We start from the raw sequence: 69,046 nt of genomic DNA on the forward strand, positions 1-69,046 counted from the left end.
CGCGGCTCGCGTATGCTGGTTTAGCATTAGTTTTGGGTTTGGTCAGGTTTAGTTTAACCTTAGTTTAATGTGGTCCGATCGGCATGGATGGTGGAGATTGGAGTGGGACCGAGTCGACGTGGAGGATTTGTTTTGCTAATTGCTAGCGAAAGGAAGAAACCGAGTCGTGTTGGTGTCACGGGGCACCGGTGCGCCACGGGGGACGCGGGAGCAGCGGCGGGGTCCGGTCCGGTCCGCGTGGAGGAGCGCGCGCGCGCGGGCGTTCCCACCGCCACCGGCAGGCAGGAGCGCGAGGTGACGGCGCTGCCCCCGGGGGATCGCGGCGCCGACGCGGCCGACCCGGGGTAGTTTCGGGAAGCCGGCCGGGGCCGGCGCAGCCGCGGGGCGCGAGACCCGGGCCGCGGGCCACGCGGACACGGAGACTGGCCAACTCGGGAGGGAGGGTCACAGGGTGGGTCCGCGGCGGCAGCCAGTCAGTCGTCGGGTGGCACGTGCCCGCACGGACCGGGCCCTACCGCAGCGTCGCTCGGTGTGGGCCATGGCCCACCTAGAAATTCAATCAAGACCCTCTAATTTCATTTCGATTTTAGAATTTATATTAGTATTGAAGTGGTAAATTAAAAAGTGCAGAGGCATAATTTTTTTACAAAGAGCAGAGGTATTGAAGTATCAAAAATTTATAGTAAATTGGACAATCCTAGTTTAAAATCCTAGCTAGGCCACTGGTAGATACTGTGCCTGATGATGCTGAAACTGTTGGTGCCAGGGCGGGCCTACTGTCAGTTCCTGGAAGAAAAATCTCAGCCAAATCTGCGATCTAGCAGGTGAGGTGATGCGAAGCAAAAGCACGGCTGTCAGTAAATTCCAGAACTTCAGAGGTTCTGCTTTTTTTTTTAAAGTTAAATTTCAGAGGTTCTCTTTCTGCATACAGTTCACAGCAGGCAGCAAGCAGATCAGACACACGGGGGGCTTGTACAAAGAGATCACAGGCGATACACAATGCTGCCAAGATTCTAGTCTGACACTGACGGCCACCAAGAATGGGGGCTGCTTAGATTCCAAATTTGTATAACTTTTGGCACTTTTTGCTACTGTAGCATTTTTGTTTGTATTTGACAAATTTTATCTAATCATGGACTAATTAGGCTTAAAAAATTCGTCTCGTGATGTACAATTAAACTGTGCAATTAGTTATTTTTTACATACATTTACTGCTCCATACATGTGTCCCAAAATTGATGTGATGGAGAGAGAGTGTAAAAAGTTAGAATTTTGAAGGGATCTTAACAAAGCCTGGATCGTTCATTCGTTTCGTTTGCTTGGGAATCAAGGATTCAACTTATTCAGGGCGCGCATACACACACGCTGCATCTGCATGCAGCATGCCTCGATGGAGGAACGCTAGCCAAGAAGGCAACAACTGAGCTGACAAGTGGACGCCTCACTCCATAGTCCCATCCATTGGGATGAGCTGAGCTGACAGCCTGACGGAGACGTCTGCTTCCACTAGCAACTGGCACTGCATGATCCTTCGTTTCTTGCGCAGCAGGGAATTCAGGTTCCACCCATCGGTTCTACTTCTCCCGATGAAGCTGACTGATGAGATCAGATGGTGCTGGCATCGGAACATGACCTGGCTGATGCTGAGAGTTCAGTCAGGTTCGTTACCCGATCAGCAAGCCAATCTGCATGCAATATATGCTAGGATTCGAGTTGATGTAGCCATCTCTGTTCAGAACGCCACAAGTTTCATTTCACTCAACCCGAAAATTCAGTTGAATTCCTGCTAGAGTTCAGCAAAAGAAACGCTCGATTTCAATTTCAAACCCGTTTCAATACAGATGGTACGGGGCTCAACTCCCTCCCATCCAATTAGCCCATCCATCCATCCATCCGATCATCCTTTTGCCTTCTCCGCACGCAACAATATGAGCAAGTGCTCGTATCGCACCCCGTCGCTGTCAGCTCACCAAACCCTAGAAAGGGACGCCTCTGCGTCTAGAATACGAGGTCCCTTTCGGATCTCTCTCTGGACATGCGCCCAAGATCTCGCCAGCGCCTGCAGCTGCAGTCATCTGCATCGTTTCCTTTTATTCACTCGCTTTGCGAAAAGGCCGGCCCTAACTAAAGACCTCACTTGGAAGCAAAACAAAAGCCTGATCTCACTCACCACTGGTGCTGACAGCACTGGCAACAAACACGGAAACCCAACCCCAAAATATAGGATTATTGTAACTGTCTCTGTTAATACCGTCCTGATGAACAATCCAATGAAGAACGCTAGAATCATCCAAATACGCATACAGAGTTATTGTTACAGGGCAAGCTACAGAACTGAAAAGAAATGGGAATGCAGTGCAACATGCTACGGCATCTGAAGGGAAATAGCAGCAGCTACAGGTTATCAGAAGGGTGTTCTGCTGAAAGAGCCCCATGCATTTCTGGGGCTGTTTCTGGGTTAATAAGGCAGCACAGCACCACCTGCAGTAGAATGGCATCCCCAGATGTACTTGGGGCGAGGCAGCTACTTTGATCTCCGAAAAGCACCGGTGGGCGATGCACGCGCAACTGGCAGATTTTATTCGCAGGCCAGCTTGGTGTCGAAGCTGCTCAGGCAGATCGCGAACGCTTGGAAGGCTGACAGCGGGTAGCGGTAGTCCATGGTGAACATGTCCTTGGCAACCTTCCCAAACTGCAGTATGACCTTGTCTTGATCCGGCGGAGGCGCTGGGGCTGGCTGGGATGGGGTTGGGGCTCCCGCGGCAGGTTGTGTCGCAGCCACCAGCTGGAAGTTCTTGACTGAAGCAACTGTGACCCGACCACGAAAGTTGAGACACCAGCACTGAAGTTGCTCGTGCCACCTTGGAGACTTGTTGCGGAGGACCAAAGGCCTGTCGTTGCACTCTTCGTCGTCGAACAATGCCCGGCCTTCAGTCCCTAGGCCTAAGCCTGTTGCAACATCAGAGAACCGAGCGCTGCTGAAATGCATAGAGTGGTCCATAACGGATGACTTTGACAAGGAGACACTGCTGAAGGATCCGCCGGGAGAGTGGGCAACGATGCTATCCGGCTGGCAAGGGACACTTCCACCAGCCTCAAGGCATGAGGCTGGTATGGAGTGCATTACGCAGTTCATCCGCCTCGGACCTCGAGTTCCCAAGACATTCAGCTCGTATGAGACTTGTGCTATGCTGTACCTGCTGCAAGAAACCTTTGCCGATGCCTTCTTGGAGTAGAATCTATGGCTTGTTTTCCCTGACTGTGTAGAACTTGCTGCATTGTATGGCGGCTGAGTATCATAGATTACAAACTTTGTGCCAAGGAAATTTGACCTAAAGTTCAAAAAATAAACACGTGTCAGATTAAAACACTGTTAGTTCTGAAAATAAGATAACATTTATTCAAGCTAGTACAGTGGTACCTCAATTTCCCAATGTATGTGTTGGTATTGGTAGACCTAGATACATTGCCAGAATTCATTGATATTATATATTCTGTACATGTTGCACGGCAGTTTCTTTTTGCTGACAGAAGGAATTTGCCATTTTCGACAAGCACGGCTGTAGAGATGAACATTCATAGCATGTCAAATAGCAATACTGGTAATAAAATATTACAAGTAGATGAACAAGAAAAACGTGTATTTTGCGACTCTTTTTGATATTCTGACAACTTCAAACCCTGGTGGATACGAACACTAAGATCATTCAACGAAAGCTAAGCAATCAATTAGTTCATAACATGCTGGAAAGATCACACAGCTAAGAATAAAAAGGTGACCTTCTAATCTAAGATTGATCAGTTGACAGAACAGAAAAATGCTAGATGCCATGAACAATTGAATAGTCTGTCTAAGAAGAAGAGATAATGTTTGTGCATCCTACTACTTTTGCTTACTACAAGTTTACAACAAATGAATTTGAAAGATAAGGGCATACTGGAATACTGGACAATTGTTCTCAACTTTGTGACATGGATTCCAAGGGCAAAAGCAAGAATCTGATAACAAAATATCAAGGTTGCCAAATGAATATGCAGTTATTAACACAAAGCTGTCTGTGCATGCATATAAATATTGGTAACACAGAAACACTTAAGTAAAATGAGAAACAGAATTGTTTTAAGAATTTTCCATGCTTCATGATTGCTGATGCGTCCAATGACTACAAAGGACTGCGAAGAAAGCATGATTGATTACTTGATTAAGAGTAACTTTGTAAGAAAAAAACTAGCATTCTCTCTACAGAACACCATGAGTTTCAACTTTTAGTACAACGAAATACAGATACTGGACTTTTATCAAAAGATTCTATAGTTCCACACAGCAATAAACTTACTTGAGCTAAGACAAAGGTACAGGTAGTAGATTTGTGTAGATTTATCCCTCTTAATGAAACACTGTATAGTTCCATCTCGAGGCCCAGGCTGTACAAAGAATAGGAACAACAGAAGCTTATTAGTTTATCCAAACATAAGTGGTATATTAATGTTGAACAAGGAATATTGATATTGCCAAAAAATAAGAACAAATAGAGAAAAAGTTAATAACATAAGTGAACCATTACCTGTTTCAGAGAAACAGGAAAAGTGATCTTCCCAGAAAACTCTGGGTTCTTGACAATCTCTCTACACATCTCTCTCCATGTTCTGCAGACAGATGCACAAACAACTACATTCTTCCTAGAAGGCCATGTATCCTCACTGGCCTCCAACCTCTCAATCACATCTCGAAGTAATTCAGGAGGCAAGCTAGCCCAGCAGCTGCTCTGTACCACAGGCACTGGGTCGTGCAGCTCATGTACAGCACCATGAGATTTCCCTCGGCGATGACCCAGAAGCCTGACCTCAAATCCCCTCCTAGATAAGCTCCCGAAGCCATCCCTTACATCGCGCACAATGCTTCGAAATGACATCTACTCCAAAAAGGAAAGAACACTGCTGAAGTACCAAAAAAAGAGCTCCTAGAGATGCAGAAGCATCTCCCTTAGCTGAAGTGCTGAACAGCAAGACCTGCAAGATGTATTAGTCTGTTAGTAACAATTTATTGTAGTTCCCTCTGGAGAGAAACATGTGGTCAGCCATGTCCTTTTCCTACATCTAACAGCCTACCTCCATGTAAGATTAAATTAAAAAAAGCAAACCCCATATGTAGTACAGTAATTGGGCAGTATGCCATACAAAGCAAGCACTATGTCAATTTCAACACATCCGCTAGACAAAGATAGTTTCTACTACTAGCAACCAGATTTTACTGACATGGTGATCAAACCAGCATATAGCTCGGGCGCACTAATTCTACAACAGCCTATCATCAAGGGCAAAACCCTCAAGTTGAGGTCAGATCACCACCAATAAAGAACAAACGTGTACCTTCCCCTAGTATGGCCACCAACCAACCAACCTCAATTTACTAAGCTGTACCATCCTAAAAACAATGAGACTTGAGTACAGTTAGTTGGGTTGGTTGGATGGACACTCGATTTGGTCAGGATCCCACTGCAAACATGTTAACTTCCACTAGTAACCACTACACATAAAAAGAAAAGAGACAAGACAGTACAATAATAGCAGATGCATATGCATCGTTTGTAAACACAAGCAATAACGCTCATATCAAACCAAGCATAACTGGTACCAGGGATTTTTGCATTACGAGAAGCAAATCAGATGTAGCCCAGGAGGCACACGAAAATGAGCACAGGCACAAATTATTCAACAGAACGGTGGAGCAGCATTTGTTCCACCGCATACGACGATGGTTGCCCCAAAAATCAGTACTAGTAAATCCTTCTCTAGCGGCCAAATCCTACGAAAGTCAACTACGGGAACAGTCGAAAGCGCCTCCCTTTCACGCCAATCCCACCAAATTTCCTCCTAAAAAACGAGCCAGTCTCCATCAAATCCACCACGCCCGGCGGAATCAGCAGGAGGAACGGCCTAAAAACCTCTCCTTTCCTCGCGAACCAAACGGAAAACACTCAAGAACGACAAACCCCGAAGAATCGCCAGGGGAGGAGCACGGATCCACGCGGCACGCACCTCGGGAGCTCGAGCTGACGACTGCGGGGACGCCGCGGCGGGAGCCTGGGCCCAGGCCGAGCCCGAGCTTGCGCTAGGCTGCCGGGCCGGACTCGGGGGGCGCCATCCGGATCGGAGGAGTGGCCGAGGGGCGGGCGCGGCACGAGGACGGAGGGGGGGGGGGGGGTGGCAGGAACGAGGAGCCCGAGTGAGTGGTGGTGGGATTGGGAGGTCGGGCAGCGGAACTGGGAAGGCAAGGCAAGTGAAGAACAAAGCCGTGGTGATCCGTGTGCGCGTAGCGGGTGCGCCCCCCTGCGTGGGCTGCGTGAGCTTGTCCTCCCGTGCCGGGCCGTGCTCTGCTCCCCCGTTACGGGCGACGGAACGGGACACGTGCCGGTATGCTCACTCGCTTCGCTGGCGCATCTAGCCGTTGGCCGGCTCGGATGAGCCTCGCTGTAGTACTGTGCATGCAATTCAGTTCCTCTGTACAAGCAACACCATTACAGCACATTTTACTGCTACTGAGAAGTTCAGATCGCTTCAGTGTTCAGTGATTGCTGGCTTACGAACCAACAGCTCCAATACGTGCTCGTAGAACTGGTCTTGCCCAGTTGGTTTCGTTTTGTTTGTGCCCAAACCATTGCTTTCAATATAAGCAGAGGCAATCTCCTTTAAAAAAAAGAAACAGCGGATTATTATGTAATAATGGAGTACGGTTGTGACTTGTGAGTCGAGTGTTTCCTACTTTGCAGAGTTTGGGCTTCAAATGCAATCGCCAGCAGGGAAAATATAGATGCTGTCAGCATATGAAAATCATGTTGCAGCAGAAATCTGGTCAAAGATGGCATGTGAGATGTCTGCGATTACGAGCTTTGTTTTTTCCTGGAGTGTTTCCTACTTTGCATAGCTTGTTCATGCTAGCTTCAGCAGTCAGCAATGGGGTTACTGATGACAAACGGAACTGGATGGCAGCCATCCAGCAAAGGAGAACATGCACGGGAACTGCTCTTCTCCTCGCCCCAGAAAGAGATTATTCTTACGCAAGTAGCTATTCTGTATCTAATGATTGCAGAACATATCTGAGACAGCAAGCATTAAATCCACATAGAAGGAATTATTCCTCCCCTTTTCTCACCTTGACATAAATGCTGAAGAAATACTACGAAATACTTCAAGTTACAGCCTTACAGACGCAGCACATCAAGCCCAATACTGCTACTGCCCAAGCGGGGAATGTTGCAAGCAGTAGGCACAACCAGTACATCAGACATAACCAAGTCATACGCACAGAAATGGTTGTCGGAGTCTACTCCAATCCGGCACCTTTAGTCCTTCACCTCTTCCAGAAGCACAACTCCATTCTGAATTGAAAGCATCTGCGACCTGAAACACTCGAAACAGAATGAGCAAACATATTACTCATCATCAAAGCACAGGACAACCAGCGCAGGCTAAACAAAATAATAAGCAGCAATGGTGTGTTTTTGCAACATATAGATAAATTTAAGGTTATATCAATAGGATACACAACCAGCACATGAGTTCCATATCAAAAAACAGTAGCAACTTAAACACTTTTACAAGTGAAAATCTCCAAAGAGAAGTTGCTCAAGGTGATGAATTTTTCTTAAGCTAAGATAGTTTGAGATGTCACTTACTAGTTTAACACAGAATCAAAGCGTTGATCAACCAAGGTCATGCATTATTCGCCTGGCCTTTTAGCTTAAGCTCTAACTCTAGCTCCTTCTGTCTTAGCTCATTTTCCAAGCGTTTATTCTCAATCATCATTTGTTCATTCTCCATCTCCATTCTTTGTATCTCCCTGTCTTTCTTCTTCCTGTATCGGTCCCACTTCAGACGCTGCATTTTGAGTTCCAGATCTTTTTCTTCAATCTGCAAGAGACGTTTCTGAATCTCTAGTGTTTGTGAAGCCAAGTCCTGTTGCATCAAAGACCAGTTGGTTCCATCCGGGAAAGCCTTGTTGATATCCACTTCGATGCCATGGGGACCAGACCTCTCACTACCTTTATGAGAGCTTGAGGTGACCAAAGCTGCATCACCATGGCGTGGCCTTTTGTGCGTTGATGGCTCCCTCATGTTTGCATGCACATGATGTTGCTCTTCATCATTCTCCTCATAATCAGAATCCACGCTTTGATCATCTTCATAATCATTTCCACTTGTATCCCTCCGAGGATCATGCTCATCTTTACATCTAAGGGCAAGAAGTAGTGAATGCTGAAGTGCATGATCTTCAGGCAAATTCGCTCGGTTGTTATTGTGGTAGGAACACATCTCCTCATAGAACAGGTGCTTTGAGCTAAGTATCTTCTTCGCATCTTCTTTCTTCTTATCAGAAAGATGATTCATGCTATCAAGAAGTGCTGGATTTGCCACAACATTGCAAGCAATACCCCTGCCAAGGATGTCTGTCAGCCTTTTGTATCTCTTGTTAAGGTCATTGAACTTATCCTCGCACTGCTGTGGTGACACATGGCATTCTCTCTCGCCCATGACCTTCGATATAGCCTTCCATTTGCCCTTCTTCTGCATTATTGTAAAGTTCCTCCTGCCACCACCTAAATCAGGACCATGATCATCTCCACTGTATGACACTGCTGTAATTAAAAGCTTTACCATTGTATCTGTCCACTTCATCCGATGCCACGGGGAGCCCTTCTTGCCTTTGCTACTGGGGGTATCGGTAGCATCTTCAGTCATATCATGTTCTTCGTCATCACTCATGCTGTTAATTGAGTGATGACTGTGGTGATGATGGTGTTTATCACACTTTCCATGTTCTTTGAATTGAAACCCAGGAAAGTCAACAGGCTCTGTAGCCCTGTTCATAGTCGTTGTGAAAGTCCCAGGCATCTGAGAGTTGCTGAAGATCTGTTTTCCTGAGTTTGGAGCATGGGTTTGCACAGAGTTGCCATGTAAGTCTAAACTGCCATAAGGAGCCCCTTGCATCATGCTTTCAGGGGGTACGTTATTGCCTTCCATTTGCTCAAAAGGATCACTTGGAAACTTAGACTTCTTGTTAAAAGGGATACAAGTGCCACAAAACTTCACAGCAATATCATGTTATCACCTGGGAAGCAATTTGAGATGAAGTATTAAAATCCAATTCATGCATATTCCATATGTTTTAAGTGTGAAACCACACAGCACAGCCAGAGTGCAAACTTCAATCAAGATTACCTAAGATCAAAGAAAAATGTGGAACTTGAGGACTCAATTAACTACCATATTTTTATAGATTGTACAATGGTATACAAACGAGACCATTCAGCCCAACAATCTTCCTGATGGCATTGATGATATCATAAATTGTAGCCACTGAATTAATGGGGTGGCAATAGTTGCCCGAATAACCAAAAAAGTGCAGCAACATGAAAAAGAAACATTGTAGGGAATGTATTGAGTTAAGTAATCAGATATGTAATCAAGCTTCCAGAGAGCTATTGTACCTAGGTTGTTGAAATTTTATAGAAATTAGTGCGACTGCAGCTAATTAGTAGCAAAAAAAGGAAATTCTGCAGCCTTAGTAATGCTTCAGCAGTAGGTTTACTGGAAGTAAACTGGAAGTCACTGCTAAAGTGGCAAGTTGGTTGGTGTCTAAAGAAGAACATCACTGGGTACTGCTCTGTTCGTCACCCTAGGAACCAAGCATCGAATTTACAACGGAAAAAATTCGGCCAGGATTGGGATAAGTGAACACTTCCATACTAATACAAAGATCAGCAAAATTGACTTAATGTTGAATCATGTGTGTTGACTTAAGACAAGAAAACCATTTGTTCACCTAGTCCTGAAAGATGTCATTCTGATATCATACTGAGCCCTAAAGAAGTGACTTACTTCACCATTCTAAAAATTGCATAAAACTGAAGTGGGGATAACTAAGTGGTAGCTAGTGGTAGCATAGCATTTTCATGCTTCAGCAATGGATATACTCTTTACTGATAACAAACTGGAAGTTGATGCCTAAATGGGTAGCAACCAAAGGAGAACATGCATGCAAGGGAACTGCTCTTGCCCTTCCAGCAGACAGAGCTGTCTATATCTAATGACTGTAGGATATCACTAAGACAGCAAGCATCAAATTCACATAGCTAACATTCAGACATGATTGGGGTAAAAGTATATCTCCACACCAACAAACAGGGAAAAATTGTAGAGCTAATAACAGAAAACCATTTCTTCGCCTATCCCCAAGAGATCACATACTGAACCCAAAAGAACTAAGCTTTTGGGAAGCTTCAAATCAAAGGTGCAGGACAAACTTCATCACCTATCGATTCCCCCCAAGAAACGACAAGAAAGAATCTCCGCAGACGCAGGTCCTACAATCAAACGAATTACCAATGGAGCGAGAACCGCCCACCAAGGCCTAATCCATTCACGATTCCCCCAACTAGGAACAGCACATTGGCCCGATTGGCCTAAACGCCACGACAGAAAAGGACGGTAGCTAAACAGAAACACCCCAGGTCAGGAAAGGCAACGGCGGGACGAGCTCACCATTGGGGGCCGGCGAGCGAGGAGAGGAACCGAGGCAGTGCCGTCGGATTGCCGCTTGCACGCCAGGCGCGTGTCTCCCTCCCTCACTCGGATTGGGAGGCTGTTCTTGGGGCTGGTAGCCATAAGACGAGGAGGACTAGGAGAACGATTAAACTAAACCGAAAGGCTGGAGCATGAACTGAAAGCGACGCGCTGTGCTGTGCACCGGCGTGCCTCCAGACCACTTTCTCTGACATGTGGGGCCAGGAGCATGGGGACGGAGTGTCAGACACTGTCGGTAGGCTGGCGGCGGCGGGGAGTAGAGAACATGTCAGGTGTTACGAGCACTTACGGTGTTACCGCGTTGACATTTTAAATTTATGCATTTACGTTGCTCAAAAAATTCTAACGAAAATATGAATGGATAGTTCATGTAAAAATTGAGATACAACGGAAATTTGTGCAAGATGCAACAAAAAAGGAAATTAGTGGGTCAACTGTGCGGGTTGCAACTATTCATTTCACCCTTTACTATTCACATCCTAATTTCTTTTTTTTCTCATCGCACAAATTTCAATTGCATCACAATTTTTGCATGATGGTAGATGCTTGCATGCTCTATCCATTCATATTTTTATTAAAATTTTATATGCACATATAAAGATGTTACCGTATTTGGTAATATAGTAACACCTAACCCGCTTGTAACACTAAAGATGTTCTCGGGAAGGTGTGGCGTGGCACTCGTGGCATGGGTTATTATTTTATTATGGGTCCTGCAGTTTTTGTCCTAGGCAAATTTGCATAGCTTAGGAAAAAAATTCATGCAAAGCACATTTGCATAAAGAACGCATAGAGGATTATCATCTCTTTTATATAATGCGGTAATGCTAGGGATAGAACGTACAATCGGACGCACGTATTTATGTTCATTTTGAACCACTTAATCTTATGGTTGTGACGATCTTATCCACCCGGTGTCTACACGCCATTTTATTTGCACGCCACCGCTCCTTCCTCCTCCCCCAACGTGAATCCTGCTCCCAGATGATGCAGCCACGCGGAACTGGTGAGAAGGGCCACGGCAGCAAGCACCCGCCGTTGTGCAAGCGAGACGACAGCCGTAGCCGGCAAGAAGGGCAGCGACAGTGAACACTAGTGGCGGTGCAAGCGAGGCGGAGAAGCGGGGTGTCGCGCACCCGCCCCATCATGCTCCTACTCCCCACGTGCTCCTGCTTCCCACCGATGCGACAGCCCCAGCCGGCGAGAAGAGCGGCGGCAGAGGCCACCGGTGACCCCATCGCGATGCGGAGAAGATGGTGGGGGGCGCCGCCAAATCCGCCGCCTCCGGTGAGCCACTCTTCAATTCCTCACGGCTACGGCTTTCCCTCGTCCCGCTCGACCGATTTGAGCTCCCACCCATCCGTTTCGCCGCCTTGCAGACCCTCCCCGGCGATGAGCACCGCTGTCACCGAGTCTCCCCACCCCGCGACCCTGGTCAGCCTCGCCGCGTCCCCATGCAGCCCCTGCGCGCGCCCCTGCCGTTCCACCGCCCCTCACCGCCGGCGAGGCCACTGCCACCCCTGCGCGCGTGGGCTAGCCACACGTTGCAGCAGCATTTATTTTTAAGCGGATGTCGCAATATTTTTAGAATTTTATTTCACAACATGCTCTGAATTGTTGCATTTGTTTTGGTTGGTTGTTGCAGTGATTGGATAAGTTTGTTTCAATAGTCGATCTGTTGCTTAGAACTGTCTTGCAGGTACGTGAATTTGCGGTTATGGAGGAGACCGAGGTGCATGTCAACAATGGTATAGATGGGGTGGGGGCTTGATTTGAGATATTTCATAAGTTGACTTTTTTATATTGCATAGTTATTTTTTTTGATATTGCAGTAAGTATTTCTGTGATGTTGCAAGGCATAATCTTCATATGTTGCATGAAAAATGAGGTAGGAAATATAAATGTTAGATAGTAACGAGCTATTTGTTTTCAGATTTCTTGATGTTGTGTTTTTACATGTTATTAAAGGACTTGTCTAATGTTGCACTCAGTATTTTGGGATATTGCAACAACTTTTGAAAGCTGCTCAATGTTACATGCAACATAGCAGATGTGTTGCGGAGAGAGTTTTATGTATGATGCTATCGTCCCGTCCGAGTGCCAGCAAAGGCCGTAAATAAAAATATATTAGTGTTGTCACACACATTCGCACTTGAATCGGTAAAAATGAATCTAAAAATATAAATAAATACATCATGCAAAGTTTAAGGTTGAACAAAAACTTTTGTAAAAAGAAGAAAAAAAGAAATCAACATTTAATAGTTGCAGATGAAGATTTTGTTCATCCTTAAATTTTACATGATGATAGATGTTTGCATTCTCTACTCACTTATATTTTTATGGTTTTTTTGCACCAGTTTAGATACTAATATTGTAATTCACGGTAACGTTGGAGGTGTTCTCTGCTTACATATTGTTCATCATTACACTTATAAATTTGATCCAGGTTATTTTGGCATTCCTCATCCATAGTCCTTATTGGGATATATGTAATATAAGGACGTTGAATATTGGGCAAATCTAATACTACTCAACTAGAATACATACATAGTAGTGATTAGATCTGCTGCTTGAGTAATAAATATGTGTCTCTATCTTCTAGAGCCATCTTAAAAAAGAACATGTAACATAGCCTTAGGCGTACGAACATGAACAGGTTCTCTTATGGACAGAAAACATATTCAGTAAAGCATCACAAGTATGGACAAGTATGCTAAGATTATAGCAAATGCACCATTAATATGTCCAAATGCTAAGATTCACAAAAAATATATCAGATAATACTCAGATTTATAGGCGCAAATGATTGGCATGGACATATATGCTCAGATTAATTAGCATTGCCATAAATATGTACATCCATGAATCAGAGTTAACCAACACCATTTTCAATACATAATAGCATCCAAAACAGTCAGCCTTATATAATTGCAATCTCAATATTCATGAAGAAGAAGAGGAAGGGTCTATGTATTTTTTTACCATGACAGGAGCAGCGGGAAGCCAGTCAACTGTAGTCCATCATATAACAGAAGGGAAGATATGGAGAAGAGGCGGATAGAACAGAAGGGAAGATATGGAGAAGAGACGGATCTGCAATCCTGTATAAGAAAGAACCAGCTTAAACCATCCGTGTCTTAGAAAAATAACAATAAGATATCATAAGTTGAAATTCAGGAAAAGAAACTTCCTTTTTACCTTTAAATAACCAAACAACTTAAATTCAGTTGGGGTGTGATCAATAAAAAGAACAAAAGAGACGAGACATATTAGAGGCAAATTTGCAATCCTGCACAAGAAAGAATTGATTTTAACCATCATGATCTTGAAAATGATGAGAAAATAGCATGAAAATTGAAATCCAGGGCCAGAAAAGTTGCCTTTTTACCTTTAAATAACCAAACAATATAGACCCCGTCGAGGTTGTCAGGAGTAGCTAGAAGCCATTCAATGGAAAGATGGAGAAGAAGCAAATTTGCAATCCTGCACAAGAAAGACTAGATTTTAACCATCAAGATCTTGGAAAAATGACAATAAAGGAAATAAATAGAAATCCAGGGCAAAAAAAATTGTTTTTTTTACCTTCAAACAACTAAACAACTCAAATCCAGTCGGTTTGCAACTGAAAGAAAAGAGGAGAAGAGATGGAGACGCAGATCTGCAATGCTATATAAGAAAGGGATGGTTTTAATCATAGGGATCTTGAAAAATGACAAGAAAGTGGCATAAATCAAAATCTAGGGGGAAACTTGCTCTTTTTTACCTTCAAATAAGCAACAACTCAGATCTCGTAGGAGGCTGCATATTTGAGATGAAAAAAGTGAGGATTCCATGATTTTTGTTATGTTTTAGGGTTAAACTATAGGGGAATCAAGGGAAAATGAAAGATAAAGTACAAATTACTTACCTTTTGTTGACGCCAAAATTTAGAATTTTGCGGCAACACCTTCACACATGAATTCTTTGAGAAATCTCCCTTACAAAACAAAGAACATGGAAGAGAGGAGAGGTTAGGGCCTATAGGGATTTGGAGGTTGTCAAGGTGGAAGAAGAGAGGAGAGAAGAGGTTCACCTGAGCGACGATGAAAATGGCGAGTGAGTAGGAGCGGCGGCGGCGAGGATATATGGGCAACTAGTGGCGTGAAAGGGGAAGAGGGGTAACCCTAATCTTCCTGCGTGCACGCGCCTAGCATTTTTCGCATGCGTGCACGCTTGCCCACGCAACGCACTAGCTTGGTTTCGTAGAAATGTGAATTTTGCATTGGCATCTCAGATGCAATTGTGAGGAGGCCCTTTTGCACCTGAAGGGCTAGGCTCAAATACTAGCGTAGGCAACCAAAGCTCAGATTTTGGCCCAATGTAGAATACTAAACTTGGTGGATGAAATTATAACCCACTAACATCATCTCCTGACTACAACTGTTTTTAAAGAAATTGCGTTCCATTAACTCAAAGGCTCAATGATATCACTGGTCACAAGGTTCTCGATGCGTGGAGGCATGCCGGCACCATGAGAACACTTGCAACCCTGCGCCGTCACAGCGTGCGCCACCTTATTACAATCTCTAGGATAATAACTTATGACACAAGAACTAAAAGGCAAATTCATGAGACAACTGTTTTTTATTTACATATTCATGGTAGCTTAGAATCCACGATTGCTATAGAAGAAGGAAGTGGAATGGCGTATAGCATGGTCATTTGATATATATGGACTATTTTGTATCTAGAAAAAAAGTTTTCCCATGCCTATCTACATTGTTTTCATCAGGTAAATAAACCTAAAGGAACGGGTAAAAATGATGGGCGATTCGATTACAGGTGCAAAAGCCTATTCTAATCAGCGGATACCAACTCCACAAGCTACGGCTGCAAGGCAGCTGAAAATGGAAGAGCAGCAGCAGCAAGAACAGCGCTACCAAGCCCACGCATGTTACCAAAAAAGCTACAATTAAAAGGTGTCATTTGGAGCATATACTAATCACTTAGTGGGTAGTGAAAGAAAGTTTTCTTAATAAGGACGGTACTGAAAGAAAGTTGGAGGCGGCAGTGGTCTCGTACGGCAGGTCTGGTCCCCCCAGCACGGCAGCAGCGCATGTTAGGGGCACACACATAGACACAGCATCCCATGTTCCTGAATTCATGCACTCACAAATGGTAGTACCTTTTACAGTACCGTGAGAAGAACTTTAGCAGCAGTGGAAATTTTGCAGTCTTGTTGCATTGGCCATGGCAACAAATACAATACCCCAAAGAGTAACAGTACAATATAACTAACAACAGAGTTGCCATACTAGTAATCAGGCATTCAGTCATCAGCTCAAGAATCATCCAGCACTTTGCATCGCTGACCCTGGGCCCTGGGAACTGACTAGCAGCCAAAGGTAATCACAGGGAACTTATACCATACATGAACTTGTAAGATCACAATGTACTGAGAAATCATTGGCACAAACAGCAATCAATCAAATGAATTGCATATCTCAGAGATGGATGTACAAAAAGAACCAATAATGTGGCTCGCACAAGTACAATCAAAATAGATGATCCTAGGTACTTGGATAACTTCCAACCTTTTTTTGTTGTTGTTGTTTTCACCACTAGCACAAACTTGGCATGGAAAGGAGCTGGAGCAATGCATGCATTGTAGCGAGCCACAAAACAATAAATCCGACAACACTGCCTGCTCAAAGGCTGGCAGTCTCAAACACAGTAGCTTACATGAAACAGAATTGAGGAAAGGAACAGATACAGAGAATGAAGACAAAGAGGGCCCTTGAGCTTAGAAGCACTTCCGGTGAACAATTGCTGGCCCCGACTCATCGTACTCCGCCTTCGAGATCCACATCTGTAGCATAAACACCAGAGCATATATTTTATACGAAGAACATTGTGAGTATACTGAAAAGTTGCAATGTTTGCCATGGCAACTGGAATATGAAAGGTGTAAGTTTAACCTGTTGGAAGGTGCTAAGGGAGGCAAGGATGGACCCTCCTATCCAGACACTGTATTTCCTCTCAGGCGGTGCCACCACCTTAATTTTCATGCTGCTCGGTGCAAGGGCAGTGATCTCCTTGCTCATACGGTCCGCGATACCAGGGAACATGGTCGTGCCACCACTGAGCACAATGTTACCATACAAGTCCTTCCTGATATCCACATCGCACTTCATGATGGAGTTGTAGGTGGTCTCATGGATGCCAGGAGCTTCCATACCAATGAAGGAAGGCTGGAAGAGGACCTCGGGGCATCTGAATCTCTCTGCCCCAATAGTGATCACCTGCCCATCAGGCAGCTCATAGCTCTTCTCCACAGATGAGCTACTCTTGGCGTTCTCCAGCTCCTGCTCGTAGTCAAGAGCCACATATGCGAGCTTTTCCTTAATGTCCCTTACAATTTCCCGTTCAGCAGTGGTGGTGAAGGAGTAACCTCGCTCAGTGAGGATCTTCATCAGGCTGTCAGTCAGGTCACGCCCGGCAAGGTCAAGACGGAGGATGGCATGAGGAAGGGCATAACCTTCATAGATTGGCACAGTGTGGCTGACACCATCACCAGAGTCCAGCACAATACCTGAAAGAACAGCAATTCGTAACTAAGATGGTAAAAGTGCGCTTAATGAAATTGGACCATCATGTAAATAGATTTTTACCTGTTGTACGTCCACTGGCGTACAGGGAAAGCACAGCCTGGATGGCAACATACATGGCAGGAACATTGAAGGTCTCAAACATGATTTGGGTCATCTTCTCCCTGTTAGCCTTGGGGTTGAGTGGGGCTTCAGTCAGCAGCACAGGGTGTTCCTCGGGCGCAACACGGAGTTCATTATAGAAGGTATGGTGCCAGATCTTCTCCATATCATCCCAGTTGCTAACAATACCATGCTCGATCGGGTACTTCAAGGTCAGGATACCCCTCTTGGACTGGGCCTCATCACCAACATACGCATCCTTCTGCCCCATGCCAACCATCACACCAGTGTGACGGGGACGCCCAACAATACTTGGGAAAACAGCTCTTGGTGCATCGTCACCAGCAAAACCAGCCTGCCAACAGTTTGCAAGGATGTGTATGGTTAGATCACAAAAACAAGGCTGCTTTTCATGAAGAAATATCAATGAGCTCGACAAACCTTGACCATGCCGGTTCCATTGTCACACACAAGGGGCTGGATGTCTTCGCCGTCAGCCATTTGCTACAGATTCTAAAAACACGGAAGAGACAAAGGCCAAAACTCAGCGACAGCATAACTAAGTCAATAGAAAACACCAGAAAGCTTTGGTATTAACAAGTTACTGTTTTTCAGAAAAGAAAGCAGGATATGCATACTATCTATGATACAGGATCTTGAATCTGGTCCCTCTGTCTTCTAACTTAGCAAAAAGATCTAACCTTTGGGAAACTACCTACGGTAATGTACAGAAGCAGTATAGTATCTGCATTAAATACCATTATGCCGGAATCAATTAATGACAGTCCATTATTCAGGAATCGAGTAATAAGTAATAACGATCTATCATTCAGGAATCAAAACAATAAACGCATTATTCAGTAATAATCAAGTAATAACCGGTTATCTTCCAAGCCGGCGATCCGGGTTCGAGCCCCGGCGCTGGCACCGGGAGGCCCCTCTGCGGCCTTCCCTCTGAAAGAAAAAAAAAAACCGGTTATCTTTCCGAACCAAGATGGCCAAACTGTCTATCTTCTTTCATATCCCTCCGCAGAAACCATTTGGCCGCAGTTTATGCAGGTATATAACCGGCAACCGGACCAGGCAATCGGAAATCGCAGGAACAAATCGGATCTACTGTGCTCAAGAATGGGATGAGCGGCGGTTGTCAGACTAACAGACCAAATGCGGCACACCACCAAAATCGCAATGGGGAAAGATCCGAAAACAATTTCTTCAACTCTTGCTCCCTTTTTTTTCCAAGTCTTACCCGGAGATCTAGGAGAATCCGCCGCTGCAGCCGGCCGCGAGTCCCTCCTCCCTCCCACGGAGAAGACACGAGCGAAGCGGAGGCAGGGAAGAAGTGGCTGTGGTAGCCAAGTGAGGAGAGCCAAGGGTTGGGATTCCCCTCGCAGTTGCGCCCGGTTTTATACGCGCAGCCGGTGTGGCCGTGCGGGAAAAATCGGAAATGAAAAAGAATAATCGATTTTTAGATATATACCATCAAAAGATTCAACTATAGATATATAGCATCAAAAGATTGAATGTTAGCATTTACCATTTTGTTTTCATGCTTTTTCGAAATGGACTTTTTGGATGAGTAGAGTGAATAAAAGATCCACAATAATTATATATTTAGGTTGCATTACACGTGATGCAAGCTGGATAAACATGTTGCGCTTCCTTGTCATTGATTGCTTGGCAATCCGTGTGTCCATGGATGAAGAGGATTGGCATGCCCCTCCTATGCTAGAACTCAGACATGAATCCTCCCAGGATGATTTTATCCATGCCTGCTGCCATTTTACTCCCTCCGACTGCAAATGCATGTCGTTTTCTTACTTGAGCGTAAGGATTAAGTAAAGTAGATTCAATGGCCTTGGTGTCCTCCATTTTATAGTGAAAGATGACCATTTTATTTACGAGAGCTGTACCATTTGCTAATAAAGGGCTCAAAAGGTGAAGCGAAAAAATGGATACAATTCCTAGAATGACATACATTCGGAGAAAAGCTGGGAAATAAAACTAAGGGGGGTCGATCTTCATCTGCACCGGTAGGAGGGAGTAGCTTTTTACTAGGAATCTTGTAGCTAAGATCCTACTCACATGGATCCGCAATTCCGCATATGAAATGATGATGATAAACCTGCAAAGAGCAGTTTTGTTTCCATTTTTCCAGAGATGGGCAGACACCTCATGCATAACCCACACATGCACAACCAACCAGCTCATGCCATCCCTTCAGCTAAAAGCAACTAGTGGTCCGTGGTGAAAATTATAAATAATAACGAAAAGGAGAAATCAAGGAAGTGGGGGCTCAGGAATCACTTGTCCTTGAGATCAATCACCCAAGGATAAAGATGGGCCGGGCCGACTCAGGAAAAGGCAGGGGCCTGCGTGGACCTTCCGATGGGCCACGTGGAGCAAACCGACCCGTCCGATCGATCCAGATGGCGGACCCATCAGCCCGGCCTGAGATCAACCGCTCGCTGCTGGATCCTCTTCGCGCCTGGGCCGCCTTTTAAGAGGCGAACCGCACCGGATCCTTCTCACGTTCTTCTCTTCTCTCTTTTCTGAAAAAGAAAAGAAAAAGGAAAACTAAACAAACAACAACTTGCAACAGTTTCAATGCGATTTGAATTCAACATTAATGCACACGTGACAGCCGTTTCAAAACTCAAAGCCGCAGGACCTGCTGGGGGCGATCACGATCAGTGGCGCTCATCAAGTGGTCGCCAGGACGCCGCTCTCTCGACCACTCATCAGGCCACGGCGGCGCACCAGCGAAGAACAGCTGCTCCCCGCGCTCCGCTGTCCTCCGGCCTGACGCGATCTCGGCGGGGCTGATAATTTCCAGCGGAGTGCAGCGTACCCCGCCCGTGTGGTGTGGCCGCCGCGGAAAGGCGGGCCGTGTTCTTCCTCTCCTCGCCTGGTCGATCGCCGGCCGGCCGGCCGGCTTTTACTCCTTGATCTGGTCCGGTCTGATCTGATCGCCCTCCGCAGCTCCCAACTGTGGCAATGATGATCCCATGTGGGAGCAGCGCAAGCCTGACCTGAAAAGGGGGATTATTGGGATGGATGGAATCACAGATCAGACCTGTGTTCATTCATTAGCATGCAGCAGCTGCTGCTGATGGTGATGGTGACGGCGATGGTGAGCAAAGGTACATGCACAGCAAGTTTAGCAATGATGCTGGAGGAACAGGGAATTCGTTTACTGGTGGCTGCTGCAGCTCTTTCGAGGGTGGTCAGATGATAGCTATTGAGTATTGACAGCGCAAGGTAGTTCCATGTACCCATCAATTTTCAGGAGCAACACACCACCAAAAAGCGTGCTTTTGGCTATGGCTAATGGATGTTCAAGCGATTTTTAAAAGATTTTGAATTGGATTTCCAAAGGGTTTGCAAAAGTCCAAAACTTTACGCCTTTTTTTTCTCTCTCCCAGAAATGTCCCAAAGCTGCTGGGCTCAGGGCTAACTGGTTCTGTTTCTAAACAGTTGGGCCGTTCCCGTGGTAGCTAGGCCTAATCAGTAGCAAGCCTGATCTAGTAGGTCTGTTTGACAAATGGTGGGCCTAAATGAGACCCAGGTCAGCGGCCCAATACTAAGCCCAAAGAGGAACGGCGTCGTCAACCTCGTGGTCTCCTCACGCCACCCGCTTCCCCCAAACAAATTTGCCCCTCCCAAGTCCCAACCCTAATCAATCCTCCCAAGCACTCTCCTCGGATCAGATCCCCTCCATTGGATCTCCTCTTCTCCTTCTTGTCGGAGCAAGGCCAGGTCTTCCGGATCTCTCTATCAGTCGCCATGTGAGTACTCTTTCTTCCTCGCTCTCGTGATTCTTGTCATTCAGTTCTCTGGTAGCTTCGGAATCTGGGTGCCCTGCTTCTGTGCGCGCGTGGCCGGTGTATGCGATGCTGTTTCTTCCCATTGGAGCTGGGTCGAGCTAACCGCGGATGCGCCTCCGCATCTTGCACCCAGGAATTCAGCGACCGGGGTGTGCGGTTTGATTAGTTGCGAGAGGGCAAGAACAAGCTTGCCCTTTTGTGGATTGGAGTGAGAATGATGCGTAGCTAGATGCTAACTTTTCGTGTTCTTCGTAACTGTGCGCTGTGGCAGCTTGATTGCAGCTTTGGCTTTGTGCACCGGGGTTGTGCTGGTGGGAAGTTGTTTCTCCGGCCAATGTAGCTATCTTCTCTATACTAGCAGTATCTACAGTAGCGCATTCCAGTGCATACTCGGTGCCCTCATGCAGAATCTTGTAAGAAGACGGTCCTGTTTGATCTTAGTTGGAGGATTGTTGCACATTAGATTGATTGCCACCTTATGCTTAGGTGTTCTGGGCTCCTTTTTCTTCTAATCATTAGTTCAATGCCACACTAAAATTCTTATTGGATGTTTCCTACTTGGGTAAATAGTATATCTGTGTGGTGTTTTCCTGTGCTCCAAAATGTTACTATATCCCATATTCCCCTTGCCCTTCTCTTTATGAGAATCATATCGCTATTAAGTTGAGAATTAAGATTTGTTTGCCTTATAGCTTCATTTTTAAGCTATGTAGGGTAACAGTAGGCAACCTGTTTGCCGACAGTCTTACTCTGCAGATATTTCGGGTTTCACAGATCACAATGTTAATATGTGCCCACATTGCACAGGCTGAAGTGCTAATGTGCTATTCACATCACAAGGGCCCTGGCAGTTACTAGAATGTTGTGAATCACACCCTTTTTTCTGTCCGAGTTCTAAGGTTTTCTAATGTTGTTCTATCCCAGGGATGACGAGGAACTTGTTGATCAAAAGAAGTATCTTGAGGAACGATGCAAACCACAGTGTGTAAAATCACTTTATGAGTATGAGGTATGTGCTCTCTTTCTTTTATGGGAGCTCAAAAGTTCAGTTGCTTTACTGTTTAAGATATCCTTTAGTTGGTAAAAGGGTTCTGGAACCATACTATTTCTATTCCTTCGTGAAAGTTCAAAATTTAGCTCATTGAGGTTGGCAGAACAGTGGAAGAAATTCAAATGAAGCTTTTCTCAACAAGCAGCACACTTTGAATGCCTGACCAGATTAGCCAGGGCCTGTTGCTGGTAGTAGCCATGGTCTTTTTCTTGTGCAATCATGGGCAACCTATTTTGAGTTATTTGCCTGTGTGAAGTGAGAACATATGATTATTAGCCAATTTGAAGATTCTTCTTTCAGAATATTTTGAAGTTGCAGATTGCCTTGGCTTATATTAGACTTATCTTGGCAGCCAGTGCTAGGAGCTAATTACTGTCGGTCAAGTGGTGCTGGGTCTAAACTCTAAAATTATGTATATTCTACTATTCTTGAATTCACATTTCCCGTTGTCCTGATCGGACAGCACAATCATGACATTCTGAGAGTTACGCTCCCAATCATGAACAGGCATGCCAACTAGTTATTTTCTGATCAAGTCAAAAGTAATGAAACAATGGCTGCTCTGAATATCAGTTTCTGACTAGCTATTCAACCATTGCTATGTTAAGGATGTATGTTGATTGAACCATAGTAAAATTCTTATGTGGTCCTGTTTTCGATCTCTTGAGTTTTAACTTCACGAATGCAAAACTTGAGCTGTAAGGTTGTCAGGTTGAGAATCATATAAGTCTTCATTGCAGTTCCTTGGATATGGTGCTGTAGACCTGTACATACCTTTTTAAAAACTGAATTTGAATATTAGCCTTCATGTTGTTTCATTTTACCCTAGGATGGGTGATAGTATTTGAACTGTTTACTATTCAGACATGGTGCATAAGTACTTGTTCATCCGTTAAAGGGTTGGCTGTCTGTTTTCAGAAATGTGTCAAGAGAGTCGAGAATGATGATACTGGACACAAACACTGCACCGGGCAATATTTTGATTACTGGTCATGCATCGACAAATGTGTAAGTACTTGCTTCCAGATTACATTGATATTTGTTACAATCAGCTGTAGAAAAACACCGTTGTGCTAGATAATCACCAATTTTCTATGAAACATGCATCTGCAGGTAGCAGCAAAGCTGTTTAAGGAGCTAAAATGATGTCTGTGATGGTGCTTTTGGCAAGTGACTTGGATGATAGCATGATGCTACTTTCGGCGAGCGACTTATCCATTTGTGTTAACCTTGGCGCCTTTGGAACCTGGCTGAGCTCATGAACTGTTATGCCTGTGCCTCGATTCTGTAAACTTGTAATAAATCAACAATGCTCCTTTGAAAGTATGTGTGTTCCTTTGGACTTAACATGGATAAGTTGATGTTTGGTGAATCTAATGTCATTGCCCCAGTGCCATTCCTTTGAACTGAGGATGGATAAGTTGATGTTCGGTGAATCTGATGGCATTGCTCCGCGACATTCTTGCTCTAAAGACACATGGAAACATAGAGACATATGGGACCTAATTAATCTGGTGACTGGAATCACTAAATATCCTAAAGGTATGAATTTGAAATGGGGTTAAAGACGTGGGGTCTAAATACACTATATAATTGTAGAGGGCAGTTGAAATTGGGATTGGCTTTGGAAGTTATTTACTTTGTCGTACAATTTTCCCTTTGAACAGTTGTGGCAACTAATTGAAAATGCTGATGAAATGAAGCATGAGAGCTACGCGAGTGGGTGATAGGTAGAAAGGAAGATGGAAGAATGAATATTTAGACAGCTGACTTCAGTTCTTCAAAGACAGCCCATCCATTGGGATATATAAATCATGAAGGTATGCTTTAACAGGTTTTATGGTAGGTCATGTTTACCATACTGGAATGAATCACTACTATCTCGATGGTAATCTTAACCCTCCTCTTTGCCCTGTCCTGGTTCTGATTTCTGAACTGTCCCTGCTCATCCACTCCTGCAAGCTCAAGGTTGATCAAGCATCTTTCGCATCCTGTTAGCCCCATCCTCTGACAAGCTGTCGATGCCGATCCCCAAAGTTCTTGCCTGCCTATGATTGCACCATGAAACCACTGTGAGCATGCACCCCACGAAGCTGCTCCATGGCCAGGCGAGGAAGAGCGTCTTGAGCGGGAGCTCCTTCACCGCCAACGGAGCCTCGTTGGCCGCATGGCCTTCGGTGGCAAATTAAAGGCCACCGCCGGCGCTGGGCGCGAGACGAGCCATGTCATCCGCACGACGGCGAGCAAACCAGACGTGGCACCTCGCGTAGACAAGAAGTAGGTCGCCGATCCCTCGGAGCACTCTCGATCCTCTCCGCCGTGAGCCGGCGGGGTGCCCGCAGCACCGCTCCTCGCGCACCGGCGGAGGTCGAGGTACCCCGCAATAGCGCAGCCAGACGTCCAGGAGGGGTAGTAGAAGGTGGGGAGGGTCGCGATGGCGGCGCCGCGCTGCTGCTGGGGCCAGCAGAGTGGGCTCCTGCGGCCACGTCTGACAGCAAGGCGACGTAGTAGGAAGCCCGGAAGAAGACGGCGGCGGCGAGTCCGATCGTCGTCTCCGGCAAGCGGGTGGTCCTGGTGGAGCGGTAGGATCAGGCGAGCGCCGAGGCGGTCCAGCAACAGCTGACGAAGGCCGCCGGCAGCCCGGCGGCGCGGCGTAGCAGCAGCCGCGGCGTAAGCAGGGCGCGGAGCGCCGGCACGGCCAGCACGAGCAGCACGGCGCCGCTGTCCGGGCCCGGCACGCCGCCGAGCACGTGGCGGCGGCAGGAGGGACTCCCGGTCTGAGCAGACGGCGGATCGGCGCTAGGGAGATTCTCGGGGAGCGCCATTGGCTCCATGAACTCCTCCGCTGGCTGCCCGTTGACGCCGAACAGCGTCACGTCTGCTGACGGCATCGCCTCCTCGGCGATCAGAGGAGGATGACGCCGCCACCGCCGCCACCGCCGGAACCCTGTTGGCGGTAGGAAGAGGGGGCGTGGGGAAACGGAAGATGCGGTTGGGGGTTTTAGGATCGCAACGAACTTGCAAAGGTCAGATGCTAGGTGCCTGGGTAGTGGGTCCGGTACTCCGGCCGGTGTATACACGTAAATTATTTTAGGGAGTTTGCTATTCATGTGTCGCAGTGTCGACGGATTTTTATTTTTTTTAGGAAAGGATCTGTCGAAGCCTGTTGTCAGTTGATGTCGCAAACATTATTCTTTGATGTTTCATGATTTTAGAGGAGGAAATATGCTAGATTTTCTGATATTGATGATATGGTCGTATGGAGTTGGATATGCTATTTCACAATGATTGACAGCATTGTTCTCACATGTTACGCCCATTGAGATGTGACAATTAAATCTACTCCTTTCGTTCTGAATTTTAGATTATTTTATTAAATTTAAAGTGTATTAATTAAAATAATTTCTACAAATTTTGAAGGGCACTTAGAAATAAGAGCATCTCCAGCAGATTACTCATCTCTCGTATCCTATATATTTTTTCTCTCCATTACCAATATCACTTTTTGTATTTTTAGCAGCAAGAGCTACGACAGATTACTCAATGGACAGGGTGGAGGGAGCAATTCTCCTACATTTGAGCAAGAGGGAGGTGTATTTTGATGATTACTAAAAACTTTTTAATATTAGCGATGTAATTGGTAATCTGCAGAAGCACCTCCGATTATCAAAATGACAATTTTTTATATTGGGAAGAGATATGAGTAATCTGCTGGAGATGCTTTAAAAATATATCCATATATGGCACTAGCATCAACTTTAGCAACGCTTTAGTGGTTTCAGTGAATCAAGAAGAGCACAACTTAAAATATGAAACAAAGATCTCTAGCTGCAGTTGTTGATTATCCGGAGAAATGATGATAAACACCAAAAGGAGAATATGATTATCTCACCATAATTTTCCTTACACAACTTTTGTTGATTTTATAACAATGTATAAGCTTTATAATGGTTCGAGAAAATTTGAGTATCATGAAAAAAAACCGGACTACGAAATATTAACTAAAAATTTAGACTAAAGAATGCAAACATTTGTATTTTTCTTTCCAAATATGTATAGAACCTTGAAATAAATGCACGCACCATATATATATATATTTTATAATTTAAAGATTTTATTTACCACACATGTTGTTCAAATTTGAAATAATTCTTGTGAAGCACATAAGTATACTTAAATTCTAAAGATATATTATAGCCTAAGACGATGATTACATTTTTTATGTAAATAAAATATAAAATGTTAAATTGACATGTAATCAGGCAAGGTGTTCATTAGCAGCATGACACCTATCATGATTTAGTTGAGGGATACCTATCATAATTTATTAATATTAAAATATGCTAGATTAGTATTTCACGTAGCTTCTTACAAGGGGTGATGGTACGTGTAAGCGTATATCTTTTTAGAAAAGGAATACTCTCTTCGTTCTAAATTAGTTGTTACCTTAACTTTATTCTAAATTTAATTATCTAACTTTGATTAAATTTAATTAATCAGTTTCGTTAAATCTGTTTCCAACAATCAGTTTTATTAAATCCACCGTGAAACATATATATTGATAACATATTTACTTGGTATAAAGAAATTTATATATTTTTTATATGCCTGGTCAACATTAGAGATTCTAGGACAAACTGAAGTGACAAGTAATATTAAATTGCCATGTCATCAAGAAGTTAATGTAAACTAGCATGATATCAATGATGATTTTATTAATCTTAAGATATGCTGACTCCTCATTTCATGAAACAGAATTCATATCGGTATCATGCACGTATATAGCTCTAAACTATGTGTTTCATACGGAATTATACTTTACCCTTAATACCAGTAGTAAAAAAAAGAAAAATCAGCCGACAGGCAGACGCCACCCAGCGGGCGTCGCTTCCTGTAGCGTTCACCCCTCGTCTCCTTCCCCCGTTCCCCAAACCCACTCGGCCTTCTTTCCTGGCGGCGGCGACTGGGCGAGCGGCGCCGCCCTTCGCCAGGTCTCCTTCAGGCCCATCGCCGGTGACAAGTTTCGACTAGGTACGCCCACCGTTTCCCCTCCCACTTCTTCCCGTTGCGCGAGAGTGAGCTTTCCAAACCCTAATGTAAGCTACTTGTATTCGGATCTGACCCAATTACGAGTATCTAGATGTATTATACCAACTAACTTCGATTCAACACATCCTCCCATTGGCAGCTCGATCGATTTCTCCGTGGTGCAAGATCGATCTGGCCATGGTGCCGGTGCAGTTTTCTTTTCAGGATTTTGTGGGGTTCAACTGAACCTGTGAGTTAAGTCTGCCGCCGCGATACACAGCCACACGACCATGGCTGCGGCAACAGGCGCATCGGAGTCGCCAATGGTGGAGCAAGTGATCACCGAGTTCTTCGCCAAGAGCCTCCACATCATCCTGGAGTCGAGGTCGCCCTACGATTCGTCGCGCAACTTCACACGGCCTTCCCCGCCGTCGTCGCCGCTGTCCGGCAGCCAGCCGCGTGACCGGTGGTTCAATCTCGCTCTCCGGGACTGCCCTGCCGCACTTGAGAACTTTGACCTGTGGCGACAGAGCAACCTTGAGCCTCTGGTCATTGACATTGTCCTCCTGCAACGTGACAATACCAAAACCACCAGTGCTGGGGCCGGCAGGATCATCGAAAGGTGGGTGATAAAGTATGAAACTAGCAGATCTGTCAACAGTAGTGGTAACGGTAGCAAGAACGGTGGCAAGAAGTCTAGGAGCAGCTCTGCTCAGGATCATAGCTTGTACAGGAGGGCATACAATGGCTCAACAGTGTTATTCCGGTCACTATATCTGGTTGTCCGGCTCTTTCCAGCATACCATCTCTTCCAGGAGCTCAATTCATCCGGAAGAATCCGTCCACTCAGCCTCTCGCACAAGATTTCATCATTTGTTGAGCCATTCACCCGTGCAGAGGATGCAGAGATGAAACACTATGCATTTGCTCCAATTGAAACTCTGTCTGGTCGCTTGAGCTTGTCAGTTTCATATGTGCCAGTGCTGGAGGTAGCAGCAGCACCAGAGCCAACCACACCAATGGCAACAGAGCTTATCATGGATTATGTTGGAAGCCCCACTACAGATTTTCTGAGGAAGTTTAATTCCCTACCTTCAGACGGCATTGCACATGCATCTTTTACCATGAACAGGCGGCACAGTTGGAGCACTGAACATGGAACTGGACCATCCGCATCACCATCACGTATGCCCGCTGATAATTCTCCAACAACATATTCACATCAACTTAACACATCTTCATCTGCGAAGAAGAGAGATGCAGTAAATGAAGAGTGCTATCCATCGCCACCGCTGTCGCCATCACCATCCCTTTCACCTTCTAGCTACCCAAGAAATCCCTTCTTCCGATATGGGAGTGCTCCATTGAGTATTACCACAGTGAGGGCTGGTGGAGGTAGTAGCAGGCTGCCTCCTTCTCCACATAGGAAGGATAAGCAACAGTGCCCATTTCAAAATGAAAATCTAACACGTTCCCCCAATGATAGATCAATAATAACAAAGGATTTGGTCAGGCTGGGTGAGGTTCAGAATGAGAAGTCTTTGCAAAAGGTGATTGCAATTTTCTTGGTTGATCTTCTCAACCAAAATGTGAAACTTGAAGAACACTATCATCATATTATGAGGTTCTTCTCCTTGATGATTGGATCTGATTTCTGACTTATGAATTTCTTGTTCTGCTTCTTGCTGCAGGTTTTATCTTTTGGCAAAGATGATTTGGTATATTTTCGTGGACTAAAGTTGACTCGAACCTCCAGTAAACTTTTCATCATGGACGAACTAGATGAACGAGAGTTGGTTTTTGCATGGGAAGATAAAGACACCATCTTTGATCAACTTAGCAGGTTCTCTTTCTGACTCTAATCATGGAATTATTTATAGTTTATAACTTAATGACATAATTCCTTGGTTGAAATTGACTCACCTACCCATTTTGCCACAATTTCAATTCCTTTTCTGCTGTTGCCTGTGGTTCATGTTTGATCCCCTTTACATGCATATCCTCATGAATGCATGTGATTTATCTGTGTAATTGATGTTCTAGGTGTCTGATAAAGATTGAATACTCCTTTATTTTGGTTTAGTAGGTGATAGCACTACTTTTGCTTAGGGAGTGCCATGACAATGGTTATTGCGCTAACAAATTGGCCACTTATGTATATAGCTTAGGTAATTTTGTCATTAACTAGCTCATCTTTCAAAAGGCCTTTGATGCAACAATGTTCTTCACATTTAAACTGCTTGTTATCAGATTTCAAAATTCTTTAGAGGAAACCGGACGGTTTCCACTTAGAAAGATGCAGCACAATGTTATTTTAGGTTTCGTTAGAGGATAATAAATGTTGAAAGAGGGCGTCCATAGGGAAGAGAAGGTACATTTTCTAATTACTTCAGGTGGCTCGATTGGCCTTCTGTAGCTTTTACCTAGATATAGAGTATTTCAGTGTCCCTTCAGGTCTAACTTGCTGTTGCTTTTGCATTCAATTGAGTTATCAATTTGTTCACTTCTTACTAAAAAGGCACCATTGTTTCTTCGCAAAACTAGTTTAGGTATCATGAGCTACATAGGTGCATCTACATATGTTGTGTGAGTCAGAATAGTTCTCTATAGTAGTTGACAATACATTAGAGGATATTAGTTATTTCTGATTATATGTTGATGTGCGTTTCATTTTCTGGCCACGACTTTTTTGTTAAGAGTGATATGCTTTTTAGCGACTTTTTTGTTAGAGTGATATGCTTTTTAGAACCAGTTGTTCCCTCTATTATCAAGATATGTTGTTGGTTGCTTGCAATACTTCAGACATGTCTATATCACTATATATTTGATGATTGGGGCTTTTGGCATTTTTTTTGTCAAAATGAAACCATCCTCTGGATGCTAAATAAAGAGTGTCATTGTTCGGTTCTTCAAATGAAACAACCTACTGGAGATGTAATGGCATCTATTACTTTCTGTGATTCCTAAGTTTCTGTTTTTGCTCAGTTATGTCTCTTCTCTTTAATGGGGTTTACTATGAGTTTCATCGTAAACAATTTTTTTGGGCTAACACTTTATATTTAGATTAAGCATGATCTTGGGACCATAGTAGAGGCATTGAATATGCCATATGTTCTTTTAATGTACTGAGAAACATATTTCTAAGACCATGGAGAGGTACGAGTGGTGTGTGTGAACAATATTACGTGGGAGGAGCCAAACCATCTGGACATCCGGAGGGTAGGTGTAGACAAGCATTTGTTACTAGCTTGGTGTAGGTTCTGGGAAAAACCAAGGTACATTTGGCTGTCCGTAGCTTGGTTCTAAACATGAAAGTGGATATGGGGTCAGGCATCACCAGGCTCAGGAGTAAAACAAGCCTGGTAAAATTAAGCCTGTTCTTGACTAGGTCCAGTATGCCGCTGATCTCTGGTTCAGCTCATTTTGTATCTGGCTTTACTTTAGTTAGATTTGGTATGGTCTAGGTACCACTTGTACCAATGGGTTTTGTGGAACAAGGAAGTTTTTAAGGAAGAAGTTGGTGGGTGTTCAGTAGGGTTTACCATCGAACAGCTAGAGACATACTCCCTCAGTAGAGACATGATACATACCCTTAGTTGAACCGATAAAATCAAAATAATCATTGGTCATAAAGCCTAGACAGTTTGATGGGGGGTCGCCTAGCCTCTTTGGAGTGGGCACCTACATGTGCTATGAGGCAGTGCTATTCTTGATGGTCATAAAACCTAGGCAGGCGAGGTGTGTGTTGATCGGCTTTTAGAACAATGATTGATAGAGAAAGGAATATGGTAATTTCTGGATAAAGCAAATATCAGTTGGATAAAGGGTCTTCTAAAGCTTATATACTCGTGTGTTATTTACCAATTACAAATTAAAACCTGTATTATTTACAAACCAAAGACTGAAGTCTAGACTCTTTGTACTCCTGTGTTATTTGCATACCTCTGTGCTATTTAGAAACTGCAGATGAAAATTATAGTCTGTTATTTTCAAACTGTAGACTGCAGTTTTAGTCCTACTAAATCAATATACGGGCAGCACCTTCTACTACTAAATCTAAGAGTTTATTCTAGCAAGATAAACATCCTCTATAGTTTGCAGTTACATCCCCTTGTGGAAGATGTTTTGTTAAGCAAGAGAGTTGTAGAAGGTACAACTTATTCTACCTTCACAGGTTAAGCTTAGTGGCTTACTTTCAAAATCGCGGAGATAATTTGAGAGCCTCATTAAGCTAAGCCTTAACATAATAAAGATACAGCCTAGGGACTTAAGGGTGAGTCTTATTACTATTAAGTTTGTTCCCTAATAAATATAAATATAGGGACTGTGCAGGACTTAACGATTATGTTCTTCAATGAGGTCACAGTGGGATCAGTCTCAAACATTTTTTTTTACTAACTTTGTGACCTTTTCTAGACATTATATGTTTTTAGGTGTTCTTGTATTTGCATTTGCTTCTTGATTTCATTATGTAAGCTAATGTAGATCGTCATCTATTTTTCCAGGATTGATCTCTCTGAAAGGGAGAACCGTGAATCGAGTCAGGAAGCTGGAGGCTCGTTAACAAGGTCTCCCAATGCAGCAATAGGTAGTCTCATGCGCATCCTTAAGAACGCCCCGGGACTCAGGGAAAGGTTACTGACGGCCCCTGGTGCCCCAGTTCCTCAAGAACCTTCTTCGCTCCAGAGGGTCGTGACTGAGGAACATGGCAGGGTAGCATCAAGCTCTGCATTGGTGCCTTCCGCGCTGTTGAGGTCAAGGACGGCAGCAGACGCGCTGGAGGAGCTGAACAGATACAAGGAGATTAGGGAATCGATACTGACTCGCGGCAAAGGGAATACCCGCGACACCAAGCTGGAGGAGAAACCCGCAGATGGAGATCCTTAGCATACAGTATGATGACGAAAGCTCACTGTATATAAGTAGAAGTAGTAGAAGCTACCCGACTTTCCTTAAGTAGCTGGTGGCTGCTGAGATGTTTTTGGAAACAAAGTAGCTGCTAGGACGTGATCAACTCTATATATGCAATATATGTATAAGCTACCACATATACATCCCCATCCATCCAGGTGCCCTGAGATGATGACCCAGTTGCAGGGTTGTGTAAAGCTGAAATATTTAACTGAAGTGCACACATTGAAATGTGAAATGCAATGAACGTCTCGAATGTTTGGTTCATCCTGAAGTTCCTTTTGATCTGGTTAAGTTTGAATTTTACGTGGGTCACATGATTCCTGATGCAAGGAACTAAAGCCAAAATTGGGCAGGCTCATAAGCCAGATCTGACGCCTCGTGCAAATGCAGTTTGCATGAAAATACTAGAAACTTTACTGATGCAAGTTCGAAATCGAGCGGTTTTGTTGCAACCGATTTTTTTTCAGTTTTACTGTTTTAACAGGAAGATAACTCAGGATCAACAACACCACACTTTGTACAATTCTGTAATTTTAGATGGATTCATAATTTCATATGCAGTCCATTCTTCACGATTATGCATGTTTCAATTGCTTCCTGCCTCTCAAGGCCTATGCCAATCAATATCCTTAAAAAAAAAGAATATCTACCGATTTTTTTGGACAACATTTCGGGCCCATCAAACACCATGACGGATTCTGAACAGCTTCATGAGCCCATACGTGATCCCCATGGCCACCAGCCCACCCACCACGGCTCTCAGCCCGGCCCGGCCACCAGGGGCGCGGCCCAGCACGGCCCCCAGCGAGCCGAACACCGCCAGCGTGGCGGTCGCCGTCGCCACCACCACCGCCACCCGCGCCCTGTAGCCGGTGACGAACCACGCCGCGAGCAGCGGGACGGCCGCCCCGGACGCGAACGCCAGCGCCGAGGCCGCCGCCGCCTGCCCAGGGCTCGGGAGCCCCGCAGCCCGGCCTCCGCCGCCTCCGCCGGCCCCGGCCGCCACCCCGACGCGCTCGAGCTCGGCCAGCTCGACGTCCAGCTGCGCGTGCACGGACACGTACTCGCCGATGGCCATGCTGCAGGCGCCCGCGACGAGGCCCGCCAGGCCCGCGAGGAGGACGGCGCGCAGGTCGTCGTCGTCGCCGCCGCCCACGGGGCGCGCGGCGCCGACGCCGAGCATGAGCGCCGCCGTGGAGACCAGCCCGTCGCTCGCGCCCAGCACCGCGGCGCGCAGCCACTGGACGTCCCGCCGCGCCGACGACGACATGCCCGTGGCGGTGGTGTCGTCGTCGCCGCCGGTGGGCCGCGCGCCGCAGGCGCAGGTAGTTTCCTTGGACCCCGGCGCGGCGAGGATGATGGTGAGCTTATTGGCGTCGCCGTCGTTGTTGTCGTCAACGGTGGCCATTTCCGCCGACAGCCACGCGAGGAGGAGTGTGGAGAACACAAGACTCGGAGGTGGAGCGCCTACTTATATTCGATGAGGGAGAGCTGCTTACACGTCTTGTCATGCGCTCATGATGGTGGCAACTTTGATGTTACAAGAAGTGACAGCAGCATGCTCTTGTTTCATTCATCTGGCCATCTCAGTAGCATGTCGTTGCACGCTAGCTAGTTGCCACATTTAAACTAAAAAATGGTGTTTAAATCTGTAACATTCCATGTTAGCCCTAGAGGGTTTATTTAACAAAAATCGTGAATTTCAAAAACTCTTGTGTATAATCTTGTTTGGAGGGGTTGATGCTTTTTATTTGAATTGGATTTTCGAATTTATTTGATTCAATTGTGTGGGATTTGAATTTGAAAAGGCTATTCAAATTCAAATCCAAAACCCATCCTCTAAAACCCCCATGGCCCACCGGCCCACGCAGCCCTGGCCTAGCTCGCCCCCTTCCCTTTCTCTTTCCCCGCACGCGAACCAGCCCGCTCGACCGGCCCAGCCCATCGTCGCGAAGCGTCTCGCGGTCTCTCCCCTTCCCTTCGCCCGGGGCAGCTGACGGGCGAGCCCCACCCGTCAGCTTTCCCTTCTTCCTCCGCCCGCTCTCTCTCCCGGCTCGCTCCGCCCCGCGACGCCGCTCGCCCTCGCCCCGCGACAGGATAGCGAAACCGCCTGCCTCTCTTTTCCTCTTTCCCCCGCCGCGGCCCCGCACCCTCGCGTCAGCCGCCAGCCCGCGCGCCGCTTCGCTCCGCGACAACCGGCGCAACCGCCCGCCCGCGCGCGCCCCTTTTCCCCCGCGCCTCGGCCGCCCGCGCTGCCAAACCCTAACCCGCGCTGCAGCCGCCTGATGCCCGCCGCGTGGCCGATGCCCGGACCGGACACCGCGCCGCAAACCCTAGGGCCGCCTCCCATAAGAACCCCTCGGTCGCCGCCCCAAAACCCTAGCCACCCGAGCCCTTCTCCATTCCGCCGTCGCCACACGAGAGGAAGAGTGAGGGGAGGAGGGAGAGGAGGAGACGAGCTCGAGGAGGAGGACGCCGACGCCACCACCGGAGCTTCACCAGGCCGGCGCCCCGTACGACGACCTCGACGCTGCTGCTCACCCTGCACGGCTTCGACCCACCGGCTTCGACCCGCCACCGCACCAGGCCCTTCTCCCTTCAGCCCCACCGGTGAGGATCGCCGCCGCCGCTCCCTTCCTTTCCCCTCTGCTGCCGGCGTGACGCCTAGCGCCGCCGAGGAACCCTCCGTAGCCAGCCGTAGGACCACCCTTCCCCTTCCGGCCTCTGTGCCATTTTCGTGCAGGAGCCCGTCGCGCCGCGATCCTCTCCCGCTACCGCCGTCGCCTTACCGCCGCCGCGTCGTGCCGCGGGCCCGGGATGCCGGAGCCCCGCGCACGGCACGGCCACGCCGCGGCCCTGGGACGCCAGGACCCGCGCACGTGCGTGCGCGCCCTGGCCATGAGACCCGGCCGTACCCGCCTCCATGCTGGCCGCACCCCAGCCTAGCCTTGCCTGCGCCACGGCCTTGCCGTGCGCGTCCACACCCGCGACGCGGTCGCGACGTCGCGTTAGCGTCGCGGCCAAGCCGTTGAGGCATTTCCCCGAGTGCCCTTCGGGCGCCCACACCCGCACGCGCGCCTCGGCGCCCACATGCACACACGCACGCCTTTCTTTCGCACCAGATCCAGCCCCGCCGCACTTGATCTCGTGGACACCGACGCCTGGGCCCAACCTGTCAGTGAGAAGGAGAGAAGAGCAGAAGCCGCCGGGCCGCGAGGAGGAGAAGATGAAGCGACAAGTCCGGCCCACGGAGGAAAGAAAGCCGGCCCGTGAAGGATCCGAGCCGAGCCAGCCTTCACGCCCAGCCAACCCACCTGCCCGAGCCGGCCTGCTGAGCCGTAGGCCGAGCTGCCCCTGTGAGCCTAAGCCGAGCCGTTGGGCCTTGAGCCGGCCCGTCACCACTTTAGGCCCAGAACCTGCCCGAGTCTTTTCTTTTCCTGTTCCGGCCTGACCCGTGGGGCCCGTCTGTCAGCCTCGGGGTGAGGCTGACCGGTGGGGCCCGTTGACCGGTCAACGCTGACGTCAGCAGGGTCCACTGCTGACGTCAGCATCCCGGACCCCCCTGATGACGTCATGCTGACGTCAGCATGCCACGTGGCACGCCCTGGTGCTGCCACGTGTCACTGTTTGGTGATTTTCTTTTCCAAAATTCTTTTATTAATTTTAGAAATAGATTTTTCCTTAGAAAATTCATAATAAATCAACCGGACCTCCGAAAATTATGAAACCAGTTCCATAATTCTTCTAAAATCATGAACCGACGACCAGGACTACCCGGAGGCCCAGGAGGACTTCGAAGAGACGCCAGGTTCACGCCCATCTACGATTTGAATCCCTATTAGGCATTTGCTTGTAGATATGCTATCGCTGTATGTGTTTATATATATATCGAGATAAACCTGCATGGCCTCTTTTATGTACCTTGCTCCTTGCCAACCTATCTTACTTGTTTATTATATGAAATGCCTTGTAAATCCTTGAATGTGTATGTGTGGGATATGGATGGATAGTCTTGGCGAGTGTGAAGTGGTTCTCTTCAGGAGTTGGTGATTAGGGTTTAGCCGGGAGTGGGCAACCTAACTCGATCGTGGATCGAGGGCTTGGGGTGTGTATCTTGGCACACCCTACGGAGTACCTGTGGCGGGTACAGCTTTGGTTACATATTTGAGGAGTTTGAGGCACCCGTTAAGGGTGCAGTTGCGGACCACCATGGTGGATACGCTTTTGACAAAGATGCCCGCTTCGGCAGTTAAGGACCGGGTGAGAGTAACCATGACTTGTGGGAATTTGATAAGCATGCACACCACTTACCCATTATGAGGGTGGGCCCGGTCCGGGGTTAGCAAGCGCGGTACCAAGCCGGTGGGAGGATCGAGTATCGGTGCAGGGGAAGGAGGTGCTGACCTCACGTTCCCCGAGACGCATGGGAGGCTTCACAGTCCCGGGGCGACCTCCCGTGGGAGGATGCGCCCAAGACCCGGGAAAGCCGGATGGTGCCGTGGCTCCTAATTCCGTTTCAGTAGACCGGTGTTTCGTACATTAGTCGGCTGATCTCCGGCTAATGTCGATTCGAGTGGGTCCAGGTGTACAACCCCTGCAGGGTGAAAACTATACGTATAGCCGCGTCCTCGGTTATGGACATCCCTACTCCTTTGTTGCTCTTATTAGTTAGTGTTACTCATGATTTCTACCTCCCTCTAGAATATTATCCTGCCGGGGGCAGTTGAGATGTGAGGAGAGGGAGTCCTCGCATTGACTTGGTGGTTTTGGAAGGTGTGTGTGACCGGGAGTCCAGAATGCCGGGAGAGCCCGAGTCAGGAATGAAAGGAGACGTGTATTCTTATATGTATATATGTTGCATGCATAGGAAAACCCCAGCTTTACCTCTTGAACTCTGTTATATCCGTAGTGTAGACCACAAAAAGCTTGCATGCAGATGGTGACGTGAACCTATCCCATTCCTTGGGGATAGCCTGGTACGATGCAGGATCCGATCCGGAGTTCGACCCCAACGACGACGGGTGGTACTACTGAGGCCCGAGCTACGCTCAAGTCGCCTGTGGAGAAGGTTCCCGAAGATGACGAACGGCCGAAGACCTAGCTACCGTTTTGCGCCTTCTCTGCTTGTTCGATCTAGCCAAGAGGTTTGTAATAAATTCCATACTACAGATCCTTTGGATTTATGTAATAATTAAACCCGTGTTTGACCTCTTAATGGGTTTGACTGTGATATTATGACTGAAATGAGTTCTGTATGTGATAGCGATTGATCCAGGGACTATCACGATGATACAGGAAGTCGGATTCCTCGATTCGGGAATCCGGTTCATTTCAGTTGGTATCAGAGCCATGCTTGACCGTAGCACGAGCCTTAGACATGGTCGGTAGACCTAGGGAAATCTATACGATTCTATCCGCTTACTATAATACCTTGGACTATTTTTCGTCGATACCTTGACTCAGTTTTCCTACACTCTTGAGTTACTCTCTTACCTGCGCTGACTCAATTCTCACGTTCCTACGCAGGATAGCAACCGCGATGGCGACCACGATGGAGAGTGTGACCCACGACCCCGAGCTGTACGCGGAGTACCACCAGAGGGGTGTCCTCAAGTGGTTCGAGCGCGTAGTGGAGCACATCGGCATCGACCTGGCCTACGTCAAACTCTCCCTAAAGTCGACCACCGCCCCCCAGTACAACTCCAAGATCGCCACACTCGTCGTCTTGCCAGACCCCGTAGTGCCCGACTTCGAGGGTAAGATGGTCTACAGCTTCGGCGTACTCACCGAGACAGCCGTCCAGTCAGCCGCTCGGAAGATGACGATGGAGCTACTTGCCCAGTTCTGGCAGACCAAGTTTGCGGACTCCTCTTTCCGCCTACTACCTCGGGCCGTCCTACCCAATGAGGATCCCGAGGCCGTCTACCTGGAGATGTACTCTGCCCCGGTTCAGGAGACCGGAGGGGACCAGTCCATGGTCCACACCACCGGTTCTTACCTCTACGACCTGGACCACCTAGCTGTGAACCTTTCCTCGGAGAGCGAGCAGCTAGACCAGGGGTTCTACGACAGCGTGAGGCACATTCACGTTCTGCAGCACGAGATTCAGGGGTGGAACCAGATCTACACCGCAGCCCGGGTAGAGGCCCGCCGCAGCAAGGTGTGCTACATGGAGGCGAACATGATGCGACAGATCGAGACCCAGCAGAGGATGGCCGCCGAAGCCAAGCTACTCCAGACCGAGACCGAGCTTCAGAAGCTCTGGGAGGAGAAAGCCGAGTGGGAGCTCAAGGAGAAGGACTACCTCGCCACCATCAGCAAGCTCAAGGATCGGGCAACCGACAGTGAGGCCGAGTGCCACCAGCTGCAGACTCAGGTGGACGACCAGTAGGACTTTATGACCCTTCACGGCTACTTCGAGGCCAAGGTGGAGGACCGGGTGAAGGAACTGGAGACCCGGCTGGAGAGGAACAAGAGGAACATCGCCTTGCTGACCCGCACCGCCGTGTACCTCCGCGACAAGGCCGCACGCGCCTTGCAGACGTGGGAGATTTCCAATTCAATCCGCGTCGACGAGATCCACGAGCTGAGGAACCAGCTACCCGAGGAGAACCAGCCCATGGTGAGGAAGGAGGACTTCAAGCTCATCCCCACGGAGCTTCGCCTACACCTGTGCCCCCACGAGGAGATGCCGCCTGCGATCGAGACCAAGGAGGTGGTGGAGGCCGTCGCTGCCATCGACGCCATCTTCCCGGAGGACTACCCGGAGGAGTACAAGCGCGTGCTGTCCTACAAGAAGCCGCGCGTTACCTTCTACTAGAGAGTGAGTCAGTGTCTTAGGTAGGGGTTGATGTAGGGTAAGTAGCCGCCGATGGTACATTCCGGCGAGAGTTCTCATGAGTCTTGTTCTGAGCCGATGACATGTTTCCGGCTAGCGTCCTTTGATGTCACGATTTCAGGTAGACACGATAGGAGTCACCACTCTTTTTGTAAGCATTCACGATGTATTCTTAGAGTGTGAGTTGGGGGTGTTATCTTGAAGGCTTATGTGTTGACCTCGAGATAACACCGGTGTTTTCTTGTACTGCCTGAATGATGTCTAAGTGGATGGATGTTATACCTCTTTATTCTCGCATCTTTTCGATAATTGCTTTATTTCTAAATTTTATTGCTTTTATTTCTTGCATCTTTTTGGTTAATTGACATGTTTGCTTATGTGTGTATTCTTTTATTTTGGGTGGTGAGTGCCGACGTTTCCATGAGAGAATTTTCCCCCTTCACCCTACACAGGAAATGTCGATCCGGAGATCCGACCGCTTGATGGCCCGTTTCGAGCAAGCCGCCCAGGAGGAAGCCGCAGCCGAGGCATGCGGACGAGGCCGCCCGTTTGGCCGTGGGCGCGGACGTGCTGCTCCAGCACGTGCCCCGGTAGCAGGGCGTGGAAGAGGCAGAGGACCTGCCGTGGGTGCCGCACCCCGCGCCTTTGGGGAGGCACACCGTGGAGACGAAGCCGATGAAGATGAGGTCGATGCGGAAATCGACGCTGAGCCAGTACAGCAGCCACCGCCACCACCGCCGACACTCGCGGAGATCATGGACAGGCAGACTCAGCTACTCCAGCGTCTGGCCGAGTCAGTTGATTAGAGGAACCACGGGGCCAACCGTCATGGCCCGCCTGAAGAGGACCTCCAGCGCAAGATCGAAAGGTTCATCCGCCTGAAGGCCCCGACCTTCAGCTACGCCGAGGACCCCTTGGAGGCCGATGACTGGCTGAGGGTGATTGAGACCAAGCTGGACCTCACCAACTGCACCGACGAGGAATGCGTCGCGCTCGCCGTTCACCAACTCGAGGGTACCGCCAAGTCATGGTGGGACAGCTACTGTGAGTCCCACCATGACCCAGCACACATCTCGTGGGAGGAGTTTGCCGGGGCGTTCCGTGAGCAGCACGTGCCCCGGCAAGTGATGATCCAGAAGGCCCAGGAGTTCCGTACCATGACTCAGGGTACGATGAGGGTGGAGGAGTACGAGCGCCACTTCACCAAGATGATGAGATACGCTGCAGACAACACCAACACCGAGGAGAAGAAGCAGTTCTGGTTTCTCCGAGGGCTGCACCACGGCATCCGTCAGATCGTGACGGGATGCGAGTACCCATCGCTCCGCAGCTTGGTCAACCGTGCCATTGCTGTGGAGAGGGAGAGACTGGGATGGGAAGACCGTCAACGCAACAAGAAGCGCCAGACTGACCACCAGGTACGAGACCGGCCCTACCAGAAGGCAAGGAACGCGCCACCTCTGCCACCGAGGAGCGGATTCCGTTCCGGCCCTAGTCAGCCGAGCAGGAACTACGGTGGGGGAGGCAACCACTACTCCGGCAACAAGACCCACGGAGGACAGAACTAGGGAGGAGGCAGCTACCACCGCCAGCAGCCGACACAGAGGACCAACAGTGGCTCGACGCCGTTTGTTTGCTTCACTTGCAACAAACCGGGCCACAAGTCCTATGAGTGCCCCGAGAAGAAGACCTCGACTCCAGCTCACGCGCCTGGCTCCGCCGGCTGGCCCGCTCAAGCTCTGCGCTCCGCAGACCGTGGCCGCCTTACCCACCTGACTGAGGAGGAGGCCCGGGATGCCCCCGACATCGTGACAGGTGAGTACCTTATCAACGTCTCTAAAGCCTTGGTGTTATTTGACTCTGGGGCCACTTGCTCCTACATCTCTTCGAAGTGTGTTGCACAAAAATCCCTTCCGATGACCCCGAGAAGCCATCCTATCATCACTAGCTCCCCGCTAGGGGATCATAGGTGCACACTAGCATGTAAGGGAGTGAGGATCATGATTCAGGGACTGCCATTCACAGCTGACTTGACAGTGCTGCCTTCAGAGGGGATAGATGTCATTTTGGGGATGGACTGGTTGACTGCACACAAGGGTGTCATATCTTGCTCGCCCAGATTGGTGACACTGGAACACCCTAGTGGGAAGAAGATAGAGGTTGAACCGTTGAAGTCCCAAGATGTGCCACAGGTGTACAATTTGAACAACTTGGAGAAGAGGACACTCGAAGACGTGCCAGTGATTTGCGAATATCCAGATGTGTTTCCCGAGGAATTGCCAGGTCTACCACCGGACAGGGATGTCGAGTTCGTGATTGACCTCGTGCCAGGGACGGCACCGATCACGAAGCGACCCTACCGCATGTCCGCAGAAGAGCTCACCGAGTTGAAGGGACAGCTAAAGGACCTGCTAGATAAACAGTACATCAGGCCTAGTGCATCGCCATGGGGATCACCCGTGTTGTTCGTGAGGAGGAAGGATGGGACCATGAGGCTATGCATCGACTACCGATCGCTGAACGCCGTGACCATCAAGAACAAGTATCCGTTACCCAGAATCGATGATCTGCTTGACCAATTGAGAAAGGCCAAATTCTTCAGCAAGATTGATCTGAGATCCGGATACCATCAGATGAAAATCCGGGAGTGTGACATTCCGAAGACAGCGTTCGTGACCAGATATGGCCAGTACGAATTCACCGTAGTATCCTTCGGACTGACCAATGCACCCGCCTACTTTATGAACATGATGAACAAGGTGTTCATGGAAGAACTAGACAAGTTCGTCGTAGTCTTCATCGACGACATCTTGATCTACTCCGAGACAGCCGAAGAACATGCTGAGCACCTGAGGATAGTGCTCGAGAGGTTGAGGCAGAACCAGCTGTATGCTAAGTTCAGTAAATGCGAGTTCTGGCTGGAGAAGGTTGCTTTCCTAGGCCACGTGTTGACTGCAGAAGGGGTTGCCGTAGACCCTGAGAAGATCGAAGCAGTGTCAGAGTGGCAGCAACCGAAGAGCGTCACCGATATCCGAAGCTTCCTGGGTTTGGCAGGCTACTACCGGCGATTTATCGAGAACTTTTCCAAGATTGCCAAGCCCATGACCGAACTACTCAAGAACAACGTACCGTTCGTATGGTCACCCAAGTGCGAAGCTAGTTTTCAAGAGCTCAAGACCCGACTCACTACTACCCCAGTCCTCACTCTTCCGGACATCCGGAAGGACTTCGTAGTCTATTGTGACGCTTCTCGTCAAGGCCTGGGTTGTGTGCTGATGCAAGATGGCAAAGTTGTTGCGTATGCCTCCCGAAAGTTGAGGAAACACAAAGAAAACTACCCTACCCATGACCTTGAACTCGCAGCTGTAGTGCACGCCTTGAAGATTTGGAGACATTACCTAATTGGCAACAAGTGCGATATTTATACCGATCACAAGAGTCTGAAGTATTTCTTCACTCAGACAGAGCTGAATATGAGACAGAGAAGATGGTTAGAGCTGATCAAGGACTACGACCTGAACATTCAGTACCACCCCGGCAAAGCTAACGTCGTAGCAGACGCCTTAAGCACGAAGCACTATTGCAGCAACCTGATGGTTCGCGACGAGCAACCCGCACTGTGCGATGAACTCGAGGGGCTGAAGTTAGAAATAGTAGAGCAAGGGCACCTGAACGCAATGTCAGTCAAGTATGATCTAGAGGATCGAATCAAGCAAGCTCAGCGATGATGCCCAGAACTTTAGAAGCTCAAGCGAGCAATGCGAGACGGTAGAGCGACCGACTACAAAGTCGACGACCAAGGGACCGTATGGCTGAAAGATCGCATATGTGTTCCCCAGGATCAAGGGATCCGTGCCAAAATTCTGAATGAAGCGCATAACTCCAAGTACGCCATACACCCAGGGTGCACGAAGATGTACCAAGATCTGAAGGACCGCTTCTGGTGGAATGACATGAGAACGGACATAGCCGAATTCGTAGCCAAGTGCGACATTTGTAGGAGAATCAAGGCTGAACACCAACGCCCTGCCGATCTGCTGAAACCACTTGATATTCCCGTATGGAAGTGGGATGACATCTGCATGGACTTCATAACAGGATTACCCTGGACTCTGAAAGGCAATGACTCCATATGGGTAATCGTTGATCGCCTAACCAAAGTGGCTCACTTCATCCCCGTCAAGACCACCTATACCGTGAGTCGGCTATCCGAGCTGTATGTGGAGAACATTCTGAAACTCCACGGGGCACCACGAAGCATAGTATCAGATCGAGGCCCTCAATTCACCGCGAAATTCTGGCAGAGTTTGCATAAGTCCCTAGGGACTCAGCTAGATTACAGCACCGCCTTTCACCCCCAAACCGATGGACAGACCGAGAGAGTAAACCAGATACTCGAGGACTTACTTAGAGCATGTGTGCTAGCCTACAGGAGGGATTGGGAAAAGAGTTTGTCCTATGCTGAGTTCACGTACAACAACAGCCATCAGGCCAGTTTGCGGATGTCACCCTTTGAGGCACTTTACGGCAGAAAATGCAGAACACCGCTAATGTGGTCAGAAACCGGGGAGAGATCGTATTTCGGCCCGAACTGCATCGTAGAAGCTGAGGAAAATGTCGCCAAGATCAGGGAGAACCTGAAGATAGCGCAGAGCAGACAGAAGAGCTACGCCGACAAGAGAAGGAGGGACCTCTCGTTTGAAGTCGGAGACCACGTGTACCTGAAGGTGTCACCACTCCGAGGGACCAAGAGGTTCCATGTCAATGGGAAGCTAGCCCCGAGGTTCGTTGGACCGTATCCGATCATCCAAAGGATTGGGGGATTAGCGTACAAACTAAAGCTACCAGAAGAACTTGCTGGGGTACATCCAGTTTTCCACGTATCTCAGCTACGCAAATGCTTGCGAGTGCCGGATGAGACAATACCCCCAGAGGCAGTGGACTTGCAAGAAACGCTTGAGTATGTCGAGTATCCCGTGAAGGTACTGGCCCGGGCAGACAAGGAGACTAGGAGAACCTCCATTCCCTACTGCAAGGTTCTTTGGAGTAATCACACAGAACGGGAAGCCACTTGGGAGAAAGAGTCCGACCTGAAGGAGAAATACCCACACCTATTCGAGGACCAGGTAAACCTTTAATCTCGGGGGTGAGATTCTTGTGAGGGGGGGAGTCTGTAACATTTCATGTTAGCCCTAGAGGGTTTATTTAACAAAAATCGTGAATTTCAAAAACTCTTGTGTATGATCTTGTTTGGAGGGGTTGATGCTTTTTATTTGAATTGGATTTCCGAATTTATTTGATTCAATTGTGTGGGATTTGAATTTGAAAATGCTATTTGTTATCGCCGTATTTTGACCGGGCCAGAAGTGGGCCATGGAGCAAGATGGGCTTAGAAGGCAGTCGTGACAAAGCTTGCAGATTGGGCCCCGTGCGGAAGATGGAGGCCATAAGGCCGTGTAAATTAGGAATAAGCAGTTAAGATTCGTGTCGTGTTAGGTTAGGGTTAGTTAAAGAGAACAAGTCTACGGACTATAAATATGTACCATGAATAAACAAGAAACAGAATCATTCATCATCAACTCTTGGCGTATCGCCTCCCCTATTCTAGGGTTTTTCATCGGGTAAGTGCCATGCGACCTCGATCACGCTCTGCGTGATCGGGGTAGTGTTACCCTTGCTCGTTCGTTCATACGTTGCTCGTGTTGAAGCCTTGTAGATGGCGAGTAGCGTTGTTGTAAGCATCTAGGCCCTTAAGGTATGTTTCGGTGATTAATGACAACCATTATTGTGACTAATGAGTTTGTGCAGCTTTATAGATCATTATCGCTCATTTGGTTATATGTCAAAAGAGGCCCCAAATTTTCATTATTCAAAAAGGCGATCTCGGCATTCAACTCAATAATATGTCAAGACTAAGGATCTTTCTAGTCCTAAGTGTCATAAGGTTGAGCAGGACACTTAGGTTAGTATAAGTTTTATAGTTTTGTAGTGATCGCACTATTAAGAGGGGTTTAGGCTTAGTAACTTGAGCATGGACATGGTCATTTGAAAATGGATGCACACAATGGTCACTCAGGTTTCTAGAAGCTCAAATAAGTGGTTCTTAACTTATATCTCAAGAAATATTTGGATTTCATTCAAGACTCAAGTCAGAAAAGGCAAAATCAGAAAAATCCTTATCACCGGATTAACCGACGCCTCAAGTTTTCTATACGTCGGTTAAACATGGTCTACAGGTCAGGACAAGTCAATACACCGGTTAAACCGACGTTATTTGAAATTGGACGTCGGTGCAGTTGTCCAGAGACTCGGTTTTCAGTTGATCAGTGGACAACTACACTCACCGGTTAAACCGACGCTATTTGAAATTGGACGTCGGTGCAGTTGTCCAGTGACTTGGTATTTCAGTTGATCAATGGATGACTAGACTCACCGGTTAAACCGATGCAACGACGGTTAATCTGCCCAAGCTGTAACGGCTAGTTTTCAGAAGGGGCAGTTTACATTCACCGGTTAAACCGACGATGACTATTGGAGGGACGTCGGATTAACCGGCGCTACGCAGTTTTTCTGGCAGCTTTTTCTCCAACGGCTCTATTCGTGTGAGCTGCTCATATATACCCCTCCAATGGGTCATTCTACCACTCTTGACACCAGGCAACACCCAAACACACATACTATAGTCAAGAGCCACCTTGAGCTTCAACATTTCATACACTTGTTCTTTCAATCATTCAAGAAGCAAGATTAAGGACTTGAGTAGAGAGAAGCTTGTGTGCATCCATTCTTGGTGATTGGTTCTTGCTCAAGTGAAGGCCTTAGCTTGTTACTCTTGGTGATTGGCATCACCTAGGCGATCTTGGTGATCGAGGTGATTCTCGCGGAGCTTGCCAAGAATTGTGGAAGCCCGGAGAAGAGATTTGTACGTGGCTTGATCTCCACCACACCGGGATGGTGAACGGAGACTCTTAGTGAGCGCCCTCGTCTTGGTGACTTGGGAGGTGACAATACTCTTTGTGAGTGTCACAACGTGGATTAGGGGTGTGTGCCAACACATCGACACCACGGGAAAAATCCGGTTGTCCCTTGTCCACTTTACTTTCTCAAGCATTATCTTTCATGCAATTCATTCATGTGCTTGATTTAGGGATCACTAGTTAGCTCTACCTTGCTAGGCTTTATCTCCTTTCATCTTATCTAGCTTGTGTAAGTTGTTTAGTTATCCGGTTGGTGAATTGGTGCCTTTCTAGTTTTTGCATAGGTTAAGGTTGCTTTATCTTGTTTTAGAAATTGAAAAAGGCCCAATTCACCCCCCCTCTTGGTCCCTCGATCCTTTCAGTTGTTTATCCTGGCATGCGTTGAGTAATCTTTTCCTTTTGTGCTTTAATCGTGCTTTATATGTTGCTCTCGCATGTTTGATCGTCGTGTCCGTTCATGGATACGATGGTTTTGTCTTGTTTCGTAGTTATCAGTAGATCCAATCTGTTATGGCTGGTTTCTATTTATTTAGAAGCTTGGTTCGATATGTGCATGATTAGGCCTTGCAAACGAGTTGAATGATCCGATAGTATGCTCTGTATCGGCTTATCGCTTGAATGGAGGTTGTGTCAGGGATCGGCTTTCAGTTGTTTCCTTGCTCTCTGTTTAGATCGTTTTGTCGATGCTTTCGTGTATTTGTTAGGCTCAATTACGTGTAGGATGTTCCGATCGTGCAGTGAGAGCTTGGTCGTCGTAGATTGGATTAGATTGTTATTTATGAAGCAAGTTTTATTTGAATGTATACGTGTATATGTGTCTATGTTGCCCGTTTCAAAGATCCAATCCGGCATTGATGCAATCGGCTCGTCATAGCCGATGCCGGGGAGGAGATGATGAGCCGATCACGGCTCGGACTAATCTTTACACATGTCTGTGCACACAGGAGTACGACACGTCACACCCTCCTGATCGGGTGCAGGATCAGGTGGCACGCCTAGCGACTCTCAGCCAGGGCGCGCGCCAGATCACTGGGCCGTTGACCGAGGGACCGGGTCCACCAGCCATCCCAGAAGCCTCCCCGGCTCTCGTGCTGCCTGTCGCTGCCCGCGGCGGGTTTTGACCGACAACACATTCTGGCACGCCCAGTGGGACATTCTTCATCGACTTCGTCATCATCATCGGCATCATCTTCATCGACTCCGTTGTCTTCGTCGACTCCGTTAGTGGTGGTCAATAAGATGGCAAGGGAAGATCCGATCGCTTACGAGGAGCTCTCTGCTGAACACAAGCAGAGGTACGACGAAATCAAGACTCAGTTTGAAGCCGATCTCATCGGCTCTTTCGAAAGGACTCGCAACCACGGTATCAGGTGGAGAGGTTTTTCACCTGAAGGTGCTCTTGATGGAGTGGATCTGTCTACCCCGTCTGAGGACCGTACCAGAGCTTTGCGGCAGGAGGTGAATTATGCAGTGGCTCATTCGTTGCACCGGCATTCTGAAAGCTTGGTTAATGCTTTTGAGCGTGTAGCTTTACGAGTGGTCCAAGAAATTATGAAGCATCAACATTCTCCGACTGGGCCTGCTCTGGGAAGCCACAAGGGAGAGTTGCCATTCCAGACCAGACCTCCTTTGCCTTATGCGCTTGCAGCGCGGAATCACATGGTGCTCCAGCTTATGTGGTTTACAAAGTGGGAGTGATCCCACAGATCACCAGTTCTTCAATAAGCCACCCAAGGAAATCCCACATGGTTACATGTGTGCATACATTCCGGATAGCAATAACCCAATGCATCTCTCACAGAAAGTAGCTGGAGGGGTTTCTGGAGCTGACGCGGATAACAAGCTTGGCTAGCACTTATGCCACAGGGCCGAGTCATGACAGTGTGCACTCGGCCCCGGGTTACAAACGGCGGAGCAAATTGGTGCCATCCTAAGGGATCAATTCGGCATTTTGCCGAAAAGGAGAGCGATCGGCTATACAAAGCCGTATCCAAGCGATTATGACTTAATTCCATTGCCACCCAAGTATCGGCTCCCTGAGTTTACCAAATTCAGTGGGGCAGAAGGTTCTAGTTCTATCGAACATGTGAGCCGATATTTGGCACAGTTAGGCATGATTTCTGTATCGGATCCGTTATGAGTAAGGTTCTTCTCACAATCGCTTACGGGATCGGCCTTCGGGTGGTATACGTCATTGGGTCCTGACTCCATCCGTACATGGAAGCAGTTGGAAGAACAATTTCATATTCCAGTATCATTCAGAAGCTGCAGAAGCAGGTATTGCCGATCTGGCGCAGATGCGACAGAAGCGTGGAGAAACCGTGGCAGAATTTATTCGACGCTTCAGGGAGATGAAGAACAGGTGTTATTCAACGCGGATCTCAGAAAAGGAAGCTGTGGAATTGGCGTCTCTAGGGTTATTGAAGCCGATTAGAGATCTGGCTTTCAATTGGAATTCACTTCGTTGGCACATCTCGTCCAGAAGTTGACGACGCACGAGCAGCGTCACCCTGAGCTGTATCAAGAAAAGTTCAAGCGCCAAGTAGCGCTAGCTGATACTGAAGAAGCCGATGACTCCGGAGAAGAAGCGGAAGTATCGGTTGCAGAGTGGGCTCGTGGTGCAAATCTGTATCGTGCAAGTGGGTAAAACAAACAGGACCGGCAAAGGGGTTTGATTTTGATGTGAGCAAAGTGGAACAAATTTTTGACTTATTGTTAAAAGAAAAGCAGTTGAAGTTCCCAGAAGGGTACAAACCCCCTACGGCGCAGGAATTGAAAGGAAGATCATATTGCAAATGGCATGATTCTTTTACCCACAGCACAAGCGATTGTAAGGAACTCCGTCGGCAGATACAATCGGCTATTGAACAGGGCCGATTGATCCTGGGCCAGACCGCCATGAAAGTCGACACTCAGCCGTTCCCTGGTGTCAATATGGTGGAAAGTAACGATCGGACGGCAAGGCGACAACTGAACTTCGCACTGGGCATCAACATGGCGGGGGTGGCATCACGCCGCCAGATCAAGGATGGAGAGGCCGATTCGAGCAATCGGCCCCAAATGAAAAGGATGAATATGTTACAGAAAGGCAAGTAAGGTACGTAAGGAATCAACGGCCAACTTCTTCTGATCTTCTCAGGAAGTACGAGTATCAGTACCAGCAGCGCCTCCATCGGGAATCTGAGGAAGAGGAGTATGAGCGCCGGACCGGGAAGCACTTGAGGAAGCACGAAGAAGCCCGCGATCATTGGCACTGCCCGTTCTTCAGGTACTGTTGGGATTCAGGTATGAGCCGATTGCCTACAATCAGGGATTGCCCAGAGTGTGGACCAACGAGACCAGAAGCAAGGGATTCGGTTTTCCAGCGGATAGGACCTGCCCCAATCCGGCAAGTGCGGGTTCGGTCACCACGAAAGGAAGACGAAGAAGAAGACAGGTATCATCGTCCTCGTTGGTGCCCCGATGGACTTAGTCATTCCCAGAAGCGCAGGGTTCAGCGGCTGCGTAGCTTGGAGGAGGCCGAAGCCAAGTACATCGAGACTTTAAGGAAGGCGCGACCGGATTTGGCAGAACAAGTTCATTATGTGCAGGAAAAGGAGTCGCACCCGCCAAGGAAGGAATGGCGGCCCAAGTCAACAAAAGCCGATAGGAAGGTATCGGCTGATGCACATATAGTTTTTGTGCTTCCTGCAGAGTTCCACGCGAGGCCCCAGGAGGAGCCGTCGGTAGCCCAACTTGATTTGGGACCTCGGCCGGTGATATTCGAGAAGCCGCAAGTTAAGAATTACAAACACCTGGAAGGCTTTATATCTTAAGGGGTTTATTAATGGTCAGCCTGTGAATAAGATGTTGGTAGATACGGGAGCAGCGGTCAACATTATGCCGTACTCGGTCCTGCGCCGTTTGGGGCGGTCCACTGCAGACTTGATCAAGACCAATGTCACCCTAAGTGATTTTAATGGGCAGACTTCAGAAGCCCAAGGTGTCCTCAGTGTGGACCTCACCATCGGAAACAAAACCGTCCCGACTTCGTTCTTCGTCGTCAACAGCAAGAGCACCTACAATGTTTTACTTGGCAGGGATTGGATCCACACCAACTGTTGCATCCCTTCCACGATGCATCAATGTTTGATCCAATGGGATGGAGACGAGGTAGAAGTGGTCCAGGCAGACGACTCGATCGAAATTTCACATGCTGCCATGAGCATTTGGGATGCGGAAGACCAAGAGCCGATTTCAGGAATAAGCCTAGAAGGGTGTGATCGCATCGAGGCTACAAAAAACGGAGTAAGGCTGGTCTTATCCACTGGCCTCACAGAGTAAAGGAGCAGGGAGCGACATGTTGTAGCAGAGCCATAAAGGCCGATTCTTGCAATCGGCCCCGGAAGACTGAAGTTGTAAAGACAAATGTGTTACGTAGTCGTTATGAAATGGCCAGCATTGGCAGCCGGCCTTGTTCTTTTTACAAAAACTTGGAAAACAATGGGATGTGTGGAACGGCCGACCTTAACGATCGGCCGAGTTTTTTATGCTGTGTCCTTTCTTCATCTGCAATGTTGATCTGACGGAAGAAGAAGGGAAGTTAGGATATGGTTTCACATCGGCTGATGAACTTGAGGAGATAGACATCGGTCCTGGCGATAAGCCACGACCAACCTTCATAAGTAGGAAGTTACACCCGTCACTACGAGAGCCGATAATAGCTTTGCTGAAGGGATATGCCAATTGCTTCGCCTGGGATTACACAGAGATGCCCGGACTGAATAGGAGTATAGTAGAGCATCGGCTTCCCCTTAAGAGTGGTTTTCGACCGTTCCAGCAACGGGCACGGCAAATGAAAGCCGAAGTCCTGGTTGAAGTAAAGAAAGAAGTAGAAAAGATGCTGGAAGCCGGATTTATCAGGACTTGCAGGTACGCTGAATGGATCTCGAGCGTCGTGCCCGTACAAAAGAAAGATGGCCGATGGAGGGTGTGCGTGGACTTCAGGGATCTCAATAGAGCCACTCCGAAGGATGAATACCCGATGTCCATTGCAGAGACATTGATCAATGCTGCCGCCGGCCACAAGATTTTGAGTTTCATGGATGGTAATGCAGGATATAATCAAATCTTCATGGCCCCTGAAGATATACACAAAACTGCGTTCAGAGTGCCTGGAGCGGTGGGTTTGTTCGAGTACGTGGTTATGACTTTCGGCCTGAAGAATGCTGGTGCTACGTATCAGAGGGCTATGAACCATATCTTCCATGATCTGATCGGCAATCTAGTAGAAATTTATATCGACGACGTCGTGGTAAAGTCAGCATCGGTCGAGGGACATCTAGACGACCTGCGGCGGGTTCTGGAACGAACTAGAAAGTTCGGGCTCAGGATGAACCCAAAGAAGTGCGCTTTTGGTGTGTCGGCTGGGCAGTTCCTGGGATTTCTGGTTCATGAAAGAGGAATAGAAATTGGCCTAAAAAGTCAGGAAGCCGTACGCACCATGGTGCCGCCCACCACCAAGAAAGAGCTCCAGCAGCTCATTGGTAAGATTAACTTTGTCAGGAGGTTTATCTCTAATTTGTCTGGACGAATTGAGCCTTTTATGGAGTTAGTCAAGACTAGAACCACTGACGAGTTCCGCTGGGGGGCAGAACAGCAGCGGGCATTTGATGAAATCAAAGAATATTTGTCAAAACCACCTGTGCTAGTGCCACCACAACAGGATAGACCATTCTATATATATTTATCAATGGGCAACACTTCTATTGCTTCAGTAGTGGTACAGTTATATGATGGCAAAGAGAAGGTGGTCTTTTATCTCAGCATAAGGTTATTGGATGCAGAAACAAGGTACCCCGACATGGAAAAACTTTGTTTATGTTTATTTTTTACATGCACCAAGCTTCGCCATATCCTGCTATCGGCTGAACTAGTCGTCATCTGCAAATCGGATGTCATAAAACACATGCTATCGGTTCCTGTTTTGAAAGGCCGATTGGGGAAGTGGATGTTCGCGTTATCAGAATTTGATATCCGATATCAACCTGCAAAAGCAGTTAAAGGGCAGGCGTTAGCGGATCTCATTGCTGAGAGAGTTAACACCAGTATTGCAGCACTTGCTATACGAGCCTGGGCTATGTACTTCGACGGATCAGTTTGTGGAGATGGATGCGGCATCGGCGTCTTACTGGTATCGCCTCGGGGGGCAACGCATTCTTTCTCGATCAGATTACCTGTCGCCTGTACCAACAATCTTGCAGAATATGAGGCGGTACGAAAAGGTATGGAATTGCTTCTAGAGGCCGGAGCCGAAGCAGTGGAAGTTTTTGGGGATTCAAAATTGGTGATTTCCCAGCTTACAGAAGAGTACAGGTGCGAAAGCGAGCTGTTGTTCCCAATGTGGGTCCAATGCCAGGAGCTAATAGCTCAGTTCAGGTACATTAATTTTTATTGGATACCTAGAGCTCGGAATGCCGAAGCCAATGATCTAGCACAGCTGGCTTCAGGGTACAAAGCCGATGGGTCAGTTCATCAGGCATATTTCCTGGACCAGGGAGATTGGAGAGCCGATATCTTCAATTACTTGAAGGATTCGGCTCGGGGGGCACCCAAGAGGATATGATACAAAGCTATGAAATATGTTCTCATAGGGGATGATATGTTCTACAGGACCTTAGAGGGGTTACTGCTTAAGTGTTTGGGGCCAGTTGAATCCAATCGGCTCCTGCATGAAGTTCATGAAGGAACGTGTGGGACCCATCAGTCGGCCCACAAGATGAAGTGGCTAATTAGGCGATCAGGATACTACTGGCCCACCATGCTTGAAGATTGTTTTAAATATTATAAAGGATGTCAGGCATGTCAGAGGTTCGGAAAGATCCAGATGGTGCCAGCGTCCGTTATGAACCCCATCATTAAACCATGGCCGTTCAGAGGCTGGGGTATGGACATGATCGGCAAAATTAATCCTCCATCTAGCAAGGGTCATCAGTTCATTCTATCTATCACAGATTATTTTACCAAATGGGTGGAAGCGATTCCGATGAAGTCGGTGACATCCAGGGATGTTATTCAGTTTGTCAAAGAGCACGTCATTCACAGATTCGGAATTCCACAGACTATTACAACAGATGGTGGCTCGGTTTTCATTTCAGAAGAATTCAAGAAGTTTGCTGCTGATATGGGAATCAAGCTGATTAGATCATCTCCATATTATGCTCAGGCAAATGGACAGGCCGAAGCATCCAACCAGAGTCTTATCAAGTTGATCAAAAGAAAGATTGATGAATACCCTAGACGTTGGCACGAGGTCTTGTCAGAAGCACTTTGGGCATACCGCATATCATGTCACGGGGCGACAAAAACTTCTCCTTACCACTTGGTCTACGGGCAGGAGGCCGTGTTACCATGGGAGGTTACGGCCGGATCAAGGCGTGTGGAATTCCAGAATGACTTATCCGCCGAAGAATATGCTACTCTGATGAGCGATAATGTGGAAGATCTCACGGAACTCAGGCTATGGTCACTGGAGAAGATCAAGGAGAATAAGGCTAAAGTGGCCCGTGCATATAATAAAAAGGTTAAGCCAAAGGAGTTTCAAGTGGGAGACTTGGTTTGGGAAGCAGTATTACCATTGGGAACTAAAGACGCGGCCTATGGCAAGTGGTCTCCAAATTGGCACGGGCCGTACAGGGTTGACCAGGTCCTACCTGGGAACGCGTACATGCTTGAAGAATTGGACGGCGTTAAGTTCCCAGTAGCAGTCAATGGCCAACACCTTAAGAAGTACTTCCCAAGTATGTGGGCTAATGAACAATGAAGCCGATGATACCCATCAGGCCACAAGCCGATGCAACCAGCAAGCTAAGTAGGGGGGCAGAGGCTGAGTCGACGACGATCGGCGTTGGCAATACAGGAAGCGAAGAAAGACCAATAAGTGTTGATCGGCTCGATCAGATTGGAACAGCCGATGCGGTGCCATCGACTTTAGAAGTGTGCTTATGGCAATCAAGCATCGTAGGTTATCAAACAGCCGATGTGCCACCATCAACTTTAGAAGTGTGCTTATGGTAATCAAGCATCCCAGGTTATCAAACAGCCGATGTGCCACCATCGACTTTAGGTTCGCTACATAAAAACACCACAGGTTTACCACACAAACGCAAAGTTTATCTCGGACAGGGCTGCAGAAGGAAGGCGTCGATAGCAGCGATAGCATCAAGACGGATGCGGTCAACCTCAGCAAGCACTGCTTCGTCCTCTTCGTCTGCCCCCGGCACCACCTGTTTGTTCAAGCTGTTCAGCTCGGCTAAGTCTGTCTTCAGCTCAGTGGTTAGGACTTCTGCCTCCTGCTTGGAACCCGCGATGAGATTCTGCTCCTCCTGGATGCGCTGCTTGGTGGCCTGGACCTTAGCTTCAAGGTCTTCCAGTTCTTTCTCCAAGAGGTGAAGCCGATGGGCAGAAGCAGATGTGTCGATCTTGGCGTCGAGTGCGGCCTTTTTCTTGTTGATCGACTGACACATCTCGGCGATAATGGTCCTTAAGAGCGATTGGGAACGCCGGGTCTCGATCCTGCGGCGAGCCTCTGCCATGTTCGCTTGAAAGGAAGAAAGGTACCCTGCTGGCAAGAGCTTGACCTGGAGGCTTACAGGGAGCTGGGAGCTAACCTCGTTGAGGATCTGCTTGATTGCACTGGAATCCTGAATCAAGGCGGAGATGGAACCCGACAGAAGATCCTTCACACGGAGAAGTTGATCGGCAGCGCTGGTTAGGCCTGAGGAAGAGTCATCGGCCTCCAATATGGTTGACCCAATCGAGGCAGGGTCAAACGCAAGGAGCTCCGAAAGATCCAGGTTCTGAAGGAGAAGAGAGTGAGACAGGCATTACGAAAAAGACCAAAATGGCTACAAAGAGAAGATGTACCTGTCTCGAGAAGGAAGCGGCGATGGCCAACGAAGGGGCGATCGGCTCCCGGGAGGGCGTCCCTTCCGAGGAATGAGCGGTGGCGGCAGAGGCCATGTGGATTGCACCTCCAGAGGGAGAAGCGACAGCCGATGGGGCAGCAGTCGGCTTTACAGAAGCAACAGCCGATGAAATGGCGATCGGCTCCGCTGAGCGTACCTCTCGTGCAGGGGAATCAGCAAAAGCTGAGGCAGGAGAGGGTCCTTCCAGACAGGAGCCGACGACCTGCAGACCTGGCGAAGCAGCTGGGGCAGCAGCCAATGCAGAAGGGTCTTCCAAGTTTGTCGCACCAGGATCACGGAGGGTGATCAGGGCCCTGATAGGTGCATCCACGTCCTCTGGCACCTCCGAAGACGAACCTTTCTGGCACGGGGGTTCCTCCCCGCTGGAGACTTCTACAACGGCAGGCTACAAGAAAAGAGAGTGTCATTAAAAGAGATATGAACAAAAACCCGATTGCAAAACGGGAAGAAGGGCCAAACCTGGTTGGTGACTGGAGATGGTGGATTAGGGGAAGACGGCGCGGCTTCCTTCCGGACCTTTCTGACGAGAGTCTTCCTCGTCTTAGCGCAGGCCCGGGGGGCAGCAGCTTCAGAAAACCGTTTTCGCTTGGGAGTCAACTTGGCGGTGCTCGGCTAAATCTGCATCACACTCTTTGATGGAGGGGGTGCGTTCCTGCCAAAAAGGACCACAGGAGCGACCGCCCGGAAACAAAAAGGGGATCCATCCTCGTTCGTCGGCTCTGGGCCATCTTCTTGCTGCAGAAATAAGGTGAATTCAGGAGGGATCTAGCAAAAGTTTAAAGAAGGAATGTTAATCCGAAAAGGCGGTACCTCTCCATCGGGGATGTCATATTCAGGGTCGATCTGCTGTAGCATCGGACCCAGAGCCCTTCGGAAAACATGAGTTTTCCACATCGTCCACCATCCATCAAAGTCGACAGCCGAGGAGGTGAAGGTAAAGTTGGCAGGGACAGACAAGGAAAGGTTCACAGGCTATAGCATCTCTGGGCGGTCAAAGCGTCAGGGAGATCCACCCTATTGGATGTCAATAGGTGGAGAAGGAAGTGGGGAGGCACCTGTGCAAGGCCAAATTGCCGGGCTGCTACGACCGGCTGGTAAAACTCATAACCGGGTTTAAAAATCCGGTTAGAGGTGCTCATGCCAACTGGGAGAAGGCAGGGCCGAACCATGATGGAATAAAGGTGCCTAGTGTCAGCATCATAGGCAATATCAGCCAAACGGAAGGTGGCCGGGTTCTCGAAGAGTTCAGAACCAGCATAAGGAAGAAAGTCTGGTTCATCAAGGCCTTTATAAAAAATCTTGAACCAACGGGAAGCAACTGGAGGATTCAATTTCCCACCAGGAAGACTGTATAAGGCCTGCCCGAAGCTAGTACACCTAATCTGTCTTCCACTCAGATCAGGGAAAGAATTGCCGACTAAGGAGGGGAAGTCAGGGTCAGAATTGTGGAAATAAAGACGAGCCCACAACTGAATGAACCACCATGGGCCACCAGTTCTAATTTTCTTCTGGGTAAGAAGGCTGGAAGTCATCAAATGGAGATAACGGTAAAGTTCCCCCAGAAATAGTCTGCCGAGGCCAACGGGTTGACCCTTGGCCAGTTCATAAGCCAAGGAGAGATAGTTCTTGGTCGGGGCAAGAGAAGGGCCACAGAAGAGAAAGTGTTCAAGCCATAGGTTCAGAAAGGCCGTGTGCTCCTTTTCCGATACAGGGCCCTTGCTTTTCTGGTGTTGGCTCAGGTATGTGCTCCAGTTGGTGCATTCAGTCTTTGAAGACAGTTTGTAGGGGACTACATGGAGGCTATAGGCAGAAGGGCAGGCTGAAGATATGTTTAGGCCGGTAATCATCACAACATCTAACAATGTTGGTGCCAATGGGCTATGCCCGAAGAGGAAATAATTCAAGGCATCAGACCAGAAATAGCCGATGGTCTTCAGAAGGTTCTCATCTTTCTCAAGGGGGGAGAGGGATAAAGACAGAGCATCGGCTATCCCGATTGATTCCCATAAGGGCTGGTAGGTGTTCGCTACCCTATTGTACCAAACTGTCCAGCCTTCAGGGGGGTTTGGCCAGGCGCGGAGGCAATCCGACCAAGATTCTAGATCTACATCCTGGCTCACGAAGGGGATCCGGTTGGCCTCACACGAGATCAAATCTACAGGCTTTTCGTAGGAACGAGGTCCAAGGCAGAAGGAATTGGGGGAAGAAGGGTGCGGCAAGAAGATATCGGAAGCCTGAAAAACCCCAAGAAATCAAGATTGCCGAGGAAAAAAGTTATTTAACTGCGCAGTGAAAATTTGCGGATGCTGCATTAAATTAATGGGGGTCGGAGTTTACCTTCAGACCAAAGGCGGCGGCGGCGGTACGCGAGGATTCTGCCATCGGGAATCTTGAATCGGGACCTTGGAGAATGGATCTAGGCTCGGCGGCGCAAGATCGGACGAGTGTCTCAAAGACTAGGGGAGATCTTGCGGCTAGGGTTTGCGAACGAAAAGGAGATTGGAATTGATCTTCAGAGGTTTGCACTGGATTGACCGGCAGAAGGTAAAGTAAATTGAAGAGCGGTTTCAGATCCGGAGTGGTATACCCTAAGGCCGATGCGTTGCCATCGGCTCTTGAATAAATTATTGTGCATAATAAGAGGGGTTAATACAAAAGAAGATCCCATTCATAGCAAGGCAGTAAGAACAAAAGAGGAGCTAACTACTCCTAGAGATAACCTAGCAGAGATGCTACGATCTACCACCAGTACACATCAGAGGTCTTGCGGCGCTTGGACGGTGGAGCAATGCTGGTGCCACTACTGCTGCTACCGTCGCGGCCATCGTCGTCGTTGTCCCAGCCACTGCTGCTGGTGAAGCCGTCATCATCGTCGGCTCCTTCGCGGCCGTCGGAAGTGTCGTCCGATGACCTGTCGAAGAAAAAGGTACCTGCCATCGGATCTTCCTCGGAGGAGATGGAATTGGATTCTTCCTCTGAGAGAGAAAGGTCTTCTCCCCAAAGGGCATCGTCTTCCTCTTCTTCCAGCTCGGCTTCGAGGAGGAGTGCGAGATCCTCGCCATCAGTCAAAGATTCGTCGTCCTCGGACTGGTAATGGAAGTCCCACTCTACCGCGTCCCAATGCAGGGGAGCACGGACCTCATAAGCGGCGATTAGGTCATATTCTGGAGTTGGTTCTCGTGTTGTTTCGGATTCATAAGAGATAACAGAGGAGGCAGAGGAGGAAGAGGCCATGGTAAAGGAAGGGAAGAGGAGTCGGCGATGGTCGTGAGGGAAAGTGGTTAAAGAAGGTGCTGGAAACAAGTTTATAAAGCCAACCAGTGGGTGAAATGAATCGGCACCGTAACGGTTCCCTAGGAGGCCGACGCAGAGCAGTCACGTCCATCGGAAGTCGAAAGGGCACGGTTGTACGGATCGGAAGACGAAGGGTCAAGGCGGTGATGATTTCAGAATTACCATTACCGAAACCAGGGGGGCATGTGTTATCGCCATATTTTGACCGGGCCAGAAGTGGGCCATGGAGCAAGATGGGCTTAGAAGGCAGTCGTGACAAAGCTTGCAGATTGGGCCCCGTGCGGAAGATGGAGGCCATAAGGCCGTGTAAATTAGGAATAAGCAGTTAAGATTCGCGTCGTGTTAGGTTAGGGTTAGTTAAAGAGAACAAGTCTACGGACTATAAATATGTACCATGAATAAACAAGAAACAGAATCATTCATCATCAACTCTCGGCGTATCGCCTCCCCTATTCTAGGGTTTTTCATCGGGTAAGTGCCATGCGACCTCGATCACGCTCTGCGTGATCGGGGTAGTGTTACCCTTGCTCGTTCGTTCATACGTTGCTCGTGTTGAAGCCTTGTAGATGGCGAGTAGCGTTGTTTATCTTGGCATGCGTTGAGTAATCTTTTCCTTTTGTGTTTTAATCGTGCTTTATATGTTGCTCTCGCATGTTTGATCGTCGTGTCCGTTCATGGATACGATGGTTTTGTCTTGTTTCGTAGTTATCAGTAGATCCAATCTGTGATGGCTGGTTTCTATTTATTTAGAAGCGTGGTTCGATATGTGCATGATTAGGCCTTGCAAACGAGTTGAATGATCCGATAGTATGCTCTGTATCGGCTTATCGCTTGAATGGAGGTTGTGTCAGGGATCGGCTTTCAGTTGTTTCCTTGCTCTCTGTTTAGATCGTTTTGTCGATGCTTTCATGTATTTGTTAGGCTCAATTACGTGTAGGATGTTCCGATCGTGCAGTGAGAGCTTGGTCGTCGTAGATTGGATTAGATTGTTATTTATGAAGCAAGTTTTATTTGAATGTATACGTGTATATGTGTCTATGTTGCCCGTTTCAAAGATCCAATCCGGCATTGATGCAATCGGCTCGTCATAGCCGATGCCGGGGAGGAGATGATGAGCCGATCACGGCTCGGACTAATCTTTACACATGTCTGTGCACACAGGAGTACGACACGTCACACCCTCCTGATCGGGTGCAGGATCAGGTGGCACGCCTAGCGACTCTCAGCCAGGGCGCGCGCCAGATCACTGGGCCGTTGACCGAGGGACCGGGGTCCACCAGCCATCCCGGAAGCCTCCTGGCTCCTCGTGTTGCCTGTCGCTGCCCGCCGGCGGGTTTTGACCGACAACACTATTCAAATTCAAATCCAAAACCCATCCTCTAATACCCCCATGGCCCACCGGCCCACGCAGCCCTAGCCCAGATCGCCCCCTTCCCTTTCTCTTTCCCCGCACGCGAACCAGCCCGCTCGACCGGCCCAGCCCATCGTCGCGAAGCGTCTCGCGCTCTCTACCCTTCCCTTCGCCCGGGACAGCTGACGGGCGAGCCCCACCCGTCAGCTTTCCCTTCTTCCTCCACACGCTCTCTCTCCCGGCTCGCTCCGCCCCGCGACGCCGCTCGCCCTCGCCCCGCGACAGGATAGCGAAACCGCCTGCCTCTCTTTTCCTCTTTCCCCCGCCGCAGCCCCGCACCCTCGCGTCAGCCGCCAGCCCGCGCGCCGCTCCGCTCCGCGACAACCGGCGCAACCGCCCGCCCGCGCGCGCCCCTTTTCCCCCGCGCCTCGGCCGCCCGCGCTGCCAAACCCTAACCCGCGCTGCAGCCGCCTGATGCCCGCCGCGTGGCCGATGCCCGGACCGGACACCGCGCCGCAAACCCTAGGGCCGCCTCCCATAAGAACCCCTCGGTCGCCGCCCCAAAACCCTAGCCACCCGAGCCCTTCTCCATTCCGCCGTCGCCACACGAGAGGAAGAGCGAGGGGAGGAGGGAGAGGAGGAGACAAGCTCGAGGAGGAGGACGCCGACGCCACCACCGGAGCTTCACCAGGCCGGCGCCCCGTACGACGACCTCGACGCTGCTGCTCACCCTGCACGGCTTCGACCCACCGGCTTCGACCCGCCACCGCACCAGGCCCTTCTCCCTTCAGCCCCACCGGTGAGGATCGCCGCCGCCGCTCCCTTCCTTTCCCCTCTGCTGCCAGCGTGACGCCTAGCGCCGCCGAGGAACCCTCCGTAGCCAGCCGTAGGACCACCCTTCCCCTTCCGGCCTCTGTGCCATTTTCGTGCAGGAGCCCGTCGCGCCGCGATCCTCTCCCGCTACCGCCGTCGCCTTACCGCCGCCGCGTCGTGCCGCGGGCCCGGGATGCCGGAGCCCCACGCACGGCACGGCCACGCCGCGGCCCTGGGACGCCAGGACCCGCGCGCGTGCGTGCGCGCCCTGGCCACGAGACCCGGCCGTACCCGCCTCCATGCTGGCCGCACCCCAGCCTAGCCTTGCCTGCGCCACGGCCTTGCCGTGCGCGTCCACCCCCGCGACGCGGCCGCGACGTCGCGTTCGTGTCGTGGCCAAGCCGTTGAGGCATTTCCCCGAGCGCCCTTCGGGCGCCCACACCCGCACGCGCGCCTCGGCGCCCACATGCACACACGCACGCCTTTCTGTCGCACCAGATCCAGCCCCGCCGCACCTGATCCCGTGGACACCGACGCCTGGGCCCGACCTGTCAGTGAGAAGGAGAGAAGAGTAGAAGCCGCCGGGCCGCGAGGAGGAGAAGATGAAGCGACGAGTCCGGCCCACGGAGGAAAGAAAGCCGGCCCGCGAAGGATCCGAGCCGAGCCAGCCTTCACGCCCAGCCAACCCACCTGCCCGAGCCGGCCTGCTGAGCCGTAGGCCGAGCTGCACCTGCGAGCCTAAGCCGAGCCGTTGGGCCTTGAGCCGGCCCGTCACCACTTTAGGCCCACAACCTGCCCGAGTCTTTTCTTTTCCTGTTCCGGCCTGACGCGTGGGGCCCGTCTGTCAGCCTCGGGGTGAGGCTGACCGGTGGGGCCCGTTGACCGCAGACCCCACCTTGACCGTTGACCGTTGACCGGTCAACGCTGACGTCAGCAGGGCCCACTGCTGACGTCAGCATCCCGGACCCCCCTGATGACGTCATGCTGACGTCAGCATGCCACGTGGCACGCCCTGGTGCTGCCACGTGTCACTGTTTGGTGATTTTCTTTTCCGAAATTCTTTTATTAATTTTAGAAATAGATTTTTCCTTAGAAAATTCATAATAAATCAACCGGACCTCCGAAAATTATGAAACCAGTTCCATAATTCTTCTAAAATCATGAACCACCCGTTAGAGTAGGTTTTGTGGTGATTTGGATTTTATTTGCAGAGTTTTGTGCATATTTGCACTTTAGCCCCTACTCTTACTCGTATTTACAAATAGGACCCGACCGCGAGGAGTTGACCGACGACCAGGACTACCCGGAGGCCCAGGAGGACTTCGAAGAGACGCCAGGTTCACGCCCATCTACGATTTGAATCCCTATTAGGCATTTACTTGTAGATATGCTATCGCTGTATGTGTTTATATATATATCGAGATAAACCTGCATGGCCTCTTTTATGTACCTTGCTCCTTGCCAATCTATCTTACTTGTTTATTATATGAAATGCCTTGTAAATCCTTGAATGTGTATGTGTGGGATATGGATGGATAGTCTTGGCGAGTGTGAAGTGGTTCTCTTCAGGAGTTGGTGATTAGGGTTTAGCCGGGAGTGGGCAACCTAACTTGATCGTGGATCGAGGGCTTGGGGTGTGTATCTTGGCACACCCTACGGAGTACCTGTGGCGGGTACAGCTTTGGTTACATATTTGAGGAGTTTGAGGCACCCGTTAAGGGTGCAGTTGCGGACCACCATGGTGGATACGCTTTTGACGAAGATGCCCGCTTCGGCAGTTAAGGATCGGGTGAGAGTAACCATGACTTGTGGGAATTTGATAAGCATGCACACCACTTACCCATTATGAGGGTGGGCCCGGTCCGGGGTTAGCAAGCGCGGTACCAAGCCGGTGGGAGGATCGAGTATCGGTGCAGGGGAAGGAGGTGCTAACCTCACGTTCCCCGAGACGCATGGGAGGCTTCACAGTCTCGGGGCGACCTCCCGTGGGAGGATGCGCCCAAGACCCGGGAAAGCCGGATGGTGCCGTGGCTCCTAATTCCGTTTCAGTAGACTGGTGTTTCGTACATTAGTCGGCTGATCTCCGGCTAATGTCGATTCGAGTGGGTCCAGGTGTACAACCCCTGCAGGGTGAAAACTATACGTATAGCCGCGTCCTCGGTTATGGACATCCCTACTCCTTTGTTGCTCTTATTAGTTAGTGTTACTCATGATTTCTACCTCCCTCTAGAATATTATCCTGCCGGGGGCAGTTGAGATGTGAGGAGAGGGAGTCCTCGCATTGACTTGGTGGTTTTGGAAGGTGTGTGTGACCGGGAGTCCAGAATGCCGGGAGAGCCCGAGTCAGGAATGAAAGGAGACGTGTATTCTTATATGTATATATGTTGCATGCATAGGAAAACCCCAGCTTTACCTCTTGAACTCTGTTATATCCGTAGTGTAGACCACAAAAAGCTTGCATGCAGATGGTGACGTGAACCTATCCCATTCCTTGGGGATAGCCTGGTACGATGCAGGATCCGATCCGGAGTTCGACCCCAACGACGACGGGTGGTACGACTGAGGCCCGAGCTACGCTCAAGTCGCCTGTGGAGAAGGTTCCCGAAGATGACGAACGGCCGAAGACCTAGCTACCGTTTTGCGCCTTCTCTGCTTGTTCGATCTAGCCAAGAGGCTTGTAATAAATTCCGTACTACAGATCCTTTGGATTTATATAACAATTAAACCCGTGTTTGACCTCTTAATGGGTTTGACTGTGATATTATGCCTGAAATGAGTTCTGTATGTGATAGCGATTGATCCAGGGACTATCACGATGATACAGGGAGTCGGATTCCTCGATTCGGGAATCGGGTTCATTTCAAAATCCTTCCAATCACAATTACAATCTAAGCACCTTTAACAACCTGGGTAATTAACAAGACTCTCGATATACATAAGCATTTCTCAAAGCAAATTTGAGCAATCTGAACATATTGATAATCGAAGATTTACACGATCAACTAATCCGATCTTGTCCAAAGCATCAAATATGTGTCAGCGGAGGAATCAGTAGCCAATTTCAATCCAGGTACCCTTTTCGTGTATCATCTCCATTTTAGCACCTGTGGCAAGTTTAACACTAATAGGAAGATGCTACAAGCTGCAAACCTACGCTGTTGACCACTCTAAAGTACTCCCAGCCAACACAGGCTCCTGTGGAACCCATACCACTGGCTGGCGGAATTTCATATCCAGTCTGAAACAGCCATTACGACTTGGATACCCTTTTTGTCTTTATTTCTTAGTACAAGCGTGTGACTGACGGACCCTAGGAGCCTGACGCTGTAACTTCTTCTACAACCATTAGACAGAACCTCTGCCTAGGTATGATCAGTATCCCACGACTGCTGTGAACACCGATGCTCATAACACGGAATGTAAGATGCACCAGAAAAGGAAAAAAAAAAAGAGACGAACCAACCAGCATGGTCACAGCAGAACATGAACCTGAAGGCAAGAACCAGTCACCTACAGCATCTGCAACAGCTGACGTAATCAAGAAGACCTCAATCCGCACTGATTTGAGCATTTCGCATTCCTGAACAGTTATTCATTCGCTATTTCACCTGAATAATATGGGTGAAGCAGATACAAAAACTTGCAATTTCACATGCTGGGCAGCATTGGATTCTCATTCAGATATTCACATGGTCAAGCCGCAACCCCTAAACTCAGGCTGATTTCCTCTCCTCTATGCAAGAAAAATGGGACTAGGTCTGTGTGAGATGAGAGCGGGACCTAGAAATTGGCCCCAAGAAGCGCAGACAAAACTGGACCAAAAGTTGATTTGCTATACTTTCTCCAACGTTAGTGGCCGGGATCCTAACTCAGTCAATCAAATCAGTTGTGTGAAACTGCCAACAAGTATGTGCTGAATGTCAATGTTTAGTGGTCACTCGTCACCATCCTTTTGTTTCTGGCTCGACTCCCCTGATGTTTCCTGCAACAGAAGCTGAAGAGTGTCACATTCTCAGAACCAGCCATAATAGGATTCATTTGAAAACAGCTATGAGGGTTTGTGGTCGCACCTGAGCTTGCGCCTGAATATCTTCTAGTTCAGTAATGATATCTGCAAAGGAAGGCCGGTTAGATGGAAGGGCTTCCCAACATCTCTTGTTCAAGATTAGTAGCCTGGGATGTGCATTTTCTGGAAGCTGTGGACGCAATCCCTGTTACAGTCATTAGAATGTTAGCATACAGGATCAACAAAGAATAGCGTCCGAAAGTGGAAAAACATACAAATAAATAGGTGTTTATTAGCGCTATGTATGATCATAAGAACCAACCTGCCTCACACCAACAGCTGCCTGGAGGGGGCTCATGGTAGTATATGGAATCTGGAAGAATAAGAAGCAACAGTTTCAAGACAAGCCATAGTTTCAATAACTGATAAGTCTCATTGTTTGCAGGTAGCTAGAAGCTCATATAAAATAACATAACAACCTTGGATGTCATGAGTTCCGAAAGTACAATAGCAAAACTGTAGACATCCGCTTTGTTATCGTAGGGCTGATGATTGATAACCTGCCCATACAAAATAAAAGAGATTAGAGGTTCAGGGTTTTTTGTCATCTTGACAGTAATCACAAAGTACTCCTATATGAATATTACATGTTGTAAACCACTGATTCAGATCCTTATGCATACAACTATTGATTGTAATAATGCCGAGGCTGTGAATATACACTTTCAAATGCATTATGACTCCAAATCGATTTGGAACAAAGGAAAATCTAGAAATTGTCGTTTGAACTTTAGTTAGCTTGAACAGATAAATGTTGCAGTACATAGCTGGTAATACCTCAGGCGCCATCCATCGATAGGTCCCAGTTTCAGCTGTCATAGCACCCCCTTCATCCTGGAAACGGGCTAGACCAAAATCTGCCACTCTCACAACCTAGAAAAATGAGCAATTAAATGACTTAAAATTGACATCTTCAGTACTTTTAAATCCATAACCATGGCTCTAACATGAGCTACGAAACAGACAATACAATCTGAGCCATTAAATATCTTCCACGTGACTACATCCACCAGTTGGAAGATGCATATAATTCCTCTCAACAAACTTGATAGAAGTTGTGCACATACATGGTCTTTGCCCAGTAAAAGGTTGGCAGACTTTAAATCTCTGTGGATGATGCCCTTCTGATGCAAGTAGGACATCCCTCTGCATATATCTAATGCGAACTTCAGAATTGTTGGGAGGTCCAAGACATTATGCTCGTTGTGCAAGAAATCAAACAGACTTCCTCTAGACATGCATTCTGCAAGATAAAATACAGATATTAATTAATCTTACTACTGGGAATGAACTGCTGTAATGAAGCAACTAATAACACGATATTCATCACAGAGGAAGAACACTATCCGACATGGCAGACTATGTTTTAACAATAGATTCTTCTCGCTTTAAGTCAATAGTCAATACTATCAAATTATATGGCATGGAACCAGTTTCTTTGGAAGTCTGATTCTTGGTATGACAAGATAAAATTTTGTTGTTTTCCATTTAAACATTTGGTCCTTGCTTGCATGAAGCCTCACCTGTAATTATGTAAAACTGAGGTGGCTTTGTACATGAGCCAATGAATCGGACAATATTGGGATGATCAACTTCCCTGAAAAGAAGTGTGGAAGGTGAAGGCTAGGTATATATCCTTAATGGTGCTTGCAACAGACAAGCTGGTGGAGGTAATCCCATGCCTAATTATGCTATTGTTTTCTGACCATAATATAGTCAGGACATATAATTTCAAGAAGTGCATACAACAGTAATAGCCTAATAAGTGTTTTCATAGAAACGCAGAATACCTTAACATGTAGATTTCTTGCTTAAATTCACTCCATGCATTTTGGTTAAAATTCTCAGGATGAAGGACTTTAACAGCAACCTCCTCACCACCATAAGTCCCAAGAAACCTTCACATAAGCACGCACTCATCATATGAAGAAAGCAGTACTAGATATGACAAATCAGCAACTTAACTTAGATGTATAACAGTGACTCACATATCCCCACAAGATCCAGAAGCAACCTTCTTTCCAATCTTCAGAAGTCTTGTGTCAATATCTGATTCATAATCTTCTGATAAGAATGGCAATGACTTTCCTGAAGTCGATGAATCAGAGCCAGACCATGAACCCTTTTTTTACAAAAGAGCCAAAAATATGATGTTAGCTTGTGGAGACCGGTACATATCGAACATAATTTGAGTTATCATACTTAAGCAGGCTCAAAACATTGTAAAGTTGTGTGTGGACAATACCTCATTTCTCAAAATTGATGCTTCTAGTGCCTTATGCAAACCATCAGTATCCTGGTCACATGATGCAGACTTGTCAAACTTGAGCAGTGAAAAAAGAACTGTTCATATAGAATAGGATAACAATGCTGTTTTGTGTCAATAAACATTGTTTGATATATTACTGCCGTTCATATAGAAATGCCATCAATTTTCTTACTTATGCATCCAATAAGTATATCATACTCATTTAACACAACTCTAGAATTCATTTGATTGCCATGCCAAGAGAGGAAAGCATTTGTCACATAACAGCAGTAACCTTATAAATGAAAGTATCATGTTTATCCAAGAGCTAAATGCATTGGAATCTTGAAGTTTATTAAATAAACACAACCACATCGAATTAAAAAGAGAACATCAAGCAAAAGGTAACAAGATATCAGTAAGCAACTATGCATCAGATCCAAAACTGTCATTGAGGCAATTCAAAACATCACATGATAAGAAACTAAGGTTACCTCAATGGGCCAACCATCAACAACAAAAGCATCAAGAGAATAACCATCTGTTGTTGAGAACACATGTGCCTCCCTAATGTTCAGTCCAATGTCAGAAAGCAAAGCAGACAGCTGTCAGAGCAAAAGGACATACATAGTTAGATGCCATGTAGTGCCCAGGAAATTAAAATGGTTATAGACTATAGTGGCAGTTGGTACTTAATAGCATTGACACATGAGTTAACCAAAAGACCAGCTAATAATACACGAGGGAGTTCAGAGATCAGCCAGTAGTAGTATGATACAAGATTGGAAATAAGAACTGCAGCAAAGGTTCCTACCAACAAGCATAAAGGCTAAAAGGCCAGGCTGTTTTAAATAGAAACTAGTAAATAATATGGATGCTCTAGATTTCCAGCATTTTCTGCTTTACAACTGTAGTATCGCTGACCTGACTCAGGAGCTTGGGTTTGTCTGTAGTGGAGAATAGAATCTCATGAATGTGTGTAAATGCCTTTGACCTGTCGAATATGCGAGAATGAGAGATAAGGTTAGTCCAATCATGAGAGGCTTGAGCACTGGGACTTTATGTAAACCAAATAGGGGTAGTTCTGTGTGCGCAGATGCAGGGTTGCAAATGCTGAGCTGATGCAAGTAAAAGTAGTTTTTAAGTTGGATAATAAGCAACGTGGGGTGACACGCCTAAAAATGTGACAGGTTTATTATTCCACTGCACCTATGAAATAATTATACAAAAATTGTGTATTAATGTGTAAACCAATCTGTTAATATGTTAAAGTCTCTTTGATTGGTTCAATTAATGTATAGGGAAAAAAGCTAAATATAAATTAATTGGTTTCTCATGTGAAGATAAACAAAGCACACGCAGTTATGTGGTAAAATAAAATAGCCACTATGGTTATCCTGAATTGCATAAGGTAACTATGGGTAGGTGCTGTGTTGGGATCATGTTCTCATTGACTAAGAACACTTCCAACCTCAGCAACACACCAGAAAAATAATGAGATTAATAGCATATTTGTACCATTAGTCTAAATATTCAAGTACATAACTTATCAGATCCAAGGAAAACATGAAAAACGCAATATGCATTGAAACTGCGGCAGCATTTGACATTTTGTTTAATATGCATATCCTGCTGTTTCAGTATATCTTGGGATTAAAATCTGTCAAGATCTGACAGTAGGTTGCATGTTCAAACAGTCTTGGAAGTAAAGGTTGGGTCAGAAACAGAAGAGAACTTGTTTGTCAAGGTTGCTCAAACTAGAAAAGCAGCACACTAGCACAGTGCATGAGTACCTGGTAGAAAGAGCTTCACCAATGTCAGCCCCTTCTTCATGTGCATCAGAGTTAGTTGTCTCGGCCACATTTACCTCTTCAAGCTTTGACCAAAGTTTTAATGTCAATAATTAATTCTATTTTTTACTAGTGATACTGATATAAACAGGCATCAATTAAAAAAGAATAAGCAGGAAATGGTTCTTATGACAAGATCAATTTAATGTTAGACAATACACTGGTTTATGTTGCTTTCAAGGCAAAATATTACACGGAAATAAGACTATGTGGTACTAGCATGTTCCAGTGACTTCTTATAACATTTTGCTAATAATATACAAAATGCTACAAAACCCTTAATAGCTTATCGAGTGTAACTAAAACCCAACACATAGGACACATACCCTGAGGAAACGGACAACGAATGCTGGACGCCTATCAGGATCCTTTGCTTCTGCCAAAACCTTCTGATGGATTAACACGTCCTCTGCTTTGTCAACATTCACATCCAGCTGATAGCTACACAGCGACAGTAGAGTAGAAGAATAACATTAATTAAACATTGGAGGCACCAATGAAACAATATATGGCAGTCTAAGAAATCAGAAACAGGACCAAATATTCTTTA

At 47.8% G+C, this 69,046-nt stretch overlaps 7 protein-coding genes across 9 annotated transcripts in view; 2 read left to right on the top strand and 5 right to left on the bottom strand.

Moving 5' to 3' along the window:
- Window positions 1–2,226: 2,226 nt before the first annotated feature.
- On the bottom strand, window positions 2,227–6,205 carry LOC112902730 (tubby-like F-box protein 13). The gene is made up of 5 exons (XM_025971894.1): window positions 6,040–6,205; window positions 4,566–5,010; window positions 4,338–4,425; window positions 3,422–3,560; window positions 2,227–3,332 (listed from the first exon to the last, which is right to left on the bottom strand). The coding sequence occupies exons 2-5, from the start codon at window positions 4,911–4,913 to the stop codon at window positions 2,579–2,581; spliced, it is 1,329 nt and encodes a 442-aa protein (XP_025827679.1). The 5' UTR covers window positions 4,914–5,010; window positions 6,040–6,205; the 3' UTR covers window positions 2,227–2,578.
- A 907-nt stretch (window positions 6,206–7,112) lies between these two features.
- LOC112902031 lies at window positions 7,113–10,680 on the bottom strand. Its single transcript, XM_025970928.1, has 3 exons — window positions 10,543–10,680; window positions 7,677–9,109; window positions 7,113–7,401 (listed from the first exon to the last, which is right to left on the bottom strand). The coding sequence occupies exon 2, from the start codon at window positions 9,019–9,021 to the stop codon at window positions 7,714–7,716; it is 1,308 nt and encodes a 435-aa protein (XP_025826713.1). The 5' UTR covers window positions 9,022–9,109; window positions 10,543–10,680; the 3' UTR covers window positions 7,113–7,401; window positions 7,677–7,713.
- A 5,349-nt stretch (window positions 10,681–16,029) lies between these two features.
- Window positions 16,030–18,670, bottom strand: LOC112902298 (actin-7-like). 2 transcript variants are annotated; one of them, XM_025971308.1, is made up of 6 exons: window positions 18,523–18,670; window positions 18,153–18,227; window positions 17,715–17,786; window positions 17,235–17,628; window positions 16,542–17,155; window positions 16,030–16,432 (listed from the first exon to the last, which is right to left on the bottom strand). In XM_025971308.1, the coding sequence occupies exons 3-6, from the start codon at window positions 17,772–17,774 to the stop codon at window positions 16,367–16,369; spliced, it is 1,134 nt and encodes a 377-aa protein (XP_025827093.1). In that variant the 5' UTR covers window positions 17,775–17,786; window positions 18,153–18,227; window positions 18,523–18,670; the 3' UTR covers window positions 16,030–16,366. The 2 variants fall into 2 exon arrangements, with proteins under 2 accessions (XP_025827093.1, XP_025827094.1); XM_025971309.1 differs by lacking the exon at window positions 18,153–18,227 and having other exon boundaries at window positions 18,523–18,660.
- A 2,233-nt stretch (window positions 18,671–20,903) lies between these two features.
- On the top strand, window positions 20,904–23,557 carry LOC112902301 (cytochrome b-c1 complex subunit 6-like). Its single transcript, XM_025971310.1, has 4 exons — window positions 20,904–21,061; window positions 22,025–22,109; window positions 23,070–23,159; window positions 23,265–23,557. Coding segments are annotated over exons 1-4 (210 nt in total). The 5' UTR covers window positions 20,904–21,059; the 3' UTR covers window positions 23,298–23,557.
- A 3,467-nt stretch (window positions 23,558–27,024) lies between these two features.
- Window positions 27,025–32,357, top strand: LOC112902670 (autophagy-related protein 13b-like). 2 transcript variants are annotated; one of them, XM_025971833.1, is made up of 4 exons: window positions 27,025–27,182; window positions 27,340–28,729; window positions 28,871–29,022; window positions 31,685–32,357. In XM_025971833.1, exons 2-4 carry the CDS (start codon window positions 27,470–27,472, stop codon window positions 32,064–32,066), a joined length of 1,794 nt encoding a protein of 597 aa, XP_025827618.1. In that variant the 5' UTR covers window positions 27,025–27,182; window positions 27,340–27,469; the 3' UTR covers window positions 32,067–32,357. The 2 variants fall into 2 exon arrangements, with proteins under 2 accessions (XP_025827618.1, XP_025827619.1); XM_025971834.1 differs by having other exon boundaries at window positions 27,028–27,247.
- Window positions 32,358–32,659: 302 nt separating this feature from the next.
- Window positions 32,660–33,676, bottom strand: LOC112903377 (vacuolar iron transporter homolog 4-like). The gene has a single exon (XM_025972627.1). It carries the CDS (start codon window positions 33,499–33,501, stop codon window positions 32,773–32,775), a length of 729 nt encoding a protein of 242 aa, XP_025828412.1. The 5' UTR covers window positions 33,502–33,676; the 3' UTR covers window positions 32,660–32,772.
- Window positions 33,677–63,866: 30,190 nt separating this feature from the next.
- Window positions 63,867–69,046, bottom strand: part of LOC112902696 (serine/threonine-protein kinase STY46-like) — a 6,266-nt gene continuing 1,086 nt past the window's right edge. Inside the window, exons 2-15 of the mRNA XM_025971866.1 lie at window positions 68,823–68,937; window positions 68,440–68,522; window positions 67,571–67,640; window positions 67,141–67,251; window positions 66,644–66,694; window positions 66,387–66,520; window positions 66,189–66,296; window positions 65,922–65,995; window positions 65,466–65,641; window positions 65,176–65,271; window positions 64,818–64,898; window positions 64,661–64,711; window positions 64,403–64,543; window positions 63,867–64,314 (exon numbers count right to left, since the gene is read on the bottom strand). Coding sequence (XP_025827651.1) covers window positions 64,267–64,314; window positions 64,403–64,543; window positions 64,661–64,711; window positions 64,818–64,898; window positions 65,176–65,271; window positions 65,466–65,641; window positions 65,922–65,995; window positions 66,189–66,296; window positions 66,387–66,520; window positions 66,644–66,694; window positions 67,141–67,251; window positions 67,571–67,640; window positions 68,440–68,522; window positions 68,823–68,937 — 1,339 coding nt within the window. The 3' untranslated portion in view covers window positions 63,867–64,266. The remainder of the gene's footprint in view (window positions 64,315–64,402; window positions 64,544–64,660; window positions 64,712–64,817; window positions 64,899–65,175; window positions 65,272–65,465; window positions 65,642–65,921; window positions 65,996–66,188; window positions 66,297–66,386; window positions 66,521–66,643; window positions 66,695–67,140; window positions 67,252–67,570; window positions 67,641–68,439; window positions 68,523–68,822; window positions 68,938–69,046) is intronic.

This window comes from Panicum hallii, chromosome 8 (genome assembly GCF_002211085.1).
Source record: "Panicum hallii strain FIL2 chromosome 8, PHallii_v3.1, whole genome shotgun sequence".
In the NCBI taxonomy this organism is placed as follows: domain Eukaryota; kingdom Viridiplantae; phylum Streptophyta; class Magnoliopsida; order Poales; family Poaceae; genus Panicum; species Panicum hallii.

Excerpts from the sequence above, each read along its gene's own strand:
- LOC112903377 (XM_025972627.1), bottom strand. The coding sequence starts at position 33,501 with ATGGCCACCGTTGACGACAACAACGACGGCGACGCCAATAAGCTCACC.
- LOC112902298 (XM_025971308.1), bottom strand. The coding sequence starts at position 17,774 with ATGGCTGACGGCGAAGACATCCAGCCCCTTGTGTGTGACAATGGAACC. Across the intron at positions 17,629-17,714 it reads ATGGAACCGGCATGGTCAAG|GCTGGTTTTGCTGGTGACGA; the intron begins GTTTGTCGAGCT and ends AACTGTTGGCAG. Across the intron at positions 16,433-16,541 it reads CCCTTAGCACCTTCCAACAG|ATGTGGATCTCGAAGGCGGA; the intron begins GTTAAACTTACA and ends TTTATGCTACAG.
- LOC112902301 (XM_025971310.1), top strand. Across the intron at positions 22,110-23,069 it reads AATCACTTTATGAGTATGAG|AAATGTGTCAAGAGAGTCGA; the intron begins GTATGTGCTCTC and ends GTCTGTTTTCAG. Across the intron at positions 23,160-23,264 it reads GGTCATGCATCGACAAATGT|GTAGCAGCAAAGCTGTTTAA; the intron begins GTAAGTACTTGC and ends ATGCATCTGCAG.
- LOC112902670 (XM_025971833.1), top strand. The coding sequence starts at position 27,470 with ATGGCTGCGGCAACAGGCGCATCGGAGTCGCCAATGGTGGAGCAAGTG. Across the intron at positions 28,730-28,870 it reads ATGAGAAGTCTTTGCAAAAG|GTTTTATCTTTTGGCAAAGA; the intron begins GTGATTGCAATT and ends TTCTTGCTGCAG. Across the intron at positions 29,023-31,684 it reads ATCTTTGATCAACTTAGCAG|GATTGATCTCTCTGAAAGGG; the intron begins GTTCTCTTTCTG and ends CTATTTTTCCAG.
- LOC112902031 (XM_025970928.1), bottom strand. The coding sequence starts at position 9,021 with ATGGAAGGCAATAACGTACCCCCTGAAAGCATGATGCAAGGGGCTCCT.
- LOC112902730 (XM_025971894.1), bottom strand. The coding sequence starts at position 4,913 with ATGTCATTTCGAAGCATTGTGCGCGATGTAAGGGATGGCTTCGGGAGC. Across the intron at positions 4,426-4,565 it reads TTCCTGTTTCTCTGAAACAG|CCTGGGCCTCGAGATGGAAC; the intron begins GTAATGGTTCAC and ends TTCTTTGTACAG. Across the intron at positions 3,561-4,337 it reads GTACCTTTGTCTTAGCTCAA|CCGTGCTTGTCGAAAATGGC; the intron begins GTAAGTTTATTG and ends TCATCTCTACAG.